This window comes from Vicia villosa, linkage group LG2 (genome assembly GCF_029867415.1).
Source record: "Vicia villosa cultivar HV-30 ecotype Madison, WI linkage group LG2, Vvil1.0, whole genome shotgun sequence".
NCBI classification, from domain to species: domain Eukaryota; kingdom Viridiplantae; phylum Streptophyta; class Magnoliopsida; order Fabales; family Fabaceae; genus Vicia; species Vicia villosa.
In genome coordinates, this window is record NC_081181.1 from 16,313,503 (window position 1) to 16,385,591 (window position 72,089).

The 72,089-nt window shown below is 33.6% G+C and overlaps 7 protein-coding genes and 1 non-coding gene across 11 annotated transcripts in view; 2 read left to right on the forward strand and 6 right to left on the reverse strand.

Annotated features, from left to right (window-relative positions):
- Positions 1 to 2,761: 2,761 nt before the first annotated feature.
- Positions 2,762 to 4,325, reverse strand: LOC131649372 (mitochondrial uncoupling protein 5-like). Its single transcript, XM_058919135.1, has one exon. The coding sequence runs from the start codon at positions 3,955 to 3,957 to the stop codon at positions 2,992 to 2,994; it is 966 nt and encodes a 321-aa protein (XP_058775118.1). The 5' UTR covers positions 3,958 to 4,325; the 3' UTR covers positions 2,762 to 2,991.
- Positions 4,326 to 19,824: 15,499 nt separating this feature from the next.
- TRNAS-GCU (transfer RNA serine (anticodon GCU)) lies at positions 19,825 to 19,906 on the forward strand. Its single transcript has one exon. It is a non-coding gene; the product is annotated as a tRNA-Ser (tRNA).
- Positions 19,907 to 28,467: 8,561 nt separating this feature from the next.
- On the forward strand, positions 28,468 to 32,035 carry LOC131649374 (uncharacterized). Its single transcript, XM_058919137.1, has 6 exons — positions 28,468 to 28,735; positions 28,837 to 28,878; positions 30,634 to 30,749; positions 31,005 to 31,110; positions 31,241 to 31,294; positions 31,565 to 32,035. The coding sequence occupies exons 1-6, from the start codon at positions 28,490 to 28,492 to the stop codon at positions 31,721 to 31,723; spliced, it is 723 nt and encodes a 240-aa protein (XP_058775120.1). The 5' UTR covers positions 28,468 to 28,489; the 3' UTR covers positions 31,724 to 32,035.
- A 232-nt stretch (positions 32,036 to 32,267) lies between these two features.
- Positions 32,268 to 33,381, reverse strand: LOC131649373 (uncharacterized). Its single transcript, XM_058919136.1, has one exon. The coding sequence runs from the start codon at positions 33,266 to 33,268 to the stop codon at positions 32,486 to 32,488; it is 783 nt and encodes a 260-aa protein (XP_058775119.1). The 5' UTR covers positions 33,269 to 33,381; the 3' UTR covers positions 32,268 to 32,485.
- Positions 33,382 to 36,641: 3,260 nt separating this feature from the next.
- LOC131649376 (uncharacterized) lies at positions 36,642 to 38,402 on the reverse strand. Its single transcript, XM_058919140.1, has one exon. It carries the CDS (start codon positions 38,151 to 38,153, stop codon positions 36,687 to 36,689), a length of 1,467 nt encoding a protein of 488 aa, XP_058775123.1. The 5' UTR covers positions 38,154 to 38,402; the 3' UTR covers positions 36,642 to 36,686.
- A 125-nt stretch (positions 38,403 to 38,527) lies between these two features.
- LOC131649375 (kinesin-like protein KIN-14B) lies at positions 38,528 to 55,455 on the reverse strand. Of its 2 annotated transcripts, none has more exons than XM_058919138.1 (23): positions 54,574 to 55,455; positions 53,251 to 53,374; positions 52,786 to 52,872; positions 52,402 to 52,572; positions 52,190 to 52,296; positions 51,850 to 51,981; positions 51,561 to 51,739; positions 50,958 to 51,119; positions 49,343 to 49,434; positions 47,591 to 47,742; positions 47,180 to 47,353; positions 45,206 to 45,352; positions 44,452 to 44,631; positions 44,272 to 44,343; positions 44,092 to 44,165; positions 43,771 to 43,999; positions 42,797 to 42,988; positions 42,468 to 42,659; positions 41,746 to 42,096; positions 40,534 to 40,632; positions 39,689 to 39,829; positions 39,445 to 39,603; positions 38,528 to 39,183 (listed from the first exon to the last, which is right to left on the reverse strand). In XM_058919138.1, exons 1-23 carry the CDS (start codon positions 54,784 to 54,786, stop codon positions 38,728 to 38,730), a joined length of 3,885 nt encoding a protein of 1,294 aa, XP_058775121.1. In that variant the 5' UTR covers positions 54,787 to 55,455; the 3' UTR covers positions 38,528 to 38,727. The 2 variants fall into 2 exon arrangements, with proteins under 2 accessions (XP_058775121.1, XP_058775122.1); XM_058919139.1 differs by having other exon boundaries at positions 44,092 to 44,147; positions 54,574 to 55,452.
- Positions 55,456 to 63,698: 8,243 nt separating this feature from the next.
- LOC131649380 (very-long-chain (3R)-3-hydroxyacyl-CoA dehydratase PASTICCINO 2A) lies at positions 63,699 to 66,739 on the reverse strand. Of its 2 annotated transcripts, none has more exons than XM_058919145.1 (9): positions 66,297 to 66,739; positions 66,101 to 66,212; positions 65,959 to 65,977; positions 65,770 to 65,858; positions 65,165 to 65,218; positions 64,975 to 65,045; positions 64,795 to 64,876; positions 64,120 to 64,220; positions 63,699 to 64,008 (listed from the first exon to the last, which is right to left on the reverse strand). In XM_058919145.1, exons 1-9 carry the CDS (start codon positions 66,374 to 66,376, stop codon positions 63,942 to 63,944), a joined length of 675 nt encoding a protein of 224 aa, XP_058775128.1. In that variant the 5' UTR covers positions 66,377 to 66,739; the 3' UTR covers positions 63,699 to 63,941. The 2 variants fall into 2 exon arrangements, with proteins under 2 accessions (XP_058775128.1, XP_058775127.1); XM_058919144.1 differs by having other exon boundaries at positions 63,753 to 64,012; positions 64,124 to 64,220; positions 66,297 to 66,734.
- A 2,809-nt stretch (positions 66,740 to 69,548) lies between these two features.
- Positions 69,549 to 72,089, reverse strand: part of LOC131649379 (uncharacterized protein At4g38062) — a 3,105-nt gene continuing 564 nt past the window's right edge. For both annotated transcript variants that reach the window (XM_058919142.1, XM_058919143.1), the window contains exon 2: positions 69,549 to 72,089. This exon is cut by the window's right edge. In XM_058919142.1, the coding sequence (XP_058775125.1) occupies positions 69,830 to 72,089 (2,260 nt within the window). In that variant the 3' untranslated portion in view covers positions 69,549 to 69,829.

Consider the following 72,089-nt stretch of genomic DNA (forward strand, 5'->3'; position numbering starts at 1 on the left):
GAGACTTCCTCAAAATTCCCATAAAAAAAATATCACAAGATTCATTAGAACTAGGCCAAAGTTTCCTAAATCTTTAAGATAAAAACTAATGATATACTTGTAAAAAAACTATGATTTGCTTGCCTGGTCATAAAAATAAATCCCATGGCTTATCCCTGAGGTCATTTGTCATTCATTGTCCCTATAGAGAAACGTCTTGTATATGGCCCAACATCAAAGGAAGTTGTCACATGAGAAAGCTGAAGCGATAGAGAAGATCGTAAGAGAGATAACAAGGGAAAATTTTATAAATGAGGCATATTAGACCTGAATGGGCCATATACAAATCAAGCTGATCTGGATACTAAGGAAGGACTGTCCAATACCATTGTGTCACTTGGGAAGCAGTTCAACAGAATTCTGAAAAGAATGGATAGAAGAGGTAGACCCGATGTCAAGAATATCTCATATGACATCAGAAATGATAATGATCTTCAGAAGAATATCAGACCCAAAGAGAAGTCCAGTCAAAGTAAAGGTGTTCATGTGAAGGATTGGGTCATATTAGACCTGAATGTCCCACCTTCCTAAAGAAACAACAAAAGGGGCCTATTGTATCTTGGTTTGATGATGATGAGTCAGAAGATGAGTTTAAAATTGAGACTACCAAACTGGTGATGGCTCTTTCTGAAAGATGGGCAGATGAAGTAAAATCTTGTGATGAAAATGATCTCTACAAAGATATGGATGTATCCTGCAAGGACACCTTTGGTAGGTGTGAAGAGAGTCATAATACATAAGAAGAACAAAGAAAAATCATAGTTGAATTGGAGAATGAAAAGAAGAAGCTTTTATGTATTGTTTCTCATCTTCAAAGTGAGGTAACTTTCTTAAATTCCAAGCGTGACAACTTGACAATCTCTTTGAAAAAGATAATAAAATAGGGTTGATACAATGAAAGAAGCTGAAGATGCAAAGGTTAATTATTCATTAGTTAATCAACAAAATAAAAGATTTGTAGAAAAAATTTTCCTGCTGAAAAGAAAAAATTGTTCAACATGTCCTACCACATGTTCTAACATATTGGAAGACTAAATGAAACTCCAACAAATGCCAATTCTTCAACTTGGAGATGTCATTATTGTGGTGAGTATGGTCATATTAAGCTTTTATGTTATAAATTGTTTGGAGATAAAAAATCCCCAGCTCATTCTAAGACTAATTGTGTTCTGCTGAGGGGGAGCATAATGTTGTATTCTTTTTCCTTTATTAAAGTTTTTATCCCAATGAATTTTTCTTAATAAGATTTTTAACGATGCAACTTATAATCCCATAAGATTCTCCTCGACAAGACTTCAATGAATCTTCGTGATAGATATTTCAAAGGGGGGTGTTGTAATAATTGAGAAGATTATATATATTATTTAAAAATATCTATCTTAAATAATAATGTCAAATTATTGGAGATGTTTTTGTCAAAAAGTAGAATACTAATACCAATTATTACATTAGTGTAATAGGTATATTTCTAGCAATATAAATACCCCTTTGATAAATGTAAAAATCCAGTAAGTTTCTTTGAGTAATACAAGTGATACCATACTATAGTTTCATCCTATATCTCTCTTAAGTTAGATATATCATATAGTTCAAATATATCATGCAATTAAAGTAGTTCACATATATTATCATAGTTTGATTCAAATATCCGATTTTTTCAACATAATCCACAAAATGCACTAACTACAAAGGAGTGTGTGATTTTTCATTGCAGGGATTCAAATCCTCATAAAATATTGAGCTGATATGAAAAATATATAAGGTGTGTTTGCTTCATAAACTCAAATTTTATTCTCAAGAAAGTATGAGGTTGAAAATCATATTTCCATTTTTAAATTTTATTAAATTATACTTGATTATTTTTTGTTTCTAGAAATATGATTTACTTATAAATGTAAAATGGTGAAAATCTTACATTTCCATAAAAATAGAGATACAAATCCATAACTCCTCACTCTAAATTATTTTAACTCTTTTATATTATTCTTTTAAAATTAAAATAAATATATTTTAAAAATATTACAAAGAACTTCAATTATTTAACAAACACATAGGGAGAAATAAAATTATTAATATTAATATTTTAAATAATAATATTCTCATAATTATAAACTTAATCCTTTAAATAATGTATTTTTAAAAAGTTGTAGCTGAAATGAATTATCTAACCCGTGCACGTCAGGTTAACCTCACTGTCACTAATTCCATTAAAAGCAATGAAAGACTTTATGAGAATATATACCACTTGGTGCTCCAAGTCACTATCTTACTCATTGGGGGAAAAGGACTTTAGCATTTATCATTATAGAAAAATTAACTTAAAGCATATGTCTTGATCACAAGGGTTAGGATAGCACTGAAGTTTTAAAAATCAGTCGCGTCGCGGTCGCATAAAAGTTTTCACAATTTCAGTTAGTACAGGTGCCACATTACGAACATCGCGGTATAAATTAACCACAATTTATGAATTTATGATGACGGTAACGGTATTAACATCCGTCAAAACTATTGTATTGCTGCCGTTTTCGCGGTCACGAACCGCACTTTAAAACCTTGGATAGAACTACACTTTCACAAAACTGTGATTGAAAAGGTCATAAAACTAAGTATCTAAAAATCTTGAACCTAAACCTGAAAAATAATTTTCAGATCTATACATTGGATTCCAAACGTGATCACACCATCTACTTTAGAAAAGAACTTTTCAATGAAAGGACCAAAATTTATAATCATGCCTCCCTTCTACTTGGAAGAAAAATAATAAATTAAGTCCTCATATTCCAAACACCAATACTATAACCATATCTTCAATTGAATCACAATTGGTAACAAACAACCTCACCATATCTTAATCTTAATCTTAATTCAAACTATAAAAAAATATATATAATCTATCTAAAAGAACATTATTAACGTCATTCAAAACATTATTCGTCATCATCATCATCGAGCTTAGAAATCCTTAAGAACCTTACGGACTTGTTCCAATGTAACAAACAAAACAACCGTAAACGGTCCCTGCCTCGAAATCGTAGGAATAAACCCCTTATAAAGAGCCATAGGACCCTCAGCACGAACAGTCTTCAAAGCACAATCAACCGCACCGGAGTACGGCGGCGGCGATCCAGCTTCCACTTTCATATTCATCACCCTAGTCTTAATCACGTCCACAGGATTCGACGCAACCGCCGCGACAAAACCCGCCGCAAAACTCGCTGTCACGTGGGTTCCTAGCCCGTCCTTCATCCATCCCTTTGCCAGAATGGTCTCCTTAAACTCGTCGTAGGAAGCCAGCTGGGAGGCCGTAACTAACATGGCGCGGTTCACCGTTAGCGATGAACCGCGCCATAGGCTAGTAACTCCCTCGTCTTTCGCCATTCTCGTGATGGCGTCGACCACGGATTTATAGTTTCTTCTCTGAGCAGACGGGAGTCTTCCGTCTGCTTGCATCCTGACCATTGCCACGTCAGCTGGATTTCCTACCGCCGCGCCAATCCCGCCGGCAAGTAATCCTGCCGCAATTTTTCTTGTTAAGGTGAAACCACCGCCGGTATTCGGATCGGACCATTTTTTCTTGAGCATGTCATAGAGTCCCATACGGGTGGTGGAGTAGAGAACCTGCCGGAGCACAGTGGCGGAGACGCCGGAGTAAAGTGCTGCCACGCCTTCTTGTTTAACTAGCCTAACACCAACGGCGATCGGACCAACACGAGGAGGTACCGTCGCCGCCGCTGGTGCTGGCGACGGGTGAACGGTGCCAGGCTGGAATGCAAGTGCGGATCGAACCTTGATATTCGTCGTTGGAGTTTGATTTTCTCCTTGAAGCTGCATTCGAACCTTGATGAGATCAAGAGGGTGTGTTGAACATCCTGCAATAATGGAAGCTATGCCTCCTTCAACGAAACCTTTGACACCCATTTGCGAAAAAATTGAAACTTTGAAAGAATTAAAGAGATGGGTTTGTTGGGTTGATTTTGACAAGAGAAAGTGAAATAATTAAGGATCTATTTTTGTAACGGAATCAGATTATTGGGAGATGATAAGAGATGAATAATTGGAGTTTGGGATGAGAATGAAGATGAAAGACTATGAAACAATATTGAGGAACGTTAGGGGTTTGAGACATATGATAGAAAGAAGAAACGGTGTTGGAATGAAAGAGAAACAATGGTTTGTGTTGTGGAGTTAGATTGGTTTAAGGGAATTTATAGAAAGTGTGTTTTGAAAGGAAAGAAAGAATGATTTTGAGGAAGGTGGCACTGTCATGTTCTCACATAACTTAAGCCACATGGTTACAAAATAGAAATTGAAAAATATCTATGTCAAATCTTAACCCAATTATTATACGCGTTGTGGAATGGAACCCTCCTATTTTATTTTTAGTAATTTGGACTTTTCAATTGCTATAGCTAGTTTTATTTTTGGAATGCAAAGGAAAATTGATTTACTTAAGCATCGTAATCATTTAACAAATTACTTACTATAACAAATATTAAATTTTATAATTATTAATTAGTATAATTGATACACTTGTGTAAGACTATTTTTTGTCTTCTCTAATACTATTATCCAAGTAAAAGTTAGAAAGGGTAATAAGAGCATGATTAAAAAACAAATATATATTTTAAATTTTACAAGTGACGCAGTGCCTTTATGTTAGATGATTATAAATCTAACATGTTGCAAATGTGCCTACTAAATATTAAAAAATAACACCTAGAATGTTGGATTTGAACTTTTTTTTTATTGGATGGATGGTGGGTTTGATGTTTATGAAAAGTTAACAGCTGTAAGTGTAACCTACGCGTATCCTCTCCAACGCCTTCGTTTCAAATGGTCTAAGACTCTGTTTGATAAAACTAGCTGATAGCTGATAGCTTATAGCTGATAGCTGATAGTTGTTAGCTGTTAGCTGATAGCTTATAGCTGGTGACTGATAGCTGATAAGCTAATATGAGTGTTTGGTAAATTAGCTGTTTCATTAGCTGATAGATACAAAATGACATAAATGATCATTTTAATTAATAAGGATAATAATATTTTATTAAAATAATTAGGGTATAAATGGAAAAAAAATCATAAGCTAAAAGCTACAAGCTCAAAAGCTACTTCAAATAGCTTTTGATAAAAAAGCTAAAAGCTAGTAAAAAAGCTAAAAGCTAAAATAACATTACCAAACAGAGCTTTTTCATCAATGTGAGCTGAAAAGCTAAAAGCTCTTTTTTGGGTCTTACCAAACAGACTCTAACTCTGATGAGTGATGGACTAGCCCTGTGGAATATTGTATTTTGAGTTTTTACAAGTTTAAAATTAATTAAATATAATTTTGACTATTTAATTTCAAAATTTTACAATAATGCACCTTTCAAATAAGTTTTCAATCTAACTTTTTTATTTTAAATTTAAAATGGAGTGGCGGCGCCAAACAAATTAACGAATGCACTTCGTTTTAAATGGTTGATCACGAATTCAGTTACGACAGCATATCATTCTATATAGGGGTGGCAAAACGGGCCAGGCCCGCCGGGTCGGCCCGTTTGACTCGCCATTTTGGGCGGGCTGGGCTGAGGTTTTCGGCTCGGTACCTTAAGTTGGCCCGCCCCGCCGCTTAAAAAACCGGGCCGAGGCGGGGCGGGGCGGGTTTTACCCGCGATCTTTTTGTTAAAAAATCACTTTTTATTTAGAATTAAAATAACTTTAACTATAAAAACAACACTCTTCTCTTAGAATTATATTGATTGAATTGTATTCTAAATTATTATACATATAAATTGAATTATAACTGTAACATTCTTTCTATAACTTTCTAATACATGTGTTGATTGGAAAAGCTTGAAATAAAAGACAGTTGTATAACATGCATAATTATTAAGTTGTTAATACATTAGGTCACATGTTTTCTTTAGAAATAGATGTTCATTTTAAGAAAAAGAGGGATTTGATGAGTCTATAAGTGTGACAAATTTTGGATTTAACTATTAAGGAATCGCTTAATAAAAAAGTTTATGTGAAGTAATTAGTGAGAAAGTTAGGTGTTGATGTTTTATGCACTACTATTTTATGCACCGTGATGTATTATGCGGTGTAATTGTTATCACTGTTTGTTTTCTGTAAATTCTTAATTGGGTTTTTTAGTAGTTAGTTTTTAAATAGGATTAAAGTGATATGTATTATTTATTTATTTTGATATGCTTTTTTATTGTAGTTGAGTTTATTTGGTTATTTTTTTTGTTATAATTGATCTTTATTTGTTTTATTTTTTGAACTGTTTGGACTTAAGATATGTTGAAGTTCTATTGTGCGTGTTTTAAAAAAAAAAACTTTATCGACTTTTTTGGTTATAAATATTTTTTTTGTAAATCATGTGGTAAATCAAATTGAAAAATAAATAAAAATTGGCGGGCCGGCCCGCCAACCCGCCAACTCGTTAGTAAACAGGGCGGACATGACTTTTGAGCTCGGACACCTAAGTAGGCCCGCCCCACCCCGCTTTTGGACGGGCTTAAATGGGACGGGCCTAAACGGGGCGGGCCGCCCGCTTTGCCACCCCTAATTCTATATACAAGACTTCGTATTAGAGAATTTGATGATGGTGATGTTTCTGAGACCTCAAATCCTTAAATATTTAAGATGCATCAATAACGAGCGCACAAGTTAGGGTAGCTAGGAAGTGTGAAACCGATGGCCGGTATGACCAATCTGATTGTCCTCGTTAGTGTTAATTTTGTTTTATATAAAAGTTATTTAAATTAAATATTAATATTTATTATTTAATTTTTTATAAATTTTTTTACATAGAAACACAATACAAACTAGCGTCAATTAAATTCGCCAACACTTAAAGCTTACACATTGGCGCCAATTGGAGTAATAACACCATATACAAGCGTCAATCTAATTGGCACCACTACCGCGGTTAAAAAAAATTGTTTGAAAGTGAGGTGTATTGAAAATTTATTTGAAAGGAGATTATTTTGAGAATATTTTTGAAAAACTGAATTATTTGGAGAAAAAAAATCTTTAATTTCATCTAAAACAGAATTTTAAATCACTTATTTTAAAATTTGAATTTTCACTCCTTTAATTTTATATACTATTTTAATTTTGACTGAATTCAAAATTTTAATTTGAAAAAATAGTGAATTTTGTATTTTAAAGTGGTAAATTTTGACCTCAATTTTAAATTTGAAGACTATACATAAATTATAGATTTTTTTACTGAAATTTTAAAACTATAATATATATATATATATATATATATATATATATATATATATATATATATATATATATATATATATATATATATATATATATATATATATATATATATATATATATATATATATATTAGTTTTAAATATAATTATATGGAATTTATTAAGTAATTAAAATATGTTTTTCTCTATTTTACAAAAAAATTTAAAAAATGTATATCCAAATCCTGAAAATAATTTCACAATTTTTCTAATTCTATGATTTATTAACAAATGTGTATATGTTTAATTGGTTTTCTTCAAACATGTAGATTGTAATTTTCAAAATTATGCTTATGAGAACATCTTTAAAAATTGGACAAATGTTTAAGCTCATATTTTATAGATTAAAAAATTAATTTTAATATAATAAAAAATACATAATTTTTAATAAATATTTATCTTTAAAATAATTTTTACAATTTGTCTTTTAAAAATATTTTTAAATTTATGCAATTTAAAAAAATTAATATCTAAAATAATCATTTAAAAATTAAATAATTTAAACAATTTTTATGAGAAATTATTTAAAATAATTTTTAATTAAAATTTTAAGATATTTTGTAATCTCTTTTAAGAAAAATATATAATACTATACAAATATTATTTTTTTTCTAAAAAAAAAACACTGGTTCTTGTGTTATATCTTTATAGATAATATGATTTGTTATTAGCCTTTTTTTACATCTTTTTAAAAGAAAAAAGAAGAAGTTATAATAAAGTTTTTGAATTTAAAGATTCGATTTACAAATCATTTAAAAAATTCTGTTAGCCGATTTGAAAGTTATTTCGTTTAATAATTAAATTATAAATTATTGATTATAAGATCCAAATAAGAAAAACTCTCATCCCACTTCTTTGGGTTTCTCACGTATCATTTTTAAAAATATCTTTGCTTTTGATGATGTATTTTCGGAAGTATTTTTTTATAGGTAGGTGCATATATGGAAATTTTATTTAACGCTGTTTAACGTTCCGTAGATGCACCTACAGCATAATTTAACGTTAAATAAAAGAGGTACATTCGGAAATATATACCTCAGGAAGCGGGGGACCAAAATGAAATTTCGTCCGATGACTAAGAGTCTTATGAGGTGGATTGAGATATTGTCCCAATTAATACTAATGATTTAATTCTTTCGCCTATTTTAAAATCTAAATAATTTAAAGAAATCTGCCTAAAATAAATATGTAAAAATGAACATATAAAAAGGTAAATTCCAAAAACTTTGAACGTGAAATCATAATAGACTCGATGCGTAATGGGCCCAAACTATCGCAGGTTGACGGACCTGCCGGTTGTCGCTAGACTCAGCCGCTGCCAAACCCGCATTATCGCAACTACGTCACTAATGCTTGTGTCAGGTGTGCATGCATTAATGTTTCACTTTTGAATGCTTCAATACACTTCCTTTGAGATAAGATTATTGTCATATTCACTTTTCAAAATAAAAAATTGTTGTCTCTAGAAAACTTCTCAATCTTTCATTTAAAATTCATAGTGCTCACTTGTAAACAAAATCATATTACCACATGGTGGACGTCACTTGTTGTAATAAATTGGTAGAATAATTCAAAACACTGGTAAAATAATTTAAAATTCAAACACGCCAAAAAAATGGTTCTCAAATTCTTCAATACTCTATATATGAAACCAAAAAGATCTAGTTGTTTATAATTGTTTCCGAATTTCCCTTAGATATTCTCAATAATTTCCTAAATTCCAAGAACTCCAAGAAGTTTATACCATTGCCTCTCTGAGTTTTGTAATAAGATTCTTAACCATTCTCTATGTTTTCAGCTCTAAAGGTTGTAAAGAATAAAATGATAGAGATACATATTTATAACTGGTAAATCCCAACATATCCTTAATTGGTCTAAAATACAACCCATTAACAAATGAATCTACGAGCCAAAACTTCAAGTTATATACACGGAACCAGACTCGATGCCTAATGGACCCAAACTACCGTAGGGCAACGCACCTGTCGATCATCGCTAGATTCAATCGCTGCCAAACTCGCATTGTCGCAACTACGTCACTGCAGGACAATCAAACCTTTGTCAGACGGTCACCACTGCAACTTTTGGTGTTGTCGACCTCTAAGTTGTCACCTCGCGACTCTTAGTGTCAGCCACCACTTGCTAGATTGTCCTCGTGGCCCTAACGTCTTTCGTCAACTGTTTTTACTGATTTACATCATTCTAATTTATGACAATCTCTAAATATATTTCATTTCTCTCTATCATTCAAGATTTTAAAACATGTCTCTATAATCAAGGCGGAGGAGATCGTTAATAGCTATAACATACTCGTTTCATGAAGAGTCAACATATTTGTAGCGAGTATGGCTTGATCCCTCTACCAATATAATATTGGGTCATTAAGGAGATTGACTTTTGATTGCGTTTCACTCCTTTTGAAAATGTAATGTTCAAATACTCCTATCTAGTAGGCCATTTATTCGAGATTGCATATTAATGGATGTCCGAAATTGAAATCGATGAAAATATTACTTACAAATACTTTATCGTTTAAATCAATAAACAAAAGAAAAATAAATAATTTTAGATAAAAATTATATGTACCTTAAACTCCAATGCAAAATCCTAACATAACAATTTCAATAAAGTCTACTCTAGTCTTATCCTTTCATATTAGTATTTTAATAGTTTAATAAATTACTTATTGTAACTGATATCAATGTGTGCGACTTTTTTTTTCTTGTCTTCTTTAACATTATCCAAAAAAAACTGGAAAAGGTCATGATAAAAACAAATAATTAATTTTTTTTTAACAATCAGCAAATAATTAATTTAGATGACGCTGTACCTTTTGTTATGTGGTTCTAAATCTGACATGTTGCAAATGTGGCCATTAAAAATTAAATAACACAGAGAAATTAGAATGTTGGATTTGACTTTTTTTTTATTAGATGGATGGTGGGGTTTGACGATGACTTCCGCGTATCCTTCTCCAACGCCGTCGTTTCAAATGGTCGGAACTAGCGTGTAGAATAAGTGGATCATGATTTTTCAGTCCTCCTAAAATGTGACATTTCATCATGTTTGTTAATATATGGATAAGAAATTCTTTTATTAAAGATTGAAAATAATTATTATTCTTATTTATAAGATTCCAGAGAAAATAAAATCTTTTATAACTTATCATATTCTTAAGTAAAAGGATGAGAATATAATTCTCACAAATATTCTTTAAAATATAAAGATGTTTGCCAAACAACTTTAAAAATATATATATACTAAAATAAATTTTTTATCTTTATTTTTTCGAATAAGTAATTTCTGAAAATAAATTTTGTTGTTTTGAAAGTTTATTCTTAAAGATATTATTGAGTCGCGGACTAGATTGATTTTTTAAAATATGTTTAGTAATACTGTTGAAAGTTGTAATCAGCCACGACGCCTTTAAGATAAAACAGTTAAGTTTTATACTGTATAATTATTACTTGCACGGTAGATAATCGATTTAGAAATAAACTCTCTGGTGGTGCAAAAATCATTCGAATATGATATATATCACTCATAGTATCTCATATAAAAATCATTCGTAATAATTTTTCAAACGAAAAGAAATTCAAATAATTCTCCAAAGAGAAATCAATCATGGTCATTTGACCACTCAAAATGATTTCTCAAATAAAGAGAAACTCAAATAATTTTCCAAAGAGAATTCAAAAATTAATACTTGATAATTTCTCAACTCAAACGAGGAGAAATTAACATAATTTTCTAAAAACAATTCAAGAAAATATTCAAAAAATTCAACGAGTAGAAAGAAGGGGGGAAAAGTTGGCGCTTTGACAATTCGAAAGACGCAAAGTTACGAGAGTGAGGAAGGAAAAACTCAATATAAGTTTTTGGTGTGTCTTGGAACTAAACAAGTGATTCTTTATATAATGAACGAAGCTAGTCAAGATATCTAATTTAATCATTGTGGGACTAAGAAATATTTTCAGTCAACACTCAAACACACTTATTTTTTTTAACAATGTGAGACTTAAGGAACTTTATCAAATTCATCTCCCTATTAGAATATTGACATATTCCAACAATCCTCCACTTGAATTTAAAAAATTGTTTTAGAAGTAACGTCAAACGTTTTTAAGTTTGTGCATAAATAAAGGTGTCTATGAATTGAACATTTATGTAGCAAGTAGGATTTCAATTCAACAAGAGTGATACAATTGTCTTGAACTATATCTCAAGCATCAAACATGCACACAACCTTTTCTTTAGGCGTATTCTAACAAGCTTTTGCTTTAATGACCTTGCATGTGTATTCTAGTTTAGCGAATGCTTTAGGAATTTTGTCTCGAAATTCCATATGAACCGGTCTAAGTTCCACAATCACATAGGTTACTCTATTAAGAGTACTTCTGAAACTAGGTACTCCCTCATACAGAATATATATCTCATTAAGAATTTCTATTATCTCATCCTTTTTTCGCTTCAGGATTCATGCTTATCTTATTTATACTAGCATAATTACCCCATATTATTCACAACTTGTTATTACCATTGAACCTATTTCTTGGTATCTCCAGTTTATTAGGTCGGTTTAGCATCATGAGCAAATCATTTCTCTAGGAATTAGTCTCATCTTCTTGGATGTATTATGAACTTTCTCTCTAGCTAATCTTTTCGTCAAAGGATTTGCAAAATTTTCATTAGTGTGTACATGATCCACTCTTATAGCTCTTTTAGAGACACAATCTCTAACAGTGACTTGGTTCATCCTTATTTAACCTCACTTACCATTATACTAATGGTTCTTAATTTTTGCAGTAGACGCGGTACTATCACGGTGGATCAACACAACTGGCATAGGTTTTCGGATAAAAAGACTTCAGCTAGAAATCATCTTAACCAACTTGCTTTTCACTATTAGTCATTAATGTTATTATCAGGGACTAAGCCAAGATAGTATGTTTCTTTGATTTCTATGATACTAAATATATAGCCACTAGTTGGTTTAGAATCATCTGATAAGGTATTCCAATCTGCATCACTATATCCTTCAAATACAACAGGAAATCTCTGATAATGTAAACCGAGATTTATGGTCCTTTTAAGGTACCGTGTGACTCTCAAAATAGCTTCTCAATGTTCATAATTTGATCAACTAGTACACATGCACAACAATCCTATGACATATGAAATGTCGGATCTAGTTAAATCAGTGACATACCTAAGACTGACAATGATGCTTGCATATTCTGTTTATCTGAAATTATCACTAGTGTTCTTAAACAATTATACACTTGGAACGTATGAGGGCAAGCGGTTTTACATTCATGATAACACGAAAATGTATCGTATATTCGGCTTGATTTACATAAGTTATGTCTTTATTCTATTTTAATTGTGTTACTTTATGTTAGTATTATGCTGGTATTTTAGTGTTTTCAGGTTTCTAAATAAATATAATCTATACTGGTTAAAAAGAGTAAAAATGGAGGTGGAATGAAGCAAAAGGCCAAGAGAAATGAAGGAACCCAAATACAAAGTCCAAGAGCGAAATAAAATGGATGCCCCTCGGCACACAGGGAGTGCTGCTTGGCACTGCCTTAGAATAGGTGCCCCTCGGCACACAGGAGCTTTTTCAACAGATTCACCACATTCTCCTATTTTTCCTCCACGCTTTCACCTATTCTCCTGTTTCTCTCAATGCATCAATACGTTCAGGGGCCACTTTCTATATTTTCTGAAGAACGTATCTCTCGCAGAATGGATTATTTCCTCAACTGCTTCATGATACCAAGAATATAAATAGAAGGCAGTTGCAAAAAACGAGGCCTCTCTCTTTGCTAAGCAGAATTTTCCTTGTTTAGTTTTAGGCAGAAAAGCTCACCGTGTAAAAGTGGTAGTTTCTCTCATCGAGGAACTATCACACCATTAGTTTTAGGTATTGTTTCCTTTATTTCAATTCGGTATCTAATTTTCAAGTTTGCTGGTTTAATATGCATTCAGTTCCAGTCATTGTACACGAAGGATAATTTCAGAAGTTAATTCTATTCTTCTTTATTTCACGCATTTACAGGTTCTTATTTATTGTTTTATTATTATTGTTGGTTTGCTTTATAATTGTCAAGCATGTTATCTTTAATTATGTTTACCATGTTTATTGCGTTCGAAATTAATTTTATGTCTAGCTAAACCGATTTGATATTGGTATGTAAATTAATCAAACTAAAGGGATCTGAAATAAGTTGGCCTAATTACATTTTATGAAAAAACATTTTTCCAGCATAAGTTTCCAGTAATTAATATTAAAACGGTTTATTACGGAAGTAAAAACGGACAAAGGTTAGAAAATAATAAGAACGAAAGTCTGAGGATTTTAACCAGATAGTGGTCACTTAACATTATTTTTGAACACAATGGATGCACTTTAAAACTAATTAGATTCTATTGTTTTCAAAAAGTGTTTTTAAACCTGACGGGATAACGGAAGCATACGTTACGGTCTAGGATCATAGTCTAATTCAATAAGCACAGAAGTGTGAGATAAGGATTTTTAAATTAATAGTATCTACTGAAAATACTTTTTGTTAATTGAAAATGGCCAACGAAACTTTGGATTCCCTAGGTTTGACGAACTACATACCGATATCTCCTTAATTCATATTTCAAACTAGAATTCATTTTATTTCCTATTTATCTCCTATTATTTCCCTAAAATCAAATTAAAATATTAGTCTTAGCTTTACAAAGTGACGATAGACTACAGTAGGTTGGCATTGATCTCTGTAGATTCGACAATCTTATATATTACTTCGATATTTCCGTGCACTTGCGGACGCATCAATTCAAAGTAGTTATATTTCTTCAAGATTTTCTCTACATAATGAGATTGATCCAAAGAAATTCCTTTTTAGGATCTAGTAATCTTAATGCCAAGAATCACACTGGCTTCACAGAGGTATTTAATGTCAAAGTTGTTACACAAAAATAATTTCACACCATTAACTACATGAATGTTTGATCCAAATATGAGTAACTCGTATACATAGAGATTTATGATAGTGCAAATGTCATTTTTCAGATTTGTAATAAACGTATTTGTCACTTTCATTCACTTCGTACCTATTCGATATCATTAAGTTATCAAACTTTTCATGTCATTGATTTGGATTTTTTAGACCATACATCGACTTATCAACTTACAGACTTTGTTTTCTTGCCCATGAATGATTGATTCATATTAATTTCTTCTTCTGAGTCACTGTTTAAAAAAGATGTTTTAATATACATTTGGTGTACTATTAAGTTATAAATAACAATAATAAAAATCAGTATCCTAATGGGTGTAATTCTAGTGATTAGAGAAAAAGTATCGAAGAAATTTATATTTTCTCTTTGCTTAAAACTTTTGTACATGACGAGCCTTGTACTTATCTATAGTTCCATCATTGGGGTTTTGGTTGTAGGTTTTTCAATAAAATTGAATATAATCTCTAGAAAGTTCCCTCCTCATGCTAGCAGCCTGCATTTTTGTGCCGACAAAGTAGGGGAAATCGAAGCTCATGCAACACGAGACAAAGAAGACATGGAAGCAGATGTATGATCCCTCTCAGCGTCATTACAGACAAGAGAGCATTAAAATCTTTTTCGAGTTAGAACTATCGGATATATATTACTTCCGGACCCATGCGATCGAGATGTGTCACTTTCAGAATCGCCAACCAGGCTAATAGTATTATCACTCATATTGATTGAAGTTAAGGAAATGCTAAAGATATTAAAAGTATGAGGTAAGGAGCGTACCTGGTAAGGAAAAATTGACAAAAATAAATGTAACGGGGGAGAAACGGAATCTTTGAGCAAAGAATAACAACTACTCTAATAAATATTCTTGAGAAGGATGAGAAAAAGACGATTGCAGATGGAATATGACACTCATAAATTGCAAAAAATTTCATCAACATTCAACAACCCATATATATATATATATATATATATATATATATATATATATATATATATATATATATATATATATATATATATATATATATATGCAAATGCAAGCAACGAGTCAGATCAACAAAAATGAGAAGTTATAAAATCAACGGCTTGATTTCTCTTTGGAAACATAAACAAACTCAAGTGCGTTATAAACAATGTCATGCCCTAACTAGTATTCTCAAGCCATGCATAAGAAAGGAGCAACGAAATATTTCAACGATGTGAAGGCATTTAATGCACTCCCCCCAACTACTTTTGCAACTGACTATAGGTGTTTTCACTTCTGACTCAAAGCGAACGACATCCTCATAATCCAGCCACGACTGATAAGAATTTTCAGACTAATAACCGTCCGATAAGTATGGGCTGGCCAAAGGCCTAAAATATCTAAGGCTCGAATCAATGTCGATCCACTCCAAAACGACCCAAGGTATAAAAGTCATTGCACGGGATATTCAAGGTACACTTTCTGACCTTCACTTTTATTACACTAATCTTGAATTTTAAATTGACTTGGGCGTTTGAGTGCTAACTTTGTAGGTCCATCCTCGTAACGTCGTGTCAGAGATAAGCACCATCAGTTTAGAATTTCTCATCATCAACATACACCTAATTTTGGTTCTAGAACGGAACAAATATTTAACTCAAAAATATTGTGTACAAATTTTTTAAATAGTTTTAAATATAAGTGATTTTTTAAAATTTTTAATATTTAAAAAATGGTAACAAAAAAATAGTTAAAATATTCTTTATGAAAAGTTATTTAAATTAACTTTTATTAAAATATTTCAAAAACATTTTTAATATCTTAACAAAAATACATAATACTATAAAATTTATTATTTTTTATTTTAAAAAGCCACTTGCCGATTGTATTACATTTCTACGGACAATATGATTTGTTATTAGCTTTTTTTAAACTTATTTTTACTCATTTTTGAAAGAAAAAAAGTTACTATTAGGCTTTTGAATATAGAGATTCGATTAGAAATTATTTGAAAAATTCAGTTATTACTAGTTATTGATAAATATAAGGATTAAATTATTACTAATTTAATTCATTGACATATTTTAAAATCTAAAAAATTTATAAAAAAAAATCCATGCAAAATAAATTAGTAAAAATTCACATGAGTCTATTATTTTTTATTAGTTAAAATGCATATAAAACTATTAAATTTGTAAAAACTCTTTAACAATAGAAGAAAAAAAAAGTATGTAACATGTTTTAGAGAATATATACTTAGTACTCCAATTATTCCAAACAAGTTGGGGTTGAATACGTAAGAGGGAGGCATATAGAATGAATACCTGTCCCTATAAATTGAATATGTAGGCACATGGATGGAGGGAGAGATTGTCAAAATGAATATTCCAATTTATGAAAAGAAAGGAAACTAGTAAACGTCCGTTGGGGGGAATGAAATAATATTCGTGACTTTGGGTGCTTGGTAATAAGATGAAAAGAAAAAGAAGGACATCAATATCATTTCATCAAGAAAAATAGACACATGCTTTTGGGGGGTCAGTGCCGCAACCAAACGAGTAATTGATTACAACTCTTCACTTGCATCCGACATCACGCTGCCGACGTCAACTTATTGCAATACACACATATTTCAAACATTTGTATAAATTATCCTATTATTTCAAAAATCACTAAATAAATACTACTACTAAAAAATGAATATTGTAACAATTTTATAAAATTATATATATATATATATATATATATATATATATATATATATATATATATATATATATATATATATATATATATATATATATATATATATCTTTTAAAAATAACTTGTTTTTAAATATATAAATATAAATAAATGTTGTTGTAAGGAATTGAACTTCCGTTCTAAAATCAGGATTATTACTACTACAATTGATAAATTTTATGACAAATTTTTTACCACACCCAACAAAAAACCAAGATATAATTCATAGATGCGTCATATATTTTTTTTATTTAAAATAATATACTATATATTTTATCGGTTGAACTGACAAATGAGGGTTAAAGTATTTAAAAGACACACTTTTCAATCGGACAACTACTTTTTAGCACTTTTTTAATTTTTTTTATAAATATTTTATAACTTATTTTCCCGGTTGAACTAGAAACTTAGAGGTGATTGATTACACAACTACTATATAAAGGGAGGCCTCCCTCACTTGAAACCACGTCATTTTCCAATGATTTTCTATTTCTTTAGAATTTATTTTTTTTTTCTCCTAAGTTTTTTTTCTTTTATTTTACTGTTGGTTGCCTAAGTGTTATTAAGCGAAGCTCTATTTTGTGAGAAGAATATTTTAATAAGTTGTTGTGTTGATCGTTTCTAGTTTTAAGGGTGTGATATCTTTAAGAGATTGAGTATTGGTTTTTGAGATCAACCATAAATCTCTTTTATTGGTTTATTAAGCTTCGCCAAAAAAAAATTTATTTGGTTAAAGAGACCATCCATAAATCTCTGATTGTCTCGATAAAATAAGTTGGGTAAAAGTCGTCTTTAGGTTAGGGATAAACATGTTCAAAATCTCAAGATCATATTGTATTAGTGTTCGTAGGCATAACCTTTAAAAGCTTAGAAGTCTATAGTGAAAAATCTCGAGAAGACCTCTTGGGGACATGACTAGGCCAACGTTTGGCCAAACTTGGATAACTCTCTGGTGCAATCTTTTTATTCTTATTCTCTTTATTTTCTACAATTTACTTTTCTGTACTTTACTTCCTTAATGCTTACTCACTTATAAACTTACTAACACGATCTTATTCGAAAAAGGTTAAAATTAATCACATTTTTAAATACCACAATTCACCGCCTCTTGTGCTTGAGGTCACTTGTTCCACAAGTGGCATCATATACTGACTCTTGCTAAGGACTAATCTTCTCAGAAGGAAGGATGACTTTAAGCTATTCACTAAACAAACATTCATCCTTCAATGGAGAAGAGTGTGGGTTGTCGAAAGAGAAAATGGAATTTTTCATAAAGGAAATAGATCATGGTTTTTGGAATGCCATGAAAGAAAGACCATTTATTCCTACACATGATGTTGACGGTGTTGTAGTAAACAAACCTTTGGTAACAATCGATTTCCTCATCCAAGAGAGACTTTCACGAGTTCTTTTACAATTAGGTTCACTCTCTCCTTCACATTAGTGGTTCATTGGCCTTTCAGTGAGAATATCCTGAAACGACGGTCTATGAGGCTTAGATGCACCTCCATCTGATAGTGTGACCGGCGACGACGACGTGGAAGTGGGAAAAACAAAGGACTCAACGGACAAATTTCTTTGTTATTCAAAAGTTGTTGTTATTAACGTGGTTGTTTTAATGTACATTATGATTAGGGTTAAATATGTTTGTGGTCCTCCTAAATATCTCATACTTCACTTTTAGTCTCTCAAAAAAACTTCTTTAAAGAATGATCCTTTTAAAAAATTGCATCTACACTTTTGATCTCTCGTGTTAAAATTGTTGCTAATTCAGTCGTTAAGTTGTAAAACGTCGCTAAAAATTTCGCTAATTCTATCGAAAGTTGTAAAAATTGTTACTAAGTTGCAGGAGGAATCAAAAGTATAGATAAAAAATTTTAAAAGGATCATTCTTTAAAAGAAATTTTTTAAAAGTCTAATAGTGAAATATAAAATATTTAGGTAGTGTTTATTGTTATGTTAATATCTTTATCTAAAACTAAAATGTGTACATTTAACATTTATATTTAATGTGACTTTTATTTCTTTTAGTAGTACAAAGGAAATAAAACTTTATGTGTTGTCCACAAATTTTTTTCCTTTCATCTCTTTTCACTAGCTTTGCAAATGAAAGAAAACTGACTTTTTAAATATAATTGTTTGTTCTTTTAAGATAGTACAGTTTAATAAAAAAATATTAATTAATTTATTTATGTATAAAAAGAAGAATATAAAAATGGATCTTTCGTATGATTTTTTTGGTTTTTCATTTTTTCGAACACTAAAATTAGTTGATGTTTATCGAGATTGCAAAAGTCCACACATAGCAATCTTAGTCATCTAAGACAATAAATAATTATTAAGATTGATTTCGTTGAAAGAAGTAACGATACAATTTATTTGTCTGTTTACCCACTATTTGTGTATAAATTTGATTAAGTTGAAATTGAAAAAAAAATTATTTGAGATTAATATTTATACACTATCATTTACATATATATTTTTTAAATTGTTAATCAACTATAATAACTAAATTATTAAAAGTATTTGATTTTAATCTTAACTACTTCTAAAGTATTACGTGTGAATTTTTTTTAACTTTTTTGATATTATAAGTTTTTTAGATATGTAAGACTTACAATTGAAGTTAAATATTTTTAAACTCTAAAAAGAAGTGTAACTCACTGCTTAAAAGTTCATATAATTTTCAAATTGATGTAAAAAAGTCATTCAGAATCAGAAGCATGAATTACAAATAGTACATGTGTTTGGTGTAAAAGAAAAACTAATTTATTAGACATTCTAAGAACGAAAGTTTGAACAACAGCGTCGCTTTGGCCGAGTGGTTAAGGCGTGTGCCTGCTAAGTACATGGGGTTTCCCCGCGAGAGTTCGAATCTCTCAGGCGACGATTTCAATTTTACTTAACTATTTTATGCATTCTCACGCGCTGCTGTCTGCGCTTGGTGAATCAAATATTACGTTTTCTTTATTACTCTTTTAGTCTTTCATATATGTAACAGAACAGTGTGATTTTTTGAGAAACTCACTGCTTATTAAGAAATTCACTCGCTCCAAATTATACGTTATTTAACAAAATATATTTATCCTAAATTATATTTATTTTATAATATTACTAAAAAGTTACTGATTTTTCTTTCTATTTATTATTTATTACTTTTAAATTTTAATTTATCTTTTTTACATTATTAATGAAGTATTTTTTATAAAGTACCTCATAATTTTTCTTTTTTATATAATATTAATTATAATTTTTTAAGGTTAAATAAGTTTTTTGACTCTATAAATATTACAGTTTTATTTTTAGTCCCTCATGAATTTTGACAACGGTTTTAGCTGGTTCTGGCAATGTTTTTTTTTTTTTGTAAAAACTGTTGCCTAAAAGGCAGGGAGGGACTAAAAATGAAAACTGCAATATTTATAGGGACCAATATTGAAATACTTTCACATACGCCCAACTTGCAAGATGATGATGCGACAGCCCCACTATCAGATTCTTAATAACTTTCAACTCAAATACATTTAAAGGAAGGAAAAGACCCAAGATCGAGAAAGTACATTCATAAAAAGGGATGACGCAATCGTCATACTCACTACATATTCTATCATTTTTCACTAGGAGTCAAAACACTCATATTTGAAGATGAACCAACATAAAGAAATGCCCCACCAAGATTACCCTCTCAGGTGAATACACAAGTGATTGAAGAATAAAGTGAACCCACCCACGAAGCATAAACATCTTCTTTTGACTTTTTCCTCATGATACTATTTTTTTCAAACACCAGAAAAGTGAAATATCAAAAGAAAGAAAATAACAACAAACTGTGAAAGATAGCTCAAAAGAATGGGGAGTTGACTCTTCAAAAATCACACGTGGGCAGGCTAATGAAAATAAGCCCTATCAACATTTTAAATCGCTTATATGCAACGCTCAAGTACTCTAGTTCCCAAGAGTCATTATGAGGGTACCTCCGAAAAGTTAGTTGTTGTTTTTGTTACTGCAGATATGTTTGTTGAGGTATATTGATGTTTTTGTTGAGGTAAGTTGTTGTTTTTTATAAATATTGTTGTTTGTATTATTGTAGATGTTTTATTGAGGTATGTTGATTTTTTGTTGAGGTATGTTTATATTTTTGTTGAGGTAAGTAGTTGTTTTTGTTTATACATGTTTGTGTAATTTCTAATGTGTTTGTTGAGATATGTTATTGTTAATGTCATTCTTTGTACATTGCACTTTCATTTTGTTCATCCAACATGTCACAAAAGATGAATTTATTATATCATATGTGGTTTGAGTGTTTTACCAAACCCTCACTATTTTTGAGTGTTTTACAATAATATGAAAATTCAAGTTATATTAGAAAAACAACTTACATTAATCATTATTTTTCAAGCTTTCTGCAACCCATTATCCGTATTTCGCTCTTTAACGATTAAAATTTGGTTCAATACTCCTAGTTCTCGGGCCATCACTTCCTTCTCTAGTAGTTATGTATACAAAGTTAATACACTGTAGAATGAACTAGTAGAAAATAAAGTGTTGGTTGTTGTAAGTTCGGTATTTTTAGAGTTGGCATTAATTTTTGTAAAACAAATACTAACTACAAGAATGGAATATAGTATGTCTGTATAAGAACAGGTACAGGAGATGATGAAACATGTTGGGTTGAAGGTATTCAACATCTGGAACAACATGTCCTAGAAGATGTTGAGACTTGTTGAATTCGACATTGCGTCTGCTGAGTTAGATTCAAGAAGATTCAGGTTGAGTTAAACAGATGCAGAATATTCAGAAGAATGTTATGCAAATCCTGATTGGCGCAGAATAAAAGGTCTAAAAGAATCAAGGATAATAATGAAGAATAAAGACTTTCTATAATTGGAGACAATTTAGAAAGACTTGATTGAAAACCTAATTTTTAGCAGAAGATTTTACTAATTTGTAACAACAAATATGCTGCGATTAGAAGTCCAAATCCAGTTGGGAATAAGTTATAAATAGAAGCATTGTAACCTAAGTTTAGTGAGACAACTGAATATTTCAAAGATGTAATCATTAGGGCTTGTCAAGGTAAACCTCCCGTCTCGTGGGAAGGTTACCATGTGAACCTCGAAGCCTGTAGGTAAGAGATGTAGTGTTCTTGAAGGAAGCTTTGAAGTAACTTCAAGTTTAGAATGCTGAAGAATGTAATCAATATTAGGAAGAGTGATTAAGTCGTTGCTACAACTCTTGGGAATGGAGAATTGTACAACATCGATGCGGTGTTAGGAAGTGGGATGGGGATATTCCATATCTAGAGAGGATCTAGGTAAAGGGTCATTGGGTAGGGATTAAGTGAGAAGTTGTAAAATGGGATTGTTTAGCTTCGAATTGGTACTACTGATAGTGAACTTGATTCATGGCTTGGTTGCCCCCATAGTAGGTGTGTTTGTTACCGAGATGGGTTAACATTTTCTGGTGCTGATTATTGTTTTTCAGTCTGCTATGTTTATACCTTGTTGCATTAAATGTTGGATCAGATGTCTAGACATGTCATCTGAAGTCTGACCTACCAGAATTTCAGTTGTGTTGGGGTTGGTTGAAAATATACGTGTTTGAAAAAGTGCCACGTCGCTTATTTTTGTGAAGGAAAAAAGAGTCCAAGGCTATATATAGGATTCAACTTTTTCTTTACAAGATGCAAGATTCAAAAGCAATTTAAGCTTCTATTTGACTTTCTTTGTTCTCTTATGCTCTTGTATTAGAGTGTTGTGAGATGTAGTTAAATATTTGTTTTGGAGGGTGTGCGTGTATTGAGGGCCTGGATTATTTGAGGGTATATTATATGTTGTAACAATTTTCGCATAGTATTATTCTCTGGTTGTCTATTGACAACACTCGTAGTTTTTTCTCCGATTTTGGAGTTTCTATGTTAATCTCTTGTGTTGCGATTGTGTTCTTCTTTTTTCTCTATGCTTGTTATTTTCCCAAAAACTGGTATTAGAGCTTTTGGTTTGATCCAGAGATATGAGTTCTTAGTATGCTCTGTGGTTGCAGCTTTGTCTGATCTTCCACATCAAAAAAGAAATGTGATGTTGTGAAAAAGTTGTTGAGATGTAGTCACTAGTTTCGCTGTGCAATTTGGGTTAGAGAAAATTGATGGAATAATTGTTTTTGACTTGTGGAAAGTTCAAGTCAAATATGAGTTACACAAGATGCAAGATTATGTCGGTGGTTGAAGAGCTTCCTGCCAACAAGGAAGTTACACCATAAGTTTTCAACCTAGTTTCCGGCATGTGAAAATTCTTGGAGTGGTTTAGCTTCAAGTGAAATTTATTCTTCATGATAAAATATATTATTGTAGGAGATGAGAATGTGAAATTCTTGAAGTGATTTATCTTCAAGTGAAATATATTTTTCATGAGAGAGTATGAAAGTTTTTAAAACTATGATTGTCGGTGAAGACAATGTGAAATTTTTTGGAGTGGTGTAGCTTCAAGTGACTATACCCTTTATGATGGAGTATGATTGTCGATGAATACAATGAAAACTTAAGTATTATTTTCAATCAAGGTGGATATTGTTGTGGTTGGTTGAAAATATACATGTTTGAAGAATTCCCACATCGCTTATTTTTGTGAAGGAAAAGAGAGTCCAAGGCTAAATATAGGATTCAAGTTTTTCTTTACAAGATGCACCAGTCAAAAACACTTTAAAGCTTCTATTTGAATTTCTTTGTTCTCTTATGCTCTTGTATTAGAGTGTTGTGAGATGTAGTTAAATATTTGTTTTGGAGGGTGTGCATGTACTGAGGGCTTGGATTATTTGAGGGTATATTATGTGTTGTAACAATTTTCACATAGTGTTATTCTCTGGTTGTCTATTGACAACGATCGTAGTTTTTTCTCTGATTTTGGAGTTTCCATGTTAATCTCTTGTGTTGTGATCGTGTTCCTCTTTTTTCTTTATGCTTGTTATTTTCCCAACAGGTTGAAGAATTAGAAGTATTGAAACAGATTCTAACTCTTAAAGAGCGAGATACGAATAATGAATTGCAAAAATCTTGAAAATATTGACTAGTGTAATTTGTTATTCTAATATAAGTTAATTTGTCATGTTATTATTTTCAAAATCAGATTGAAATATTATATATTTAATGAGAAATTGATGAAATAATCATTTCACATCAGTTATAATAAACTCAAGTGTATATATCACCATGGTTGGAAGCTATAACTTTGGCGAAATATAATGATTTTCCATTTGAAATGCAAAAATGATGTCACTGGGTATTGAATCAATGAACATTCCACTTTTTACCACCGTTAAATTTTACAACCGTGGTTATATATTATGCGCTATAGAGTTTTTACTATGACTACTTGCGTGTGGTGGAATGTAGAACATTTACTATCACACCATTCGTTACATCAAACCTCCGACCGTAGTAAAATCCTTCTCCCAACCATGGTAAAAAAGTTTATTTTATAGTAGTGACATATTTTTCACATGTCCTTTTGCAATCAAAGTTGGGAGGAAATTAATAATCCTCCTAACTTGGGATACAATTCCATCATTAACTCAGCATATTGTCCAAACTCATACACTAGGGTAGAGACCTACAATTATGGAGTTACTCTCGTCACATTTCATCCATACCATTCACACGATCTGGACCACAAGGAACTCCAATAGATTCACAGACTCCAAAATTTCAATGTATGCAGATTCAATCAAGATCACTTATTTCATTCAAATGAGTTCACATAACTTCAAAGACTGAGTCTCAAACAACCAAAATGAGATAGAATTTTTTCACAGACTTCGAATCTAATTGAATTATAGAAAGGCACCTAAAATTACAATTGTTTTCTAGAATGCCAAATCATTGGTTGGACGAAGATAAACATAAATAGTTTATGAAGGGAGAATTGTTGGCGGTCAAAGCTATCGCTTAAGACCACTTTGACAACTATATATGAAATTTCTTGTACCATTCGAGAAGATAGTCGATTTTGAAAGCATTGATTATAGCTATCCTGATACCTCTTGAGCTTTCTCTTGTAATATATATTCAGTTAAAGTTATTCTGATTATACTTCATCTTGTAAGATTCAGTTAAAATTATAAAAATGTGTTTTAATTTTTTTATAAGTTAATGTGTTTTAAATTTTACTTTAATTTTACTTACAAATTTTAATATATTCAGTTAAAGTAAAATTTATACTTTATCTTGTAAGACCCATTCAACTTTTAACAACAATTTATAAGATCCATTATCTATAAAAATCAAATAAAACATAGAAAATTTCTTTATCCACCTTCCTATGGGGTCACCCCCTGCGAAAACCCCAACTTACCCCTGCTTCGGAGATGCATCTTCGAAGTATTTTTTTTTCTAAATTTTCCCAGACTTCGGAATTGCACTTCCGAAAACACCAAATTGGGGGTGTTTTCGGAGATGCACTTCCGAAAACACCTTTTTTTACATTTTGGGGGGTTTCGGAAATGCACTTCCGAATTATGCAGAAATTGTATTTTTTTTTATGTTTTTCTTAACAGTCTCGTATTTAATTAAACGAAAACGCCGAACAAACTAAACGACATATCAACATAAAATACAAATATGATAAATAAAATCCAAATAATATATATACAAAACGATAATAGTGTGCAAAATACAATCCGAATACAAGAAAAATAAACCCGAACCCCTACTGGGTATGCCTAACCCTCACTCCCTGGGACCTCCTCTGCCTCCTATATGCCGCCGCACGGCCCGCGTCACCGACGATCCTCTCCACCACGGCGACTGCCTCTGGACCGCCCTGATCAATGATACCTCGATCCAACGCGTCCCGCCCAAGCATCTCTATCCCCTGGCATATCGGCAGGAGATCAATGCCATGGTCATCCTCGGCCTGTTGGTTCTCCAGGATCTCCTTGTATGCTGGCCTAGGAGCACCGGGAGCGTCAGATGTCATCAGAGGATGTGACACCCGATAAAACCATGTGACATACCCCTCCTCACTGTGCCAGTCCTAGGTGACCTGCATGCGACGATACTCCTCCGGGACCACATGACGCTCCCAATATGCAAATATGTCAGTGAGCTGCACTCAGGTAACTGTGTCGGGAGCAGTCTCAAAAGGTGACATGGGTATCATCTGCACAAATCCAAACTTCCGCATATACCGCTCAGGGAGATACCTCACTATGGTGTTGGTCCCGCATGCCAACCAGCCAGAATATAACAAGATGCTGTCAAAGGCGACAGCAGCAGTGTGGTCGCTGAATGGCCTCCAACTGATGTCATCGTGCATCGTGCGGTCGAGGTACCCACGATATGGTCCCACTGCATTGTTCCCCCTCTGGAGAACGTATCGGGCGGCCCTGGGCATGGCGTCCTCGTACGCAGGATGAATGGCGAAGCCGTGGATGCGGGAGAAGTAGGAGATGATCCAGCCCTGAAACACAAACACGATAATGTATTAAAAATAAATACGAACCATAAATAAATGTGAAACAATTAAAATGAAACGTACTGTCAGGAGTGTGCAGGATCAGTCAACTGCCTGGTCCTCCAGTTGGAGGTCTCATTCAGCTTCTGGTATAGGTATACCAGAATAGCTGACCCCCAGTTCCACTGGTGAATGGTAGTCAAGTCCATGAAATAGCGGAGGTAGTTCACGTCGACGTATCTTGCACTCTTGTCCACAAAGAGTGTAGTGCCTACCAAAAACATGAACCAGCACCGGAGAGCGTTGGCACGGTGATACTCCATAAATAGGCCGTTCTTCGCATCCTCGGATTCGGCCGCCGCCACCAGGTGGTGCTCGTAATAAGCGCTCAATGTGGAGAACTGGATATGAGGCCCATTTGTCGTCTGGCACTCAAAGTCAGCCATATCTGGCTCCATACCCAGATAGATCGTCATCCACTCGATGGCATCGACCCTCTAGATCCGGGAATGGTCCAACAGCGTCCCCCTAATCGGCAAGTGGAGAAGACATTGCACATCGTGCAAGGTGATCGTCATCTCCCCAACCGGTAAGTGGAAAGAAGACGTCTGCCTGTGCATACGCTCCACAAAGGCCCCCCTACATGTCGTGGCTGATGGTGGTATACCCCGTCATACACAGCCCACCTAGTCCTGAAGTTGTCACCGCGTCGTTAAACCACTGCGCCTCTGATTTAAAGAGACCGAAAATCTTCCGGGCGTGGTTCACCTGTTTTAAAGTTTGTCTCTCCTGTTACAACAAAAACAAAAAAAAAAACATTGTTAATTAGACCATTAAGAAAATGTGGAATAAAAAGCTAAATAAAAAACGGTTAAATAATAAAGTCGGATAAATTATAAGAAATACCTCTCCCGCCCAGACACGTCGAGAAACGTGCTCGTGGTAGGAAATCAGCACGGACGTGTCAATGGGCCCTCCCGGGTAGCCCTCCTCCTCCTCCTCCACGTGCAGAGGGTCAACATCCGGTACCTCCTCCTCCGCCTCCTGGTATCTAACTGCCTCCTCCTCCTCCTCTCGTACCTCCTGCTGGCGGGAAGAATAGACCCGAGCCAGACGACTCCTCGATCCAGATGAGGAAGTACCCTTGTCCATCTACACGGGTACTCACACACGACCCCGTCCCTACGTCGACGCCAGCTGCGCCGCCCGCTCGCGTCTAGCCGACGTTGCCTGGGTCTCTCTCCCCTGTCTGATGCGTGCTAGGTTGCCTGCCATATTCCTGAAAACAATTGAAATCAATAAAAATGCGAAACAATTGAAAAAAAACAATTCTGGACACACTTCGGAAGTTCATTTCCGAAACTGGTGAGGGAGGTGTTTTCGGAAATGAACTTCCGAAACACCCCTGCGAAGCCAAATTTTGCAACTTCCATGGCAGAACCCCAAATGCAAACTTCTAACATGTTATAATGCTTCTAAACAACCTAAATACTACTACCAACCTACCCCTATATCATTTTTGCAATTTCTAACAACCCTAAAATGCATTTGAATCATGGATCTAAAGATTTATAAACTTACCAATTGAAGTGATTGAGTAGCTTTTGAATGTAGTAGAGCAAGTAGAATCAGCCTTTGATGTAGACTTGAAACTTGGTTTTGTAAAAAATCTTTAGAGAGGAAATATTGATGGTGATTTAGGGTAAAAATGAATTGGGGGAGAGACTGTTTTGTTTAATATGCAAAACGCGCAGTATTTCATAAATGCACTTCCGAAATGCTGTTTTAAAAAATGTATTTCCGAAATAAGACAAATTTTGAAAGAAAAAAAAAGCGTTTTCGAAGATGCATCTCCAAAAACAGTATTTTTTTGTATTTCAAAAATGCATTTACGAAGTTAGGGGTATTTTGGATTTTTCGCCAGAAGTGATAAGAAGACATGGGGTGGATAAAGAAATTTCCTAAAACATATACCTTAAATTAATACATTAACTAATATTATTATTTGGGAAGAAGAGAATGTTGAGAGATGCATGTGGCAGCAGCAACGATACCCAGCTACCACCATCACCACCGCCGCATCTACGCTTCACTCTTCGCCATCGCCAAACTCAAAACAACCACAATGGCCAGCAGCAGCAGCAGTAGCAATTCGGGCGAATTCACAACAATCAAAGAGAGAGTCACTTTCCAGAAAGACATAAAGAAAAGCAAATTCATCGCCATTGCTGGCTCCGTCTCCGACGATAAAGCCGCTATGTCTTTCCTTTCTCAGGTTAGTTAGTTCCATTTACGCTCAATCATTTCCTCAATTTAATTTGAAATTTGTAACTTTAGTGAATAAATTGATAATTTTTTTCAATTGGTTATTTTCAGGTGCGGGATCCAAAGGCTACTCATAATTGCTGGGCTTATAAGGTATTATAAATGTTTTTTTTAATTATTGATGAATATGTAAATTATTCTACGAAATTGTGAATTATCAAAATAGTTCATAAGATAGCAAATATAAATTAAAATTAGTCTGTAAATCCTAGTTCAATGGGCAAAAAGTCTATATTGCTAGATTGGACGTCATCATCAGAGTTGTTCGAACCCTGGTACAGAAAAAAACTGAGATTATAACACTTCAATATAACAAATAGTTCATAAGATAGCAAACAACTCTTTAAACTCACAATTTCCTATTTCTCAATACTTAATGTGTGTGAATTCGCCACTAGGCTCTTTAGAACCACAAAAAAAGAAAATTTATGTTGTTAGAGGCCGAGAAATGGTGTTCTACATGGACCCCGTATCAATGCATCGTGATTCGTGACTAAATTGAATGTGAAATTAATGAGGAAAAAATTATCTAACATGTTTGAATCCCAAGTAATGTGGCGATGATGATAAGGCTGAGTGAGTTCCGTGCAGACATAATAGTTGAATCTGAATATCTGATTCAAGAAATGCTCTAGTATGGGGGAGTAAATTGGATTCCTGTCCATGGAAGCTGGGATTTTATAGCAACAAACTGAAGAATCTGTTACGGGCGCTGGCACTGGTCATCTTTTGTACATGTTAGTTGAGAGGCCAACAGTATTGCGGAGGCTTTGGAAAAGGAAGGGAAAGGGGGTAATTTGGCACTGATATGAAATTATGCAGATAATAAATTTGACAGTTCATATTAGTAGTGGTGTGTATTTATGGCATAAAATGATGTGTAGTGCTGCATTAGGATAGTCATCGGTGGTGGATGAATTTATTGGAGTGTAGGTTGAGGTGTATCTAAGTATTTGGTCTTGAATTGATTTGGTTTTTTGAGTTTATTGGTTTTATGCAATTAGAATAGCATTTGATGGTCTCTGAAATGGATCATGGTTCAGATTTTTTTAGCTTCTAATTTTTGAACCTCAGGCCTATTATTTACCATACTTTAGTGCTGTTAATATGCTATGAATTAGACTGCATAAGTGCGTTAACAGTGCTGCCGTATCATAAATAATGCTTTATGGAGTAAGATTCTACAGTTATGTGGTGGTAATGTCCTTGTGATGCTGCTGCCTTTATTGTCTTGGTGTTAATATGGTGGAGAATGAGAATCTGCTATGGCCATAACCAGAGTGTTAAGGAACGGCATATGTGCCCTCTATGTACTTCTTCATGAGCGATGGTTTGCTAAAGAAGAGTGTAATGCTTGGTGATATCCTATGGGCATGAAACACTTGGGTGGTTTTTTGGCTTAATAGTTGGTGTTATATTTAGTTTTTTGTTGAATGAAGGGGTGTGCAAATTAATGTTGCTCGCAGTAATTTGTTATGCAGTGGGTGTTTTCTTTGGTGTGGTGCTCTACAGGTCAAAGTAGAGCTCCATTTTCTTTTGAATTTGGTTTACTTTTTCTTACATTTAGTTTTAGCACATGATTAAGTATCCTCTCAAACCCCTCATAGGGGGTGTGGGGAGAATGTACTAATGATGTTAAGCTAAATGTTATTTTGATATGATGTTTATTGGGAAAAAAAAGTTCATATAGTATGCCATGGATAGAAACATGGTCCTGGATAGAACATTTTGATGCAAGTTTTTCCATAGAAACATAGTACAATTGAAGCTAGAAAAATATAATAGTGTATAATGTTACTAATGAGTTGCTACTACTGCAGACTGCTTATCTTATCTTTTGTTCAACAGGTGGGGGATCAATATCGATCCAATGATGATGGCGAACCTTCAGGTACGGCTGGGAAACCAATATATTCTGCTATTTCTACTTCAGGAATAGATAGAGTAATGGTGGTTGTGATCAGGTTAATACTTTAACAACGTTACTTTAACATTTCAATGATTTCATTTATTTATATTAATGTCATCAATTTGAGATACCGAATTCTGTTGGTTTGTATGAGTTCAATATCAACTCAATTTATTTTTATTCCTTGACAAAGTAACTGCAGAATGTATGCCTGTGGATTGTTGTACATTTTAAGGGTTAAGTTAAGCAATTCATCCTTTGATATTGGATTTGGAACATGATTTGTATTGTGATTTACATTGAATTTCAGGCATTTTGGTGGTATCAAACTAGGCGCCGGGGGATTGGTCAGGGCTTATGGAGGAGTTGCATCAGAATGTCTGAAGAATGCTCCGACTTGCCTTGTCAAAACAAAGGTGATTCATCTCTTAGCCTGTACCGCATCTTTGGTTTTATCTATACCTAGAATTGCACTTTCTTGATGGTTTTTCAAACTAGTTATACTCATGATGTGTGAATTTATGAACAAAATTATGAAATATGCAGGTGCCAATGGGTGTAGAAGTCCCATTTGACTTACTTGGAGTGCTCTACCATCAGGTTTGTTCTTGCATATTTATATTGATGACTCCGTGATTATGAATATGGTAGGATAATAAATGAGTCTGATAAGAAGAAGTGTAAGATTTTCTCAAAAATGTGTTTGGATATATCATATTTAATATTTGACCTTTGTAATTAAGGTATTCTACACCCGTTTTGAACAGCAAATCTTGATTTCTTTTACCCATGCCTCTTATAGTTAAGTTATATGTTTCTGTAAAATGTATATGCATCTTATCTTATGCTCATTGTTAATGTCATTTTCAGCTGCAGTCTTTCAATGTCGAAGACATGAAACAGGATTATGATACAGGTAAAGATGACATATCAATGGTTACTTTTAAAGTTGAGTTTGACCAAGCTGAGAAACTGGAGGAAACACTGAAAGCCAATTGTAGCCGAGACTTGAAGTTTTATAAGCATTGAAAATGAACACTACTAGATTTGAATCAAAATTTTCATGTAATATTTACTCATGCATGGTGATGGATGCAACTTCATTTGAAGATATGAAGATGAATGGGGCACACACATGCTCAGTACATATTAAAGTTTTGCCTTATGTACCCCTACCCTATTAGGACTAGTTTGCTGATATGAAACCTTATTTAAAAAGGCTTTAAGAATTATTGTAGTTTAGCAATTTTGTTATACAATTATGTAAATTCTGTAGTAACATTTACAAATCTTCATCTATACAAATACAATGAAATATCATTGTATTGCAGTTTTGGAACATTTACCTGGTGTAACTCTCATGGCAGCTGCTAGTAACTTGTATGTTATCTTTATATAAAATATGAAATGAGGGCATAAGTGATACCTTATGTAAATGAATAACACAATCAAGACAAAAATAAAATTTGGCTCCCACAATAAAGGGAACATACAGCAGACCAAATCATCATAGCCACACCCAACAAGAACAATATTCACAGACAAACAAACAGAAAACAGAAGGAAAGAACCAAATTGACAAAGAGAAGATTTACTCATAACTGAAACATAAATTATCCACTCAACTATAGTCCTACAGAATCTGTACAACATTACAACAAGTTAGAAAGGCATTGCTTTTGCTAAAATCTCTATCACACAAGCAAAACATAGCCTCTTTTTTCTAAAACATAAAAACACATCCCAGTAGTAATAAACAACTTCACCAACTCCAAATTAGGGTTTTCATTTTCACAGCTCCACTTCCATTTCAGGATCCGATTCAGATTCACTATCAGGAACAACAAACCCTTTCACTTTAGACCTATTAGCCACAGTTTTTATCCTCATCTTCTTACCCCCACTTCCCCCAATTTCAAATCTACAATTCTCATCCACAGGATACCTCAAGGGCAAACTCATATGATAGCAATAGTACTGTTCTTTCCCTTCCACCATAGACTCTGCCTCCGGCGGCTTCACCGGAGTTCCATGAAAGGTTCTCCGACAGTTCCCACACCGAAGTGTACAATCTTCATATTTCTTCTCATACTCATGCAAATACCAGCAATAAGGACACATAGTCCAAAACGAAGCCACCTCTTTAATCTCCTTTTCGTATCGGTCTAACTGAACCGGATCAGAGAGAATCTGCCATGATTCACGGACTCGCATTAAAGCTTCTTCCGCTAAAGGAAACTTGTTCTTGTTCGGGTCAAGCTTTCGAACAAGAATCTTGTAACGCTGCCGCATGAAATCGCGGTTAGTGGTGTCGTCGGAGGGTTTGAGTTGGAGTATAGCATAGTGATCGGGAAGGTTGTTGTTGGGACCCACTCGGAGTGACGCGGCCTCCATGACGTCGATTATTGCGAGCATTCGGTCGAGTTGAGTTGCGATTTCTGGATCAGATCTTGGTTGGCGTTGGATGAAGGTGCGGCAAGTTGGGAACATTCGGCGGGAGAGCAAAGTGGCACCTGAACGGAGAGAAGAGTGGTAGGAAATGGGTTCTTCTCGGGTTTTGTTATCGGTCTCCATTTCTGAGTGGTTGGTGAGATAGGTTGAAGAAAGAGTGTGAGAGTGACGGAGTGTGCGGATTCTTTTATAGATTTTTTTTTGGTTATGAGAAAAAACATTTGGGGTTAGATTTTGAGAAGGCAAATCGACAAAATATTGAGTGAGTTAACATTTTCATTTATGTATTTTAGAAACAAGTGTGATAAGACACTCTTTCTTCTTTTTTTTTACAAGCAATAAATTTAAGCTATTCAAAATTTATTAACAAGAGTATAAGGGATATTCAACCTACATCGAAGTAGAAATTGTTTGTAAATTTATTTTAACAAACACTGTAATGGTCAAAGTGTTTTTATGTTATTAGTGTATAAGTTGAAGAACTCGTGGCTAAGGTCTATGCATGCTAGTTCAACGTGCTCACGTAAAATACACGAAATGGAATAGTAAGATTAGGTTTCAACGTGCTCACGTAAAATACACGAAATGGAATAGTAAGATTAGGGTTTGATTTTTAAGACGACACATATTCAAGGAAGAAGTTTACTTCAAAGCAAGAAAGGCTTAATAGACGCGCCATATACTTTCAAATTTTTCAGCACATTTTTATGAGTTTATTATATTTTTACAACTAGGGTTCTTTCCGAACATAAAAAAAATCAAACAAAGATAGTTAGTATGCTACGTGAAAATGGTAGTTTCCATCCTAGCATTATTACGGCAACTATATCATGTCCACGTAATTGCTTTTATACTATTTATCGCTCGAGACAAATCACCCTTAACATGTTAAAAAATGATTTCATTCGTCGTCAACCAAATGTTCTATAACGTGTCAAACCAAAATATACCATTAAATTTCTTCAATCGGTCTACCTTTTAGAGATTCATATATACTAAAGAGGTGATTAATTCCAACCAAATCTTCCAATATCAAAGTTTCCAATTACTCAAATATCTTCCACCGTACCGATTTTGCAAAGTCATAAAAAATCATATATGTGAATGAGTTTCAATTCTTTGACAACATAGAACATAAATAGTATTTTGAGTTTACTTCAAAGCTAGAAAGGCTTAATAAGCTCATCTCGAATACACTAAACTTACACCTTTTAAATTTTCAGCACATTTTTACGAACATTGTCATTTATTATATTTTTACAACTAGGTTTTTTTCCATACCATACATGCAAACGTAAAAAATAAAATAAACAAATATAGTTAGCATGTCATGTGGAAATGGTAGCTTCCATCCTAGAATTATTACGACAATTATATCACGTCCACGTAATTGTTTTTATACTATTTACCGCTCGAAACACATCACCTTTAACACCTTAAAAAACTAATTTCATTCCTCATCAATCATATGCTCCATAATGTGTCAAACCAAAACATACCATTAAATTTCTTCAATCGTCTACCTTTTAGAGATTCAAAAAAACTAAATAGGTGATTAATTCCAACCAAATCTTCCAGTATCAAAGTTTCCAATTACTTAAATATCTTCCTTCGTACCGATTTTGCAAAGCCATAAAAAAAATCCTATATGTGAATGAGTTTCAATTCGTTGACAACATAGAACATAAATAGTATTTTGAGTTCCATGGATAACCCCTATTTTCTCAAAAGCATCGTGTATTGGAAGCCTTTCGGGAATAAATCGTGATCCGAAAATCTGAATTTTGGATGAGATATTTACTTGCCACACCTCTTTGCAAGGCAATTTGATTAATATTTAGTTATAACATGATTTCATTGCCTTTCGAGAATAAATTACCATCCAAAACTCTGGATTTTGGATGGGATATTTATTCACCACACCTCTTTACAAGCCAATTTCATTATATCTTCCGACGTGTGTTGATTTCGCATTATCGATTAATATTTGTTTATAGCACAATTTAATTGGAAAAACCACCAATTTTACCTAACTTCTAAAAAAATATCATTGTTGTTACTTTGCAAAACACCTCGGCCAAAATATGTCTCAAAGCATCAAATTCCACTACAGTCTGCATTGATAAACGCAACTTAATTTCAATTACTTTGCAGACCACGAAAATGGTTTTGTGAACGCTGGCTGGACATAAAACGGAAAAGATGACCGCTTATGCGCATTTTGTATTGATGCCTAAGTTGTCACCGAAAGTGACACCAAAGTGACGCCGGAATTATTTTCGGAGTCAGAAATGTCGCAGAGATATATATTTTATTCTTTGGATTTCAACCATGCATTTGTTTGATCCAATGGTCGCGGATCAGGTGGTTTCGGTAACGTTATAGATGTCATCGAAAATGTTACCGGAGTCAGAGTTGTCGCCGGAGATAACTTCAGATTAGAAAAAAATGGTTTCCTTCTGTTACTTTTGTCTGTTTCTCTATAGTTCTCTGAACAACATATTCTTCTTTCAAAAAAAATTATGACTGAATGAATCTGAAAGATTTTGAATCTGTACCTTCAACTCTTCTTTATATTTGTTTTCGATTTTCCGAGTTTCAGTTAAGTATTTCCTTAGGCTTTGTTTGGATTGATGGAATCAGATGAAGCGGAGCGGAATGAAATGAAATAAATGATATTCCATTGTTTGGATAATTTAACAACGGATGGAACGGAGCGGAAAGAAGTGATATGGATTCCATTTCATTCCACCACTCACCACCATATTCCTTCCTCTCCGATTTGGGCGGAATGAACAATTTGCCTTATTCTGTCCTAAAATTTTCAAACAATGGAATGGTATCTTCATTCCGCTCTGTTCCTTTCCGCTCCACCCCACTCCGCTCTGTTCATTTCGTGATATCCAAACATAGCCTTAGTTTCTAACTCATGAGCAATTTCTGGTTGCGAAAAGAAATCTTGAGGTTGAGGTTGATAGTTAGGGTAGTTTGAATATTCATAGAAGGTGGAGGATGATTGTTGAGGTGGAGCAGAAACTATGTGTTGTTGTTGGTATGGGATGTAGTATAGAGTGAAGGTTGAAAATGGAGGATTTGAGGATGCATAATAATATGCAGGATATGGGTTTATGGATGGTGGAGCAGAAATGATTGTTTTAGTGGAACAATGTGAGTGAGTGAATGTAGGAGAAAATGGATGATTGTTGTAAGAATATGCCATGGAAGGATTGAGTGCAAAAGATGAAAACACCAATGTTAGGATGCTAGAATCCTAAACCTAATAAAACTATGAAAAGCTATAAAACTAAGAGAGAAAGATAAGACTAAGCTATAAAAATTAAACTTCATTTCTTTTCATTGATATCCTAAAATATGTCAAAGACACTACATTATATAATATTTTAAATGGATAATCAAATAGATCTAAACATTCAAAGTCCAACTAAATAATATTAGAGAAAATCCAATTAAATTCAACTAATAATATTAACTCTCTATCATATAATGTAATCAACCACGTAGCAAAAAGTGACTAACTTGTTTAATTACCCAATGGATGGTATTCACAAAAGTTATCATCATGCTTTGAACTAGAAATACAAAGAAAAAGTCTCTCATAAGCAGCCACCATCTTGGTAGCAGTGAACAATTGCAAACCTCTTTCCCTAGCAACTTGACCTTTCTTGATAAGAATTCCTCTTCCACTAACCCATGACTCATACAAGGCTTTCTTAAGAGCAATCACTGTTGGTGAAAATGTATAGCCCATTTCATTGCCAACAATCACAGACCCTACAATGCTTGCAAGTTTTGTTGCCATTACTGGCTTACCACTCAACATTGCTTCTAGTAGAGTGTGATCCAAACCTTGTGCTCTTAAAGTAGGGTTCACAAAAATATCAATAGCATTATAGAAAGAAGCAAGTTCACTTTGTTCAAGGGGTCCTAAAACTAATACATTTGACCCAAGTTCTCTATACCTTGCAGCCCAAGGTCCATCTCCAGCCACAAGAATTATGCTACTCTCTAAAAATGTGTTGTTTTCTTCAATTATTTGCTTTAAGGCTTCAAACATTAAAGGGTGTCCTTTGTCTTTTACCAACCTTCCTGCTAGTCCTATCACCAATGACTTCGAATTTGGAACTCCGTGCCTTTGTTTGAATTCTTCTCCTTTGGAAATATCTGGCTTGAAAACTTGTTGGTCAACACCATTGAGAATAATGTGAACCCTTTCTTTTGGAATCATGTAGACTCTTTTTAGGATATCACCGGCGTGATCACTTGTTGCGACATGATGAGCGTAGTTTGTGAAGAATTTGATCTCTTCGACGACTTTTACTATTCTTTCTTTCATTGCATTTGTTTGTGGCTCGTCGGGGGGTCTTAGAAGTTCCTGAATGATGTCGGAATGAATAGTCTCGTATGCGATTCCGTGCCATGTGACTGCTAGATTTGTGACATATCGAGATCGTGTGTACCTAAGGCCAACACTTTCAGTGTGAACAATGTCAAATGGTTTAGTGGTTGAATTTTGGAGTTGAAATTGCTCCCAAACTGTGGCTTGGTCAAGGTAACCGGCAGGTGTTGGCTTTGAGAAGTGGAAATGTAAGTTGCTGATTGAATGATTAGCAAAAGAGGGGTTTGGTGAAGTGGTGAATATGTGAAGTTCATGGCCTCTTTTGGCTAGGGCAAGGTGAAGTGTTAAAGCATGGCGTTCAAGTCCACCTGCATGAGATTTTTGTGGCCATTTCTTGACAAAAAGTGCAATCTTGAGGAATTTTGGAGGTGGGTTTGATGGAAAGATTAGATTGTTCCATGCTAAAGGATATGACAGGAGATTGATTGATTGAGTTTGATTTTGTAGTGTTGTTTGATAAGCAAAAGAGGGATAGCATTGGCTGCAACAATGACTCCAAGAGAGGAATAAGATGATAGAGCAAATAGAAGAAATGATGACAATGTAGCAAAATTTTTGAAAGCTAAATACAGAACTTCGATCCTTTGCCATGGAATATAAGATTAGAATGAGACTATGGTAACATGGTTTTGTGTAGTTAGTTTTAAATACACTCAAAGAGAGACAAGAAAGTAAAAATGAAGAAACCTATCACATGGTCTCCTGGCCTGACACAAGAAGATTGTTGACTTTGATAACTGGATTTGCTTAAACGGCAAATTTGCTTTTCCACTTGTCATTTTACAATAATATACAAACCTTCAGAAACATAAAAATATTACACTTTCAGCGATAGGAAATGTTTTTCGATAATTTTTTAACAGTTTAACTTAGCACCGGAAGGTACATAAATGTCTAATTCGAGTTTTTTCCGGGTTCAAAAATCAATCCATTTGGATTAGCTGCACAAGCCAAAACTATAGAAATGTACAAAAACATAATTACGAATAAATACATTAACATTGAATAACGATTACATTGTACACAGATTTTCTTCCGCAAGAACAAAGTAAACCCGATTTAAATAGTAAATACAAAACCACTAAACCCGCCCCCCAAAGAGCATTAGCAATTTAGCATAGCAAACTTCAGGCATACTTGTTAACAACCATCCAGCTTTCAAGGATCATGTTCTGACATCTTTGAGTGCACCCCCTTTTTCCAGCTCATTGACTAAATCTCTAAGAGATGGAACTTTAGAAGCCAAGGTTCTATACAATCTAGAATACCGTGCACGAGTGCCATCTGCAGTTCTTGCTAGGGCAAGCAAGCTTAGAGCCTCAGGTAGCTCAGAAAATATTTGTTTCATTTCATCCAAGTTCAAACTTTCCAAAACCGAGGGCCTAGGGGCAACCCTCACAATTTCACCACCTTTAGGTTCTTGAACTCGAGCTTCAGCTTTAATGACTAGTTCTGAGTTTGAGTTTGCTCCACATTTTATTATAAATGGTGTGGCAGTGCCTGTATTAAATTGGAGCACATTCCACTGTGCCACGTCAATTTCAGATCCGGTGCCTAGATCTGTTGATGGCTTGCGAACATGAGATAGATCTTGAATGCGGTCATCTTCTTCAGGAATTGACTGTATCATAACAATAGAAGATTTAGGCATAAGGAAGATTTCGGCATCACAAAGGTAATCAAACTAATTTTTTTTTTCATCAGTTAAGTCCTCTGTAGTTTACAAACTCAACTCTAGTCCCAAACATCAGAGCAAACGACTAGTGTTGGTTTATTTCAGCAAAATCGTGGTGATAGTGTTACCAACTCATAAACACCAGTGAAATGAGGACAAGATGATTTACCCTAAAAAGGAATATAATAAACGTAACAGTCTGCATACCTCAACCATGCGGCAAGTATTGGCAATCTGGCTCTGAGCACACGGATGATCAATTTCAAGTAGCGAAGGCATTTGTTCTTTCAGTTCATCAAGAGAAGCAAGCATTGCTCTTTTCTTACTTTTGCTCAAGATGTTCACACTAGATTGTCTTGTTATATCCTGTTTAAATAATATCTTGAATTATTGATGTATCCTATGGGTACACAAACTTTCAAAACTGGATTTGCACAAATAGTATTAGAACCTTGATCTGCTTTAATATTCCATCGAGTGAAATGAGAGACGCTAATCGTGCATCTTCAGCTGCAGTAGAAGGATTTAAAATAGGCGAACCCCCATTTTCCAATGTCAATAAAGCTACATCACTTCTCATTTGTTGCAGAATCTGATTGTAAAAAGAATATGAGCTTGATATCAACCAATTGAGAAATATAGGATTTTCATCCAAGGCTCATTCATTCCATTAACCTAGATTAAATCTATAAAAAATCAATCATAAGAAGTCCTCATAGCCCTAGAAGCACAATAGTTAGATTATCAACTGGGAGTGGATCTAGAAAGGTTGGATGTCTAAGAAGCTATAAATAAATCTATATTGCAACATTGCCTATATACACTCAACAGTGGTGCAATGGCATTTGAAATTTGAAAACATGGGTGTAGGAGGAGACCAAAATGTACACGAGTCTTTGGGCGGACATTCTAGACCCTTTTGACTAAGCATTCCTTTACTTTATGATTTTTTAGTCTGTAAGTGGTTTTGTCCCCATTTTTCAGAAATAACTTTCCAATTTCTTCCCTGTTTATTGGTGTTAGAATCAAAGAATCAAATCCAAATATTTATCATTAGGATTAGAATTAGAAAGTAATATCAATTAGTATTTATTGAATTTATTCTATATGTTATTAAAAATAGAGATGAGCGTAGTCTGATTTAGACACACATAATCACAACAGTTGGGAACCTTTGTCTAATAATTAATGCAACGACAGGCTTAAACTCGTGCAGAAACTCAAGATACATGCAAAGAAAAATTCATATAAAATAATTAATGCCATGCATATTAAAAAGTTGAAAAAACAAATCACCTTCCTTCTTTTATGATCAACAGATTCTAGAGCTGAACGTAACTTGGCTACTTGTGCTGCATCTTCAGCCTCTTCTGTTGCCAAGGTACCAGCAATATCCTGATAACCAAAAAAATAAAGAGACCCAGACATTATTTAAATAGTAATGCAAATGTAACTAGTCACAGATGGCAACGAGAGATTAATGAAAAATAAAAATAAAAAATAGGGAAAACTTCATTGTTAAATTCTCTGCGGCTTTGGGAACTCAAAAGTACATCCACACAAAAGATGTCAAACCAAGCAGATGGATACAGTTTATTTAGAGCGTTGTTATTATATGATGAATGTGATGAACAAGGTATGTAAGCTATGAAGCTCATATACATACGGTACAACACAGATACAAGAAATTTGTAAATATCACGATATGACATGATCAAGATACATTAACAAAAATGTGGGTTTGTATGTGTGCGCGCGCACACAACATTTGTAAAAAGGCATTCATAATGCTAATTACTCGTTAATATATAAACATATAAGTAATCAATATATGATCATAATTTATAAATAAAAAAACTTATGATTATAACAAATAAACATAGTTATATATCTTTCCCCCACCCATATCAGAATCACTACAAACGTGTAACAAAAACTTACAAATTTGGGAAGAAGTATCAAAGAAGTAACGGTGGAAATATTATTAGAAAGAATTAAAATAATTATTGGATGCTTTTTGCATACATATTAGGAAGTAATCAACACCAATCGATATCGGAATGTGTTGGACATAAGTACTTTTCCATTTTAGAAGTATATGGGCTCCGTATTTGTAAGAGTCTTTCAACTCAAACCCATGGTAGTCATACTTTTCCATTTTAGAAGTATATGGGCTCCGTATTTGTAAGAGTCTTTCAACTCAAACCCATGGTAAGTCATACTTTTCCATTTTAGAAGTATATGGACTCCGTATTTGTAAGAGTCTTTCAACTCAAACCCATGGTAAGTCATACTTTTCCATTTTAGAAGTATATGAGCTCCGTATGTGAGAGTCTTTCAACTCAAACCCATGGTAAGTCATACTTTTCCATTTTAGAAGTATATGGGCTCCGTATTTGTAAGAGTCTTTCAACTCAAACCCATGGTAATTAAGTGCTTCTCTAGTAATCAAGAACTTGTGAGATATGCCTTTATAGTCATTCTATGTAGATCTAGCATGAGGCGCACCTTTAAGTGCTGTAGTTGAGAAGTATATACACGTTTTGAATAATCAAATAATAGCTGGCCAAGGGCATCAGTGTGTGGAGGCAGAGCAGCACCAAGTCCAGCCATCCAACCATCCATAATTGCTGTTGAAAGAAGTTCCAACTGACCAGTTGAACCCCCAGTTGCATCATTTCCAGAAACAGATAGAAAGTCAAAACTCTCAGCAAGCCAGGATCTAATTTGGCGCTGCAGCTCACCCGCCGGAGTATGTACAAAGAGTGCAGCAAGAGCCTTGTTACCTATTGCAAAACTTTTGGCTTCCTCGGTAATTTCTCTAAGCTTCCCACCAGTCACCTGCTGTCTCCAGATTTCCTGTGCAGTTTATTTCAAATTGCAAGGAAAATAAGGTAAAAAGAAGAATCTACAGGCAACAAAAAGTTCTAACAAAGAAAGATAAAAGCTAGAAAGAAACTGTGAATTTTAATAAGGGGCTTATCCATTCTTTTATCTGTTATTAAGATGATAATATGATTTTATAGGATACGGACACCAAGAAATGATTTAAAAAAGTTATGTTCAGCGTTTGAAAAGAAATCATATGTGAAACAATTCTTTCATTCCTCAATAGTTGTCTACTCCTGATTACTTCTGTTAGTCGAAAAAAGTATTAAGATTGACTACATAAAATAAATAAATAAATAAATAAATAAATAAATAATAATATTGTAGGTATTAGCAGCTACCTCATCAATCCCACGAATCTTCAACACAACAGATGAAAATTTGGACTTCTTTTCTGGCTTTAAATTCACTTTAAATCCCTGGATCTGCTCATCAACATATTGCACAGGAGACCTTCCAGGACTATTCCCTCGACTGGAACTTCTACTGCGCCCCGTATTAGCCTTCTCAAGAAAGCACTCGACAGGCAAGACCTTCCAAATTAATGTGCAAGACTCACCAAATTAACATCAGGTATGCCACTATACTTGATTAAGTACCGCTTAATACACATCAAAATCTAATCGTAATTTTCTTGAAGAGAAATCCAATAACCTCTATCATTTATTACCTTAATTGATTGCAATTCTGGGGACCTTGCAAGTAAAGATCTTATATACAGAATTCTAACACGTGAAACAAGCATGGTGTCCATTACTCGCTTTGGTTCCATTTTCCTAATAAAAGAGAAAACAGAATCTCTAATTTCTGCAAGTATCTCATGTTCTCTAGAGGCACCAGCTTTGATGACAGCAGCCAAAACCTGCACCAATTTAAGTACGATCATAAAAGTCTAGCCGGAAATGAAGATTTAAAAATTCAGTATGGGAATTGGTGCAGCCATTTTAAGGAGAACCAGAGAAATTAACATTGTTAAGAATCCCACATCGGAAAATATGTGACTTGAACATATGTTTATAAATGGGACCAACTACAATTCTAAGGTGGTATAAGAGTCTAGGTTCATGCCACCTACAATTTATATCCAGGCATCAAGCCTAATAGTGTTGGGCGTGTTAAGAGTCTCACATTAGACAACTGAACATATGTTTTATATGTATTAAGTGGGGACAATTCTCACCTTACAAATCGGTTTTGTAAGGTTGAGTTAGGTCCAACCACAATTCTAAGAAACATCAATGAATTGGTGTATTTACTCCAGTGCAATTTATGGATAAAATTGTATTTGCAACCTCTCTGATGTCCGGTACATACTGTTCTTTATGACCAACTTTCAAACAGCTTTCATTGGTTTTGGGATCGACCGGTTTTTTGAGTTAAACCTTCTGGGTTCCTAGTTCATTAAGTTAAACCGGCCAGTCTCTTTCAGTTTTGAAAACATGGTTTTACCAAATGGTTTAAGCTTTTAGGGTAGTTGGTTTATATATCCACAAAATCTTAATCTCTCTATTTTTCTGAGGCTTGTGCTTGACACATTAAAGACTCGTCTCGGACTATTATAAAACTGGAAAGAACGTATCTGCAAATGCAATAATATAGCTATCTTCAGCCAAACTGAGCCATAAATAGATCACCGGTGCATACCAGCATCAAAAGCTTGTTCGCACCATCGGAAATGGCAGCATGACCTTCATATTGATCTGGATCAAAGTCATTCAGAGCAGCAGTAAGATATTCACCCGCAGGGGTAGTCTTGACAATCTCGGAGCCAGATTTAACCAAAGCAACTGTTCCATCATTCTTAGCAGCAGAAGTCAAAGGTGAAGAAAGAGCATTCATCGAATTTGCTACTGTGTTGTTGCTAGTGCCATTCCTAAATCAAGTCAATGAGAATATAAGCCATTAATTATACACTGGGAAACAAAAGAAAATTGCAAATCATACAAGAAATAGAATAGATTCTACCTTATCGTATTTTGAGGTTGAATATTAACTGATTCACGAGTTAATGGACTTGACGGCTGAAAAGAAAGTGCCAACTTTAGGAAACCAGAAATACAGCACATATATAAGTGATTATCAATATAAATAGTTAAACTTTCAGTTGTATGAAATTTAACCAGGTATATAAAGAAACTATCTTACCACGGGTGAAGCAACTACAGATGCTTTCACAGTCAATCTATCAAACAATTTCTCATTTTCTTCATGCAATCTCTGCGAAAACTCAAACATAAAATTGAGGTCCTCGTGAAAACGATAAGTTACACTGGGCAAATCAATAGGTAGACTGTTTCTATCAGACACATGTAAAGTATAGCAGACCTCAATCAGAGCATCGCGTTTCTTGAGTTCCTCTTCTAATTTTTTAGTTACCACAGTGCCATCTCCAGTTGGTCTAGAATCAGATAGAGCTGCAGACTCTGGCTCTGAAACCAACGTTGAACTACTTTTGCTGGATCCAAGAGCTTCCTTGAGTTCAGTTTCAAAGTCCCTGATTTTAACCTGGTTCAGAGACGAAAAGCAGAGAAGGATACATAAATTGGTTGACAAGCTTGAAGAATGATGATCAAATACATAATCATATCTAGGAGTAAGGTTAAACTCAATTTGTTTGTATTATAAATCAGATAATTCAGAAAAGGGTGTGACAGATAGTGTTCAAACAAACTACTCAATGAGATAAATATGTACAGTGAAGAGGCCCAAACTGTGGCATAAGTGGTGCTCCTACAGCATCTTTGCTAGGAAGGCCATTAGCACATAATTTTGATGATATGTAACGCTTGACAGCATGGAATAGAAGCAACTGCAAAGGTAGCATTGAATTGGATCTATACTGTTAAGTAAACCTAAGCTCCAGCAGGGAGAGGAAGAGCAAGAACAAAAGGTATAAAAATGTAAGATAAAGCATCCCAGGGAACCAAATTGATTTATATCCATTATTGGCATTTTTTTAGACAATTTTTAACACCCTGTCAGGAAACTGTAGTCAATAAAATAATAAGAAATTGGACTTATGCACACCACTTAGTTCGAGATGAATATCTCACACAAACTAGCATAAGATAGGACCAACCTGCAAACTTTGGATGGTTGAATCTTGCTGTTGTATCTGCAATTTTTTATCTTGTTCTGACTGTAATAGCTGAGCAACTTGATTTCTAAGCTGAGTACTTTCTTCTTTCTCAATCTTATACTTCTCTGAAAGCAAAATATGCTCTGACTGCAAAAGGTAAAGGCAATAATAAGCTTACTCTGACAAGCCTGAAGCCTATACAATCAAAGCTATTAACAAAGTGTTGGTAAAAGAGTACTAATATATGCAGATATTAAGGGTCATTTTTCAACGCAATATCCAAGTTTCGTAGGTAAACAAAGTACACATACCATTCATCTTTGAAATCAATTCATATACAGAATTGGAAAAGAGAGAATACATATTTAAGAGAAAATTAAATGAATAAAAATTGTCAAATACTACCTCCATCCTTTTCATAAGAAACCAAAAACAATCATTAGGATCAACCGAACAAGAAAGAATATTCATTAAATGCATCCACTTACATTTGGGATAGGTGGGTTTTTAGTTGACATGAATAATGGTATAGAAGAAATTCTAATTATTAATAACCATGAAAATTAGACACTGTTTCTTATTACTAGGACAAAAGAAATGATGCAATTGTTTCAAATAAAAAGAACCGGAGATAGTAACAGTTATTCTCATATTTCAAAGTCTGAGTGTAGAGCATGTCTGTACTGTCTCTGTTTTAAGGTGTCCCTGCATGTGCTATAATTGTTTAGTTATTACAGAGTCTGTCAGAAACTGTTTGACAGTCAGTTATAATTCTGCAAGAACCAACAGACTATAGACTTTAAAACATCTCTGAAGATACATTAACATAACAAAAATACAGCATTTTCTCGGATATTGTTTTCTAATTCCTTTGGTCTTCGCCTATTCAGTTAATACTTGAGTTCAGTTGGTGCAATTATAATTGTCTCGCTTGTCATTCATACTGCAGCATTGTTGTCAAACTGGCTAATTGACATGTATGAGGTAATGAGCTCATTAAGTATGTGGAAGGAAACCTACAAAAAATACTAATTTACTCATTTCATGGTTTTATTTGATTAGCCCATGAAATGAATAAATTAATTTTTATTTTAGGTTTCCTTCCAGATACTTAATGAGCTCATAACCTCATCATTAAGATGTTAAAACAAATTCAACATGCAGAGAAACTTGTTTGTTCATAAAGTTGTGGCGGCGCGTATTTCCTTTGGGAAGTAAGCAAGTAATTTCTCCCAAATTTTGTTGGCTAGAACACAGCACAGTACGCGTACGCCACTGGAAAGAGTGAACTAAATCCAAGAAAGCAACATCTGATTTTGTTGATGTCAAGCACACAAAGAAGGATTCAATGTGCCAGTGGTGTGATTAGCATTCTTGAGAAATTATGAAGGAATCGATCGACAAACAAGGAACTCGTGGAGGTGGTGAGCGTTGATATATCTCATTTGTACTTTTTCTCTTAATATAATTGTCACTTTTACAATACCAATGCAACATTTATTAATATTTTTCCATTACTATACCCTTCTTTTTTAAATTTTCATTCTATTCAACTACTCCACTAAATGCAGTTAATAAAGGTATTTTAGTAAATGGTACTTAGTTTTATCATTAAAATCAACACATCTAATTATTTTTTTAAAAACCGTCCATAGTTCAATTAGGACATTTTTATGAGACGGAGGGAGTATTACTAACTATGAATGGTACTTAGTTTTATCATTAAATCAACACTTTTTTTTTTAAAACTGTGCATAGTTCAATTAGGACATTTTTATGAGACGGAGGGAGTATTACTAACTATGAACCTATATTCTAAAAAAAAATGTTATAAAATGTTCTTGTTCTTCGAACATTTTGCAGCATGAAAAGAAAATAGCATGACACAATACATTTACACTAGTCAAGCATGCAATATTTTGGAAACAAATTTCTTAAACCACCAATAACCCATTAATGCATTATTTGCCAAACCTTTAAATCAGTCTGCAATGCAGAGGAAACTTTCCATGCCTTTTGCACTTCATTGAAGAGTAAAACGCACTGATCGTTAGCATCTTTAAGTGCTTGCTTGAGTCCCAGACTTTCTTGCTTTAGATCATGAATTTCTTTTTCCTTCTCATACAACTCCTTACGGGCATCATTGGCCTATAAAACCATGACAAACACAATGAGAATATAAATAAGGATGTTATAATCATCAAGTCCTAGTTTAAAATAAGCATCATTATATCCAGTATCCACACGCATTTTTACCAGATGTAATATATAATACAATTTTACTCCATGAAATGTATAATAGTAACTATTATGGTTTCAAGATGGTTCCATCAAAAAGTCATACAGATGGATAATACAACATCAAAATTAGAAATGGGAACTTACAACATCTCTCCATTTCTTTATCGTATCTCGGTTTCCAAGACTTAAGACAGAATTTCTAGCTCGGGCAGAGAAATTGAGAGACATCAATGTCTCTGATAAATTTGAAACACTTGGACAGACATTCACGATCGTCAAAGTTTTTGAACTCCCACCTACACATCAAATAATACTTGAAATATATACAAATCGAGAGAGTGTGTGTGTGTGTAATTGTATTTATCAGATTGTGTTGAGAAGGAAAAGAAACAAGACAGGTGATGGAATCCATTTGTTAAAATTATAGACCAAAGGATATTATATTCACTAAGAGTGATAAATGCAAGGACTTACAGTGACCCGAATTTTCGTATTACATGATAATATACAACACGAAATTAGTCCATAAGTACCCATCATGACATTATTTCTTGCCAACAGATTTGAAGAACTCTCAATGACTTGGTGAAGAATAAAAATCTTTGTCAATTGGTCATTTGAATTGACAAAAACTGGTGATGTCTCGATATATGAGCCATGTTTGGATAAACAGCTTAATTAATAATCGTTTCATATAATTGCATATGTATAAGCTATTTCCATAACAAAAGATAATAGTCAGATTGTTTTCTTGTTATAAGCTATATTAGAGCTTGTGACAATAAGCCGAAAACAGCTTATGGACATGTCATAAGTTGTTTTCATAAGCTCTCCCAAAGAGTCTCATGGTCTTATTATCTTTTATGAAATAGCAATCTATCTCAATGTGTTTGGTCTCTCACAAAACACTGAATTTGAGAAGAAATGCAAGGCAATCACTGAATTTGAGAAGAAATGCAAGGCAATCTAATCATCATGAATGAATGTCATCATCGACATATCCCAAAGTCTCAATTCTTTAAGCAACTATTTCAGCTAGATAATTTCAAAGTGGTTTTCATTCCCCCGTCTTTTCTTTACCGTCACAGGACTCGGAACAACACCTTGTGTTCCCCTATCTACTGCTTTTATTTTATTTTCACTTTGATCCTCCTTAGTTAGGGGTTGATGAACTTCTTTCTACCTGATTTTGTTCTTCATTTCACTTTCTTTTCCAATTTTGTGCACCCAAGTTTTTTGAAACTTCAGTCAGCCTCTCTTATATACCTGAAGAACAGCTTAGATCCCATCTTCCGACATTGGCGGTTCTGGTTTCTTGCTGCCAACTTGTTCTTTCAATTCCAGATTGTTTTCTTCCTTCTCCCCTGCTTTTGAACTGACTTACTTGGCCTCTTGTTTGGGTGCTACCCTTAACTCTTTTTCTTTATCGGTTTGTGCCCATGCCACAGGTTCTTGTTAGCTCTCTTGTTGAATACAGCCCAGCTACTGAATTCACCATTGGCATCCCACAGGCACAGCGTGAAGATAGGGTTGCTAATACCAATTGATAGAACCCAGTATCGAATTAGAGAAATAGGGAAGATTTTCCATGGATGCGAAACAAAATAGCAGACAATTGAGGCTCTGGCTACTTCCAGAATTCCAAATGGATACAACTATTTAAAAATGACTAGTTGGCCTCCCTCTAACCCTTGCCTTTTATTTATATTACTTCATTACCCACTTGCCCCCCTTAACTAATTCCTAACAAACTAATTAATCGGGATTAATCATCACCTAATTAGTATCTTAACAGATGGGCAATTTCTGTTACTAATATATTATTACCAGATAGCTCAAACATCAAACGACGCCAAAATAAGTTCATAAATAGAAATAGGAAGAAAATATCAATACCAAGTGAATCAGCTAGTAGTTTTGTTAGCATTGAATTTTCGTAAGGAATAACATCCTTCTTCGATGTCAAAGAAGACAAAACATCTCCCAACCTGCAAAAACATTTCAAAAATGCCACAATGAGTTAGACAATGAAATTTGACATGCATCACAATCATTTACACTTCAAGTTGACAAAAATTTCAATACAAATATATATATATATATATATATATATATATATATATATATATATATATATATATATATATATATATATATATATATATATATATATATAATGTGAGAGGGAGAGAGTGTGTGTGTGTGTGTGTGTTAAAAGTCTTATATTGGATGAGAGATGGCCTGATAGAAGGTGGTCCAACAAATATTTGACAGGTTCTGATATTATTAGAACTTGGTTGGACCTGAATCAATCATACAAAGTTGGTTTTGTGGGATTGATTTAGGTCCAGCTCAAATTCTCTAAGACAAAGTAATTACTAAAGCAAAGCCATTAGAAAGTACACTACACTACTAATTCGAGTTCTCGTTGTCTCTTTTCTATTTTTTAATGCAAATTTCATGTGCGATATAAGTTGAAGGAAGCAAAAAATGAGAGACATTTAATGGATTCTATGTCTCAACTACGGAGTGGAATTGTATTATATAAAATGAAAAGGAAAAAAAAAACTAGTTACCTCATTTACCGTAATTATACTATGTATAAAACTTAACTATCCTATTTATGTTCTTTCTAATAAAATTGGATATGCCCATTCTGTTTTTAATCTATAACTTCTACGAATGACATGTCTGATATTGAAAAGAAGTTCTAAGTTTTCATTTATCGATCTTAGAGTATTTCCTAATAACTTTGTTTAATAAAATTGAGTTAATACTTATAAATCATCAAAACTATGCCCGCTATATAAAGTAAGAAAGAAACAAATCCAGAAAAACTAAAAAAGCCTAATAATAGGTAAACTATGATAAAATTGGGGTTTTATGGAGAATCGTGTTCATCTTTGCCTTTGCAGCTAATGCTCAGTTACCCACCGCGCAATCTAGGAGCTAGACCCATCTTCGCTGTATGCCCGTTTCAAATAATCTATTTAACACTAAAGCAAAATGGGCTAAACAAAACTAAAAGTTCAAGGGCGTGAGTTAACACACGCTTTGAGTCAGATTGGCAGTGATCCAGTCATCAGAGAAGCACCATAGTTGATACAAACCAGAACAACAGATGGGAATTATGGAACAAATAGCTCAACAATGGATAGGAAATATGAGTACTTCTAAAACAACGGAAATACAGTGGAAAGGAATTCCAACTACCACAGAGCAAAGCTCCTACAGAGGCTGTCCCTCTTCCTTTCTTGCAAAGAAAGGTTAATCAGAAACCCTTTCCTTTTTCAATTGAGATCACTATTTTGAACAATCTATCTAGACATGACCAAGTTGATGAGTAAGCCACACACTTCAGCTCACTGCCTATTTTGAACAATCTATCTAAACCATGAACAAGTTGGTGAGTAAGCCACCTAGAGACATGGAGGACAAACATCTCACCGATTGTTGAGCAAATAAATATAATTTGGATAACGGAATGGGGAAATGCATCAAAATTACATACGCTGAAAGTGACTTCATAACATGCAGCAAATCTGTGACACGCTCACCACTGTCGTCTTCTGTTATTGAACCTTCACTTCCAGCCAAGTCAACCAGATAAAGTTTGCTATATGAGTTCTCACCAGTTATCGAATTGTTGTAAAATATGTGTATTGTGACAATCCTGACAAAGCAAAACATGAAATTCACATAGCTAAATTAGAATATATCCCTCACCAGAAATCCAGCTACGCATGCACACAATTATCAAAATTGTAAAATCTACCAAAAACTTATAAAACTACTTTTTTGATAAATTATCAGAGTGATGCTTTTCAAGAAAATATTAACCATTTAAGATTCCATCCTTAATATTTTCTTCTTCCCTATTGTTAAGTTACAAAAAGTATAAAATGAAAGTAAAGAGAAAAAAAAAACTTTAGCCTTGTAATTACATCCCACAAATAAATACTCAACTATGCATTTGAATGATCATACTAGTTTACATTTGTAAAAGTATGTTATCACTATATGTTTATCATGCAACTTAAAACATAATCAAATAACGCCATGGTACAATATAACCATGGGCATAAATGATGTGGGCAGAGAATTTATAACATACAAATGAGATACGTTGATCTTTAATAAATCATTTCCCCGATTCTGAAATGCAGTTTTTAAAACTGTAGAGAATTCCAAAGGGTTATTGACTTTTTCTTGCACCAGTTCTACAAAATTTTCAGCTGATCCAATGCAGAGCTTTGGCATGTCTTTTCCGGACTCCAAAAGTAGATCCCTTGTCTGAAAGCATACAAAAGGAGCTTGCATGAAAACTTTAATAGTCCCAAGTGAACTAAGAACCTGGATGCAAACCAGAGACGTGCACATGGTAAGTAAGAACTGAAAGAGACCTGTTCATTATAAAGCTCGCAAACTGTAGCACAGAATTTATATTGAGAAGTGGAGGTTGTATCTAAGTTGGCTAAATCAAACAACTCCTCAAAACACCGAGCATATAAACCCCGATCATAACTGGATCCTTCCTGAGAATAATGAATGAACATCAAAGAAGCAATTGATCAGACCAAACATTATTATATGTAAATAGAAATTAAAAGTAATAAATTTCGACCATTGGGCATCCATTTTAATTTTTACACAACACTTAATTTGAGACCCTCATCCAAAAAATTTATTAAGGGAAAATGTTTTGCACATAGGCACACACGCAGCAAAAGATATAAAGAGTACCATAGTGTGTGTTTTTCCGGAATGGGTTTGACCATAGGCAAATATGGAAACATTATATCCATCCAAAGCTGACTGCACCAATGGTTGAACATCACTGAATAACTCAGCTGCAAATAAAGCATAAACAGAAATATAAGTAAGCTGGCTGTATATGAAAGACAACTTTTAAACTCAAAAAACATAGCAACATACATAGAATATAATCATTTTACCTTGTCCAACATGAGGACCATAAACTTTATCAAATTCATAATCTTTTTTGGAATTAGCCAAGGATTCATCACCGGTATTTACACGAATGGTGTAATCATCGGGAAAATCAACAACTGAATGACCTTCATCTTCAAATAACGGTCTTGTCCGACAGAATATGCGTATGCTTCCTGCAAAAGATATTAATGACAGATGCCTTCTGCTCACAAATCTTTTAAAAAAAGCTTTAAAAGTAGGAACGTTTTGGGTATTTAACTAGCTTCGGTTCCAGTCACTTCATACAAAACAATGTATAAAAAATGTATTTGGGTGATGATAAAATAAAGTGAATATGAAGAAAGAGACCGCTCAATATACTAAAGGAAAATCTACAAAGCAATTACCTTTAGATGTCAATAAATCATTGAACAGTCTCTTTTTCTCATTGATCAGTGGCGATATTCTTGCTTCAGTTTCAAGGGCAACTTGATCTGAAAGTCACAAGTGGGCCAAAATTTCAAAATTTAATAGCAGAAAACAAATAGAACAATCACTACACGCACACGCATATACAAGAGATTCAATTAGAACGCCAAAATTTTGAATTCAGTATCTTCTTCCACCCTAAACTTTTTGGTACCCATAAATAAATAAACAATTCGTGCAGTTCAAGAAACTAAATACTAAACCACATTTATTGTGGTTGCACAGATCAGACCGTTTAAAGAATAAAGAATATGTCACATGTTGTCACTGCAATTCAGTGATCCGATCAATAAAAATAAAAATAACTTATATGAAAATGCAAATTTTCAAACCATACTACTAGTCTAGCATGAGCTAAGAGTCAATACAAATTAGTTTCTTACCTAGCTTGCGGGTTTTCTCTGCAAGAACACCAAGATATCGTGTAACTCTATCGAGTTTTGCATTTGAATATTCTTGAAGCTCACTTGCTTCTTGTCTTAACTGCAAATAGTCGTCTCTAGCAAGCTGTGCAAAATGTTTTATGTAACTGTTAACTCATAGCAAGAATACAACATTTAAAAAAAGTAATTCAATCCAGCAAGACTGGCATGTAAAAACGGCCAAACTACCCAAACCCCTTATCAGCCCAACAAACTCCTTATTCCTATGTTAGGATTGATGAACTAGAACAAAGCGGACCAAATGGAACATAATAGAATGGAAAAGAGACTCTACTCCATCATTTGGGTATTTTATTAATAATACATCATTCCATCGCATACACCCTCAAATTGGATGGAATAAAAATGGCGGATCGGATGGAATGGATTCCATCATGTTCCATTTCACTCCATCCATTATTTGCAAATCAAAACAATGGAATCCAATTACTTACCACTCTATTCCATTCAAAAAGGAAATTTTCAATAAGTGAATTTATATATACTACTAATACTACAATTATTTGATAACACTAAGAATATAATCATTTAGCTTATTCTATTTAGATGCCATCTATGGTAAACACATGAAATTATACTACATCTAAGAATTTATTTTTCAAATGGTCGTTTTTGGTAAAACCTGTGTTTTATACAACAAAGATTCATTCATTTTACATATATATGCTACCACATCTTCAGAGTCTCCAATTTAGCTCTTGGTTCAATCCTGAATTCTCCTACCCGAATTCTTCCTGCTCATGTTATATTATTTTAAAAAACCTCCCCTAACACATCCTAGGCCTTAGTTCAAAATATTCACACCTCAAACCACAAGAAAACCCGAACCACCCACACGGCACTCATATATGTAATTATTATAATCAATCACTTCGATTTGGTAAAATTGTTACAGTCTGTGTCAGTATCATGTCCGGTGTCTGTTCTAGCATTTCATCGGAATACACTTCCCAGCATATTAATTGAAGTTCACACAAGGAAATTGGAGAGGCTGCACATATCAAATTGAGAATATCTTTTAATAAATTAAGTAGTACTAATTAACACTGTAAGAAACTTAATTCAGCTTCCAACAGCATAGTATAGTGCATTGAGGTAAATTTATCTTCCGAACAACAATAGCTCACCATCAGCTTCTCTCAAACTCACACATAAAAACTTAACGAACAAAGCAACAACAACAAAACAATCGCAAAACAGCACCGAAAAAACTTGCTGAATTTGGAAGAAAACGAAGAAGAAGCTACAACAACAACGCATTACCTTAACTCTATCCTTTAACCGTTGAAGCTTAGACGCTGCAGTGTTTCTCGGCTGCGGAATAATCGATGTAGACGAAATGGAGTACCTCCTCCCTACCGGCGGATTAGGTTTCCGATCGTCGTGCTCCGCCGGCACTGAAGTCGACGGCGACGATGACTTCCACGGCTCGAAGCCGGTAACGTCCCAGCTCCAACGGTTTCGCTGCTCCGCCATTTCTCTCAGATTTCGTTTTTCGAACGTTCAAATTTCGAAACACGAGAGAAAGCGTAATGGAACGAATGAAAGGAATATTTATATTTATGTATAATAATATTTGAATTAAATTAAAATAATAATAATAATAATTAATAAGATGAGAGCTTTATGGTTGTTTTGTTATGATTACTAGCTGTAGCTGTGTGTGACCCTTTTTTGTGATATAATGATAATGAATGGAGGGAGAAAAATGGTGTTTGGTTTGAGAGTGTTGAAAACGGTGTCGTTTTAAGGGGGTGTATTTTTTTTTTATTTTAACTTTTCATCATTTATATAGTCCGATTAGGAGGTCAGTTCTGTCATTAACTAGTTTCAACTCCTTTCCAATCGCAGTTGCGGTTCAACTCCTTTCCGATCGCAGTTAAGGAAATTAAACCGTGATTCTCCTTACCAAATTTAGAGTCGTTAGAGCAATAACTATGGGTGTATTACTGTATTTTAGAGTGCGAGTGTTGAAGTGTTTTGTTGGGATTTTGTGGCTCACATAATATTCTGCGCTTCTGGTTTTGTCACGCTTCGCTCTCAGATTATTTATTGTTTTGTGGATTTTTTTGAGTTTTGGGGTTTTTTTAAGGATAAGGCATGTGAAGGATGGGTTCTTCTTGGTTGTTATAATACCTTCACCTTCACGTTGAATTTTGTTCCCTAACCAAACCTTCGTGTTTTTTACTTAATTATTGTTTATGGTAATTAACACGCGAGTAAAGATTGATTTTTAGTGTTAGCTCATTTTAATCATAATTATGTTTATGGAAGTTTGAGAGAGAAAAAGAGGATCTTCTAATTTACAAAGAAGCTAGAAAAAATAAATTAATAAGTTTGGAAACTTAATCTATTGATTAAAGGTTAAATTCTAATTTTTTATGTTGTTAATGTTAAATTCTGAAATTCAAATTTTTTATCATCACAAGAGTCTAACATTTCCTTTTATACCTAACCTCTAGTCTTTTGATGGATAAGTTATGAAATAATAGTGAAATATTTCATTATCTATGAAATAACATCGTTTAAATGAAGAAATTTAGAGGCTAAAAATATTTTAAAATTTTAGTAATGATAGATGTTTATCAATCATTAAGATCTTCTTGCTAAAAAAAATTATAGTTGATAAGTTATTCCGTAATTTATACTTGGTAATTGAAAGGGCGTAAGCGGTTGAGTTTGAATCGATTTTTTATCAAAAAAATAGTTGTAATTTAATTTAATGTGTAACTATTAAATCATAGGTCATGACGGGTGTTAGCTGGGCTGACGGCCTGCCCGTCATGGTTCTTTGACTTGGATCGTCTGATTTGTTGAATTTATGGTGATGGTCTAGTCTTGGGGTGTTGGACACTCGTCATGCTTAGGTTGTGCCAGTCATGACAATCAGAACTTGGTATGTTTCTACCATTTTTGCCATTTTTCGTTGTTTCTTCGTGCAAAGGCCTTTAAATGCCAAGTACTTGAAATATGAATGCAATACTAGCACAAAACCACACAAATGCATTAACATACTCTAAAGCACGTGCAAATCTAGCTAATAAGTTAGTGCATTTTACATGTTATCAGTAGTTCATCCCTCAAACGGACCACTTAAACCAAAATAGTGGAAATAAATTACTGATAATTATTTATAGTATAAAGTAAGTAAATGGAACACTACAAGAAACATGTTCTCCTGCGACATATATTAGCGGCGTGTTTTACACGTCACAAGTTGTGACGTGTTTCCCACGTCACAACAAACTTTTATAATAAAAAAATCAATCCAACGTTATAATCAGACGTGTCAGAGGTGGGTTTTTTTTAAAACAGTTGCGACGTGTGAATCACGTCTCTACTAAAATGTAAAAAATAAAAAAACTACAAACTTTAACGTTGTAGCTGGAGGGAGATTTGAAATTTTTTAAATTTTAGTAGCAACGTTAGCCCCACGTCGCAACCTTTTACTTGGGAAAATAACTCTGCCACTTTTACAGATGTGGCAGAGTGTGTAATTATTATTATGACCGTTTGAGTGTAGCGACGTGAACCCACGTGGCAAGGTTGCGACGTGATTCTAACGTCGCTGATGTGTTAATTAATACACGCGTTTTTCTTCTTCCCCTTTACCATTTCAAACCATTTCAATCCTCAAACTTTCCCTTTACCATTTCTCTGGAATTCAAATTTCCCCCTCTGCAACCCCAAATTTCCTCCTCTCCCAAAATCCCCAAACTTTCAATCCCACTACAAGGTATAATCCTAATATCTTTTATAATTTTGTTTTATATTCATACTGTTTTATGTTGTCAATAGTTTAAATTTTTTTTGTTTCCATTTAATTTGAAGGAAGAAGAAGGTGAAGGAGGAGAAGAAGGTGAAGGAGAAGAAGAAGAAGGAGTAGTAGATTGAAGAAGAGGTAAGTTTTTAATAGTTTTGTTAGGTTATTTTTTTAATTAGGTTATTATAAAACGAAATTATAAATTAAATATTATGTTGTTGTTTAAATTTAATTAGGTTATTAATTTACAGAATATATTTTATGATGTTGTTTTTAAAGATTAATAGAAAAACTATTATACATGTATTTTAGAATGTTAAAATCTGTTTAGAATAATATTGCATAAAAAAACTATTATATATATATATATATATATATATATATATATATATATATATATATATATATATATATATATATATATATATATATATATATATATATATATATATATATATATATATATATATATATATATATATATATATATATATATATATATATATATATATATATATTATGTTAAATCTATTTTTAAAAGTTAATAGAAAAACTATTATATATGTATTTTAGAATTTTAAAAATTAATAGTAAAATGTTTAGATTTATTTTTAAAATCTGTTTTTTATTTTCTAAATAAAATATATGTATTTTATTATATTAATCTTAAAAACTGAGTATCAATAAAAAAGAATATATGTTAAATAGAAAAAGAATATATGTTATGTTATTGTTATTATATTAAAAATACATTTTTTTAAAATTAAAATATATATTAAAAGTAGAATATATATTATATATGTATATTTAAAATAAAATAAAATATAATATGATTATATATTATATTTCTAAAATTGAAATATATGTTATTGTTATTAAATTGAAAAAACATTTTTTAAAATTAAAATATATATTAAAAGTATAATATATATTATATATGTATATTTAAAATAAAAAAATAAGCAATCACGTGCATCATAAATAATGTTTAGATTTATTTTTAAAATCTGTTTTTTATTTTCTAAATAAAATATATGTATTTTATGATATTAATCTTAAAAATTGAATATTAATAAAAAGGAATATCTGTTAAATAGAAAAAGAATATATGTTATGTTATATGTTATATATCTATTTATGTGTTAATGAATATCTATTTATTTGTCAATGAATATATATATTGATCTTAATAAATTTATTATCTTTGTTGATGAATAATAAAATAGGTAAAATGCCACCTGAGAGTAAAGATAGTGGTAAGAAGTCCCAACGTCCGAGGATAGTAGTATGTGACGCACCTCACTCAGTCGTGTGTCCCCGCCCTCAGAATCATGTTGATCCTATGTCTTTAGCCAGTACTCAGGCTTTTACCCCATTACTCTCCTCCCACACATTCCCGTCTGGGGTACCTGCCTCTTTCCAGTACTCAGCGGTACCGCCATCCTTCCAGCATACTGGTGTGCCCTCGTCCTTCCAGCAGGCGGGAGGACCTAGCTTTCCATTCACACATACTGGTGTGCCCTCGCCCAGCTTTCCATTCGTCGATACTGACATGCCTTCATCCTTCCAGCAGACTGGAAGTATTAGCACCGCGGAGCATGCCCGACGATTGGTAAAAATTTTAAAATTTTTAAGTTACATCTTTATTCATAATATATTTTACTAATTATTTTTAATTATATTATTTAGGCTAAGGAGTTGGGGAGAAGACCATTGATGCCTGAGCTGATTTCGAGGACCCGAACAAGGAGATCGGGAGGTATTGTCGACGAGCGCAGGAGGATGTATCTTGTAAGTGAAATTTACGTTGTTTATTTTTTTTTAAATTAATAAAAAAATTGTGACGTGAATTTCATGTGGCAATTGATAAATTGCCACGTGAAAATCACGTGGCAAATCATAAGTTGTGGCGTGAAAATCACGTGGCAACTTTTTAATATATTTTAATTTATAGTATGTACATATTTATTTAGTATAATTAAATATGCATGTAAATATTTAACTTAAATTCTTTTATTGAATATGTGTGCAGGAAGAATATGATAGATTGCTTGCCATTTTTCTGGAAAATAATCCTCAATACATGCCAGCAGAGGGGGAGCCGCTTAACGCAGATGTTGATCACTATATTTGGTGTGAGGTTATTAAAGAAAAAGGGCCTAATGGTTGCTTTTTTGGGGCTGGAAATTTGGCGTCCAGCTATAGAGCTGGTGATCGCAATCTGTTTCAAAGAATTCAGGATGGAGAGGATGAATCGCGTCAACCAAATCTAACACAGGAACAAACTGAATTAATAAGGCAATTGGCGAGACGCAAAAATGAGGCCCAGATGGAGATGATGCGGAAGAAGCATTCTGATATGGAGGAGCAGCATGCGCGGCAGATAGAGGGCATTCTGAAGAAGCAAGCTGAGATGGAGGAGCAGATGAGACGATTTATGCAAGGAGGTGGAAATTACAGTAATGTTCCTCCTCAAGAGTCAGAGGATGACAGAGTGGGTGATGATTTTAATCTGGATAATTATTTTTCGGATGATGATGCCTCTTAAAAACATTTTGTATTTTATTTGTTTTTAATTTATATTTATGTAACTTATTCTACATTTTAATTCATTAAAATATTAGTTTTAAATTTTTAGTTTTATTTAATTGAATTTATTATATAAAGTTTATTATATGAATTTATTTTATAAAATTTTATTATATAAATTTTATTATATAAATTATATTTTATAGATTTTATTATATAAATTTTATTTTATAGATTTTATTATATAAATTTTAGTATATATAAATTTTATTATATATATTTTATTATATATATTTTATTATATATAAATTTTATTATATAAATTAATTAATTAATTATATAAAACAAAATTCATCCTGCGTGATTAAAATTAAAAAAAAAATAGCATTTAATGTAGCGAAGTGAAAACCACGTCGCTACAAAGTCAACATCACACTTTCTCACACCTACCACACCTGCTCTGCGTGCAGGGAGATGTTTCCCATGTATATTTATTGCGACGTTGGAGTCACGTCGCTACTTTCTGACGTGGTCTCCACGTCGCTACTGAGTTGTCACTCGTGCTCCTGCGACGTGTTTGCCCACGTCGCTAGTTTTTTGTTGTCACGTATGGGAATATTAAGTCGTTTTTGTTGACGGGGGCTAGGAACGGAATTCTCGACCATGCCCATGATTGGAGCAAAAGAGCATATGAATAAAAGGAACAAGTATCTTTATGTGAATGTTCTTTATGCAACATATTTAAAATGTAACACACTCAATTCAGTTGTCTCAAATTGTTGACCAATTACAATCTTTTAATCAAATTAGCAATGACAATCAAATCGAAGTCGATGTCATTGACGATGAAGAAGAAGAATACGAGACACAAGTAAATTATATGGTGAATGATGACTCTGTAGACCACGAGCAAGAGCCATTACCTTTAAACCATGGGTATTGTTCGCCTGAGCACGTGACAAACTTGAACGTTAATTAAGATGAGTCATCCTCATATATGTTTTACAATTTATATATACAGACGGAGGGAGCATTAAAAGTGGAAGACAAGTTCCGTACAAAAGAAGAATGTGTGAGAGTTATAAACAAGTTTCACAGGAAAACTCTGTTGATTTTATTATAGATCACACTGATACAGGGAGATACGTCATTTTATGTTGTAACATGCTCTGCATGTTTCAGCTGACAGCATCTTACAGGAAGAGAAGTGATTCTTGAGAGATAAGTTTTATGGATCCACCTCACACTTACATTACCACCAATTTGATGCAAGATCATCGCAAACTAAGCTTCCAGATAATGTGCCAAGAAATCTTGTCTCTCGTTAGAAAGGATCTGCCATTAAAGGTGAGTACGATAATATCCTATATTATTACACGATAAAATCATAATCCCTCATATAGGAAGACATGGATAAAGAGAACTAAGGCTGATGGACGAGTATACAAAAATAAGGAGGATTCATACAAAGAACGTCCATAATATTTGGTGGCACTTAAGACATATGCTCTAGGAACTCTTGCAATTTTTGAAACATTGTCGGCATTTACCTCAGACAGAACTTGTGTTATTGGAAATAGAATATTCCGTCGACTCTTATTGGCGTAATAACCATGCATCAAAGATTTGCGTCATGTAAACCTATTATTCAAATTGATGGAACATATTTGTACGGGAAATATATATGAATGTTACTCATGGAGTGGAACCAAATGGCAACAATAATATTTTTCCAATTGCCTTCGCTCTAGTTGAAGGTGAGACTGTTGGTGGTTGGAGTTTCTTTCTCAAGAATCTCTGATTACACGTTGGTCCACAACCCAACCTATGTTTGATTTTAGACAAATATCCATCTATTGAGAGTGCATACAATAACCTTGATAATGGGTGGCAAGATCCTCCTTCTACACATGTCTACTACATTAGACATATTGCACAAAACTTCATGTGGGAAATCAGAGACAAGACGCTTCGGAAAAAAGTTGTGAATGCAGGGTATGCGTTAAGTCAACCCTCGTTCTAACACTATCACAAAGATATCATATTGTCAAATGAAGATGCGTTAAGGTGGATCAATAATATTCATGTGGAGAAAAGGACCAGGGCATTTGACAGCGGTCGACGACGGGGCCACGTGACAATAAATCTTGTGGAATCAATGAACTCTGTCTTCAGAGGCATCAGAAATCTACCGATAACTGCATTGGTGAAAACAACCTATTTTAGGTTACGGTCACTGTTTGCAACCAGAGATTCAAAGTGGAGTTCAGGGTTACAATCAGGGCAGTTGTTTAGTGAAAGCTGTATGAAATTTATTAAGGAGAAAAATGTCAAAACTAACACATATGGGATTACAATCTTTGACCGTCAATATCACACTTTCACTGTACAAGAGACAATGGACCATAATAAGGGGAGGCCAAGGGAATATGACCAGGTCAAATTAAATAAAGGTTGGTGCGACTACAGAAAGTTTAAGCCTTTTATATGTCTTGCTCCCATGTCATTACGACATGTTCTTATGCTCGTCAGGACCCTTCAAGCATCTACCCTCCATTTACAAAGTCATAAATATATTTAATGTGTACAACAATAACTTCCCTGTGGTAGAAAAGGAGGATTATTGTCCTACATATCAAGGGGCATGGTTTGACACAATGAAAATATTCGAAGGAAGAAAAAATGACGCCTTAACAATACGCGTATTCGAATCGAAATAGATTCAGCCGACAAAATTGTAAGATTGTGTGGTGTATGTCGTCAGCCCGGGGACACACGGGAACGTTATCCCAATCTTGGAACAAACTCCCCTGCATAATTATTGTATGCACTATTGGTATGTAATTTATTTTATGTAACCATGAAATTTTATATTGAATGCAATTTTCGGTTACAATAAAACGAACACAAACACGTCTAAAACAACAACACCAAGAACAAATAAAAGGACTTAACACTATAACATATCTAAGATATTACAACTATCAAAACAATATCATTTGGTCCAAACATCATAACACGAACATCACTGTCAGTTTTAACTCTCCCAAAAATGATGTGGTTCGCTATTCGCATTCGCAATGTTGAACACCGAAACAAGTTAATCAATTCTTCTAATTTTTTTACCGTCTTGAATCTCCCCGTCTAACCAATGGATCAAGCTCCTCTCAAGATGCTTGAATGTTTGGGTGTTTCAAAGTCGGATCTTCATCGGAAGCTTGAGAATCAAATAACAAACATGAGCATCTCTTTTAATAAGCATGTTAGAAAATTTGAAGAAAAACTTAAGAATGAAATGAAAAGATATGCGGAAAATGGTGGGGAAAGAGGGACCTATTTATACAAAAAAAGTCAGTACACATAGGTGTCAGGTGATGTGGCGCCTCCTCTTTGGCCTATAGTGCATGCGCCAGTCCTATTGACGCATTGGTAGTGCATGCGTCAGGGGCTGTGACGCCTCTATGTTTTTTTAGTGCATGCGTCATTACTAATAGCGTATACTCTTTGCTGCAAAAATTTTTTATTTGAAACATGAGTATTTTAATTAATAATAGGGGAATTTTTTTATTTGAAACATGAGTATTTTAATTAATAATAGAGGAAAGATGATTATTATGGAATTAAAATTGAAAAACTTAGTTTTTTCAAAAAAAAAAAATTAATTGTCATTCATAAAATATTTCTCAAGTTCTCATCCATCCTTAGACCTTCATCCATCAATGATGATAGTTTCTCAACCTCATCTTTCAACCAAACCTCATAACTACTCCCCTTAATGGCTTCAATTTGAATTCAACTAATTGCAGGTAGTGTCTACAACTTTTCCCTATACTCCTTTGTGCCCAAACTTTATTAGGTCTTAACCACCAACATGTACAAAGCTAAAACAACGGTTTCAATTGGACCATCCGCTAGTAAACAGTATGATTAATCCTAGAATTAAAAATTGAATTTCTGAAAAGAAAAGTACTTAAGTTTAGTGTTTATAGACATTTATTTGGTATTTCTTCCTTTTTAGGGATTAATTTTACCAAAGCCATATACTTAAATTATCTCAAATTATCCTTTGGCAACATTATACTATCCAGAACTCAAATTATCTCAAATGATATCATTAACTTAAGCTCTCTAATCACTTGAATACAATCACTTAGTTATAGAAGAAGTTGCTTTGCAACATAACATTATATATATCTGCCATGTTGTACTTGAATGTTACATTAACAAAAGAAGCATTTTTTTCCTAAACACATATATGCGGATGGATCCAAACAAGGAACATCACATTTCTATACATCTTGTGTTTGGACAAGAATCAATGGAAACTACTGATGTTGTACTACTCCGTCTTCGATTTGGCGAGCGCTTTCTTCCTCTGCGCAAGCATGTATGAGTACATGTGAGGACTACCTGCATAGAATTATGAAATTCAATCAGTTGAGGTATAAGATCGATCGGTGAGATAAATGTTGTAATAAGGACTTCACAATAGTAAGAATAAGAAAGGTGCTTGGTACATGCCTGGAACGTAGATTGCCAACGCAATGATGGCGAGGTAAAAGTAATCGAATGAAGAGTTCCATGTATTTGGCATTCTTATGCAATACTTCTCAGATGCCTGAAAAACATATCAAATCAATAACTTGAAATTTCAAATTTCGATATAAAAAATAGTATCAAATAGCTCAAGTAGAGTCGGCCATAAGTCATAGACTAACAAGCAACAACTTTTCTCATTATGCATTTTTTAATAAGAAAAAGTTTAGGCGAGTTGAATCCCAGAGGCTCATCAGAGTCGAGGAAAACCCCAAAACTCAAAGAACGCTTAGGTTCTTACATATTACCCACCAATTTCACCGGGTTTGATCTTTTGCAAGATTCTTAGGATAAACTTAATTAAGTACTTATAGCATAAATGTTTATCATATAAGTGCTTTTATAAATAAGTTATTTCTATAACAAAAGGTAAAAAAAAAGTCAAATTACTTCAATATAAGCTATAAGCTGTATTCACAAGCTATCATGTAGAGCTAATGAAAATAAGCCAAAAACAGCTTATGCACATGACCATGTCATAAGATGTTCTTGCATAAGCTCTTCTGTCAAGTCGTTATGCTAGTATCTAAACTCAAATAAGCCGATTCATACAGGCCGTAAATGCAATTTGGATATTTGATATTCAGATTATTTACCTTAATGAATGGCAAGGCAATGTATATCAAACCAACTTCGCTGCTTATGCCGGTTGGGTACAAAAGTAAGAATGTGCTATATCTGCAAAGCGAAAAAATTTAGTCAATCTAAGCGCAAAATAAGATTAACTCGGTACTAAATATATTTCATGAAGAAATCTTTATGCTCAAATTTCATACCTAAGCCACAAAAGCCAAGATGGGGTGAATCCAAAAGCCTCTTTAAATCCGAAGAAAGAATATCGAATAATCTGAAATTGTAACAGTAAAGCAGATGATAAATATTAAACAAAACCAACAAAATTGGAGTATCATACAGATTGTATGAGTGCCGAATGAAAGTAAGAAAGCAATATCATGAAAAACTTGCCTCAGTGATAGACCAGCTGATTAGTAGGGAGCTAACAAGAAAATGAGTTCGAGTCTGTCATTCAAAGACGCACAAAATTTTCAGTAACAGAATATGACAAAATCTTGAATTAAATGACCAGGGTCGTCTTTGGGAACGTGCTAGGCGGGCTACCGCACAGGATCCAAAATTTGTCACGGTTAAACCATGGCTAAATAGAGCCTTGTGAAAAGGTTGTCTCAGTTAAACTGTAGTTAAATAGAACCTCTATTTTTTGTCATGGTTAAACTGCGACTAATCTATACAGGTCTCCAAAAACTTGAGACAACTATGTAAATGACACTAACAGATAAATAAAAGGGTCAAATACAATTTTATTCCTTCTATTGTGCCTCATTCGCGATTTGAGTCCTTTATTTCTAAATCTACGATTTTGGTCCGCAATTACCAAGTCATCAAAATTCAGCCTCAAATTGCATATGTAAGGCAAACTCAGACAGTTTCAAAACAAATGGCAAAATTGTAGATTTAGATATTATAAGACCGAAATCAGAAATGAGCAAAAACGGAGGATCAAAATTGTATTTAAGCCAAAATAATTGAAACAAAGTTAAATCAGTATTCACCTCAGGAAAACTCCACAAGATGCCCCATACCAGAAACAACCTTGAACCAATCTGAGGCAATGTTGCTGTTATTGGAGACCTCACAAGCCCTTCATCAATTCAAAAACAAAATTCCATAAGAAAAAAAAAAGCCAAACTAAATCAAATTAAACCTACATTAAGCATTTAAGTAAGAGATTGATTACTCACCCACTAAACCATGAAGAATCTAGCCCACCATGCAACACAAAGCAGTACCCACAAAACACAAAAATTTGAAACATATTAAGCTAAAACAAACAAAAGGGTGTCTCTAAAACTGATAAAAATCGAAACTTTTTCAACCAATTACCTCTAATACAGCAGCGGTTTGAGCAAAAAGCAAGGGTTTTTCAGCTGCAGTGTAAACATGTTCATGACCCAATTCCTTCAATGTTTTCAAAGACAGATACAGAACTTGAATCCTGCATAAATTGATAAATGGATCTGAGTAACAAGAGAAAAATGCACAAATGGATGAGTGAGTAAATGAGTGAATGAGAATTTACCATCCAAATAAAACAGTCCAATTGTAAAGGATGAGATAGAGTCTTCTAATAGGTGAAGAAGAAGAAGAAGAAGTAGCCATTGAAGAGAGAGAGAGATCTAGGAGGAGAAACCCAAGAAGGGTTCAAAATTTGTCAAGATTGAAAGTGAAAAAGTTGGAATAATAATTGATTAATTGATTAAAGGGTGTGGAAAATTTGAAAATAAAATTTGTTATGATTGGGTTATATAGGTAAAAGGATTAATGTGAAATTGAGGGTAGCCCAACGATCAACAACTTATAATTAAGAGAGAAATGATGATAGATGGATATAGAGGAGAAAGGAAGTGGCATGGTTTGGTTTGGTAGTTGAACCTCTCAACCAAACACGTCGTGTGTTAGTAATAACAACATAGGTTTGGACTGGACAGCTAGACGGTATGGTTTGGTTTCATGTGTTCATAAATTCTTCAGTTTTTTTTTTTAAGATAAAGAAAATAGGATTTGGTTTCATATTTGTTCATAAATAAATGCTTTAGTTTATTCAACAATTAGAAGAAAAAAATGGTTATTATTTTTCTCTTTTGTTATTGGCTCATTCATAAAATAATTATTTTGACTTTTGATCATTTTTATCTTTTTTATGTATTGAATTTTCATCATAGCATTTTTTTATTTATTGAGTTTTGTTATAGCATTTTTATGTTTATAATATTAATGAAAAAATATTGGGCCTTCTAAAATTTGGGGCCCTGTGCTGTAGAACTTGTTGCTCTTGCATAGGGTCGATCATGACCTCGCTCGGAACCGTTGTCAACCAACTCGTTTGCATCATCTTTAAAGTGAAAAATGTTGAAGTATATATCATTGATTGAGAATAGTACAAACTGCTGAGAGAGACTGTTTTTGATTTGTTATGGTGTTGAATGAGGATGGTTAGCATGGAAAACACACACATTTAATGTATCTTATGTAGACATAATGTTGCTACGGCGTAGTCCTCCACATAGACACACACATGTAGGGTAGGGAGGTGATGCACATAGGCCCACTCGAGTGCACTCAAGTGTAGTTATAAATTCAAGATTTCATATGAGACGTCGAATATGATATTTGATCTTCTATCGAATTGTGGTCATCAAACTTGTCACTCTTTGTGTCTATAAAGCAGAAATTTGAGCATTATTTTCACTTTTCGCATTTTTCATTTCTTGAGCGCTATCAGTGAGAGTTTTTCTAGTGAAAACAGTGTTGCAATATTTCTGACAACAAAAAATATAGTGTGGAAAATAAAGTTATTTTATCTACGAAGATCAGGTAAACTTAGTACAAGGACAAGGTGATTATACTTGTGAATACATTGCAATAAGTTTGTATCAATAACGAGAAGTGTGCATAGCACAATTTATGGGTTTATGTGATTAATTGTAAACTAAAAACTAACTAATGTTAAATAGATATAATTAGAAAAATGATTAAGTTTCCATTTCGAATCATCTATCCTATATGTGAGAAATCACATGACTAAACCTATAATGACTATGTTTTAACTATGATCGTTTACAAAACATATAGTTACAACCTCACAACCCCCATATAATGGGAATATCCAATCACAATGTGATCCCATTCTTCTGAAACAACCACTCTTATACTAGGAATCTTCAATAATAATAAATCACATGTTTAGGATAAAATTATCTACAGGGAATATAATATAAGGAAACTAACCACTAACCCTCAAGGGATTCATGGTTTTAATAATTGAAAAGCAAAAACAATGACTTAAAAGATATATGAATGATCTCATATGTTGGAGGAGAATATGGATGAGAAAGGAGAACATAGATGAGAAAAGTCTTAAAAGGTTTTCGTAAAATCATAGTTTTTCCAAAAGATTGGACATCAGAAATTTGATAAAGTGTGCGTTGAATCCATATCCCAAATTACACAATAATCAGACGGTATAATGAAATATGAAATAATGAAGATCTTAGACAATAAATGAATTAATCAATAAAGATTCATTGATGCCTAAATAGAATTTTATTAATGAATCAATCTAATATTATCATTGCGAACATATTTAATCACTTGAAAGATGAACCAACATACTTAATCTATTTCAGACCTACACTTGTACAACAAATCATTATAAACAGATAAAATCTAACAAAATGTAATTCTACGAAAGCGATAAAGAACCTAAACATGCAAATTATACATAAAATTAAAGAGAAAGATAGAGAATAGTGCACCAATGTTTATAGTTATTAAGTGTGTTTGTCCTCGCGTTGCACCTAACTCAATCTCCAATGGCGAACTATTAAAAATTATATTCTTCAACAAATTTGACAATTTTTACAACATGCGTTTAATACATCAGAAAAGGCTATCACAAATATGATTCTTTGGTGACTAGAGAAAGTATCTGCAAAAGATTAACAGTTAAACGCTCAAGTCAGTGCCTAAATATTATGGAACTTTGCAAGCGTGTATAAAAAGAATACCTAAATGCGACTCATGGTCATACTTATATAGTGAAGACAATTCAAACCGTTTTTTATTTGTTCAGTGTGAAGTGTGAGCTATTAATGGATGTAGATCAACAATTGAGATGAAGTGGGATGTCGTACGCCTATGTGGTGTCCTGGAATAAAAGTTTACATGTACGTCAGCGATTGAAACGCTCTTGCTGGATTGAACATGTAAATTGAGTCGACCTAATGAGTTTTTGGATGACGCATAACGACTGAATAAAATGATTTATAAAAATCCATTTACAATAATAAAAAAAGTTGCTTATCTAAATACATGAATGAGTTGGACAAGTTTCTCTTTTAATTTAATTAAAAAAATATAAGTTTGAATTCAATTTTATAAATACAATATATTAAATCTTTTGAATAGAACTTTGCTTATATTATTATCCTCTCAAATTTTGTATTACTAGAAAAAGTTATCCTCTTAAATTGAATAAATTTCTCTTTACAATTATGAGCAAATAATACACCTTTCATGCTTAAAAAAACCACTCTATTAGTAATCTTCTACAAAATAAGTTTGTGCTCTAGTGATGTATTATTTACAAGAATGATGTTGTTAGATTATGTGCTTAATGGAACTTAAATATAACTTTCATTTGATAATTTCTTTTCCAATAATGATATCAGAAAATGATGGGGGAATGAAAACTAAAATAAACATTAGAATATACAAATAAACATCATATTTGAGTATGAAATTTGTACATGTAAAACAATCATCTCATTGTACTAAAATTCACACTATGAATTGTTCAACCAAATAAAAAAATTGTAGAACCAAATCATAAACTGTTCAACCAAATCAGAGTGGAATAACTGTTGCTGCAAGAGCTTGTCCAACCAAACCATAAACTGTTACTACAGATAGTAAAACAAGAATTAGAAAAAATGCTTCAAAATGTGTTTTGCTACATTAATTGAGGCATTAACAAAGCATTTGATGATATACACACACATGACAGGATGGACCAACTAACCTTTCCGAGTTTCAGTACATTCTATCACTCCTCTAGCAACTATTCATCTCCTTGAATGGAGGTCTTATTTCAGAACTGGATTGAATTTTCCTTAACCTACTTGAAGGAGAAAGTTGAACTCCCTTATTCTCTTTGCAAAAGCTATCTTCCTTTTTCAAGTTCATTCCATGACAGTCAATCTCAAAGGTTTTCTCCATGCTTCTCAACATGTCCATCAGTTGAGTGTCTGCATTCGACACCTCATAGATTCGATCACTCAACCCTTGAACAAAAGCCAACAAGTTTTCCTTTTCTAATGACAGTTTCGACGCATTTTCAACCAATTTCTCATTCTCCATTATGAGTTTTCTTTCTATTGTGCCTTCTGCAATCACAACACTCTCAAATTCTCTCCTAAATGATTCTTGTTCCAACAAAACTACCTCTTTCTGAAGCTCTTGCTGCATGCTTTCGCCAATCTTGACTTGTTCAAGAAGTGAACTTTCTAGTTCTTTACGCGTCAAATGACTTCTTTCAAGATCGTTTTTCAATCGTTCAACAATCGACTTCCATATTTGCAGTTCGAACTCCATTTCGTTTCTTTCACAAATTCTATCATCCAATTCATTGATAGCAATGTCCAAAGCTTCATGAGTTTCTCTAAGTTGTTCTTTTGAATCACATTCCATCTGCAAAACCTGATCTTCGAGGATCCGCTGACACTTTCTTGACTCCTCCAGCATTTCCTTGTACTTACCAAGTTCATTTTGCTGCGAGGGCTGCAATTCATTGTTCGATCCATAGGACTCAACTTCCTTCATCAAACATGCTGCTTTCTCGCGTTCTTCATTTAAGCTTTTCCGAGCACTGATCAAAGCATCATCTTTCATCTCCAACTGCCTCATCAGTTGAACGATCTTCCCTTCTTTCTCTATGTTGATTCGATCCATCTCGTCTTTATAATTAGCAAACTTTAATTGAGCCTCCGAAACTGCTTCTTTCAACACTAGCATCATCACATACATCTCCTCATTCATCAACCTCGTCTCAATGTTAACAGAATGAGACTTTTCTAACTCCGTCCGAAGCTCTTCCACCGCTGCAATTTTAGCTTCTAACTCAGACTGACACTTACTCAGGTCTCCATTCAAATGTTCTATCCGAGAATTCCATTCGGCTTCGGAATGAGAATTTTCCAACTCCATCTGAAGCTTTTCCACTGTTGCAATTTTAGCTTCCAATTCAGATTGAGACCTCTTCAAGTCTCCATTCAATTGTTCTATCTGAGACTTCCATTCGGCTTCTCTAGCCTTAAGAGTCAAGGCACACTCTTTATGAGTTTGTTCCAAGTTTTTAAGTCTGGTCCTCAACTTCGACTGCGAATACGAAGCTCCTGCTTCTTGAATTTGAGCTTCCTGTAGTTCTTTGACCAACATCCTTAACTCTTGATTTTCTTGCTTTAGCTTCTCGGTTCGGTACTTTTCTTCTTTAATATACGCCGCTTGTGTTTTCAACGAATATCTCAAATCTGCAATGTCTTTGTCGCGATCAGAGTTTAAGCACTCGACCTCTAGTCTAGCATCGTGATACTCGCTACCAGCATTCTCAAGCTGCAGCCTGAAATCCGAAACTTCAACTTCAAGTCGCTTTTTCTGGCTTTCTACATGAGCAATAGCCTGGTGGCAATTTTGTAACTGATGTTGAAGATCTTCGTATAATCTGATCTGAGAGTCTAATTTAACTTGAAGCGAAGAAATCTCATCGAGCAATACCGATTTTTCCATCTCCCACTCGTTCTTGCTAGACCGAAACTGGCCTTTATGTTTCTCATACGCTTCTTCGAGATGCTTAAACTGTTCCTTCTTCCACTTCAACTGATCTTCCAACTTTCCTTTTTCTTCTTCCAACTTGTAGAACAAGTCATCTCTATCACTTAGTTCTTTCGAAGATTTTAAACTTTTCTGTGACTCCGAACACTTCTTTGAAACCGATAAACAGCTTTTCAGGCTTTCGATTTCTTTTCTGTATTGACAAATCATCTGCTCATGATTCTCCACCTTATCATTCGCTTCCTCTAAGGCCAATACTAACCCTCTATTCCCATCTTCCATCTCTTTAGTCTTCTCATCGCAATCAACTCGGAGTTTATCATTTGCAGCTCTGAGATGTTTGATGATAGACTCTTGTTCTTTCAACTTTCCTTTAAGACCTTCATTCAAATTCTTCGCCTCGACGATTTCCTCCGCCTTTTGAAGCAGTTCCTGATCAAGCTTCTCGAATTTCGACTTTGCTTCTTGTGTTTGATTAACCTGT

Coding starts and splice junctions, on each gene's coding strand:
- LOC131649375 (XM_058919138.1), bottom strand. CDS start 54,786: ATGGCGGAGCAGCGAAACCGTTGGAGCTGGGACGTTACCGGCTTCGAG. Junction 44,344..44,451: donor AACGCGATGCTCTGATTGAG/GTCTGCTATACT, acceptor GAGTTTTCGCAG/AGATTGCATGAAGAAAATGA. Junction 44,166..44,271: donor CTGTAGTTGCTTCACCCGTG/GTAAGATAGTTT, acceptor GGTTTCCTAAAG/TTGGCACTTTCTTTTCAGCC.
- LOC131649374 (XM_058919137.1), top strand. CDS start 28,490: ATGCATGTGGCAGCAGCAACGATACCCAGCTACCACCATCACCACCGC. Junction 28,736..28,836: donor CTATGTCTTTCCTTTCTCAG/GTTAGTTAGTTC, acceptor GGTTATTTTCAG/GTGCGGGATCCAAAGGCTAC. Junction 30,750..31,004: donor GTAATGGTGGTTGTGATCAG/GTTAATACTTTA, acceptor ATTGAATTTCAG/GCATTTTGGTGGTATCAAAC.
- LOC131649372 (XM_058919135.1), bottom strand. CDS start 3,957: ATGGGTGTCAAAGGTTTCGTTGAAGGAGGCATAGCTTCCATTATTGCA.
- LOC131649373 (XM_058919136.1), bottom strand. CDS start 33,268: ATGGAGACCGATAACAAAACCCGAGAAGAACCCATTTCCTACCACTCT.
- LOC131649376 (XM_058919140.1), bottom strand. CDS start 38,153: ATGGCAAAGGATCGAAGTTCTGTATTTAGCTTTCAAAAATTTTGCTAC.
- LOC131649380 (XM_058919145.1), bottom strand. CDS start 66,376: ATGGCTACTTCTTCTTCTTCTTCTTCACCTATTAGAAGACTCTATCTC. Junction 65,219..65,769: donor TCTTGTGGAGTTTTCCTGAG/GTGAATACTGAT, acceptor TTTGAATGACAG/ACTCGAACTCATTTTCTTGT. Junction 64,221..64,794: donor TTGCCTTGCCATTCATTAAG/GTAAATAATCTG, acceptor TATGTTTTTCAG/GCATCTGAGAAGTATTGCAT.